Source organism: Canis lupus, chromosome 6, assembly GCF_048164855.1.
Source record: "Canis lupus baileyi chromosome 6, mCanLup2.hap1, whole genome shotgun sequence".
NCBI lineage: Eukaryota > Metazoa > Chordata > Mammalia > Carnivora > Canidae > Canis > Canis lupus.
Window position 1 is genome coordinate 17,727,992 of NC_132843.1, and position 72,089 is coordinate 17,800,080.

General features: G+C 41.5%; 1 long non-coding RNA gene across 1 annotated transcript; it reads left to right on the forward strand.

The window, feature by feature from the left end:
- The first annotated feature begins 5,241 nt into the window (after positions 1-5,241).
- Positions 5,242-32,914, forward strand: LOC140634660 (uncharacterized). Its single transcript, XR_012032062.1, has 2 exons — positions 5,242-5,363; positions 30,780-32,914. It is a non-coding gene; the product is annotated as an uncharacterized lncRNA (long non-coding RNA).
- Positions 32,915-72,089: the final 39,175 nt, after the last annotated feature.

The following is a 72,089-nucleotide window of genomic DNA, read 5'->3' on the forward strand; positions in this document are numbered from 1 at the left end:
ATGAGAAGGAATGGAAACTGGGCCGGTGTACCTTACGTTTCCCTGAGATTCTCCAAAAGATTTTAGATGACTTACTTCTCCATACTCTCTGTGATTATATCTATGAGCTGGCAACTACTTTCACAGAATTCTATGATAGCTGCTACTGTGTAGAGAAGGATCGACAGACTGGACAAGTGTTGAAGGTAAACATGTGGCGTATGCTGCTTTGTGAAGCAGTAGCTGCTATTATGGCCAAGGCATTCGATATTTTGGGAATAAAACCTGTCCAAAGAATGTAATCCTTAGGTTTGAACACTGTGTGTTTTTACCAAAAAATAGCCATTTAGCACTATTTGCTTTTTTACAATCATGTGGATACAAAAATTAAGTAAATGAAATTTGTCAACTAAAAAAAAAAAATTGGGCCATCTGTCCCATTACATCACTATATATTTCTTTAATAGCACTTATCACAACTTTTAAAAGTTTAGTTTGGTTTTTTACATGTGGACTATTCTCCCCACTAGAATGAAAGCTTCAAGACAAGAATCTTGTCTTACTCAACACTTCAATCCCGGTATCCTATATAATGGGGGTATGTAGAATGCTCTCGAAATATATTTAGATGAATGAGTGGATTATCCTTATTTCACAAGTGAAGACAAGACTCAGAAAGCATTTGACTTGCCCAAAGTACATGGATAGTGAGTGGCAGAGACTGAGTCTATGACCACGTCTTCTGACCCTGTAGTTTGAGCTTTGGTTCCATGTAGCATACACTTTCCTGTTGCCACCTGATAAGCAGTGAAAGATAATTTTCTTGGAGTCCGTTCTCTACTAGAATCACAAGAACTCTTTGCTTTCCCTCACCACTAAGACAAAGTGGCTTTGCAACACCAGCAGCCCAGCTGGTTTACTCATTTTTCATTCTATAAAATGTTATTAAACTGCACCACACAGATAAGTGCTAGAAAAATTGCCAGGTTATTTTCCTAACATAAAATTAGCCAATTTGCCTGTGTACGGGATTGTAAAGGATGCAAAGCATTCCATTCAAGTGATTAACCTCTTAGTTAATAAAAGCAACAATTTCATGTGTATAAATAATATAATAAAAGGAACATTCATATCAAAGTTATGTAGCCCTCCCCTTCCTCTGCTCATCTTCTTAATTGGTAAATAATTCATCAAACTCTGAAATGAATTGTGCTCCCACCCACATTTCTTCATCCAATTATCATGAAATAGGAAAGCCGGCTCTTTCTCCCTTTGGAAGACAGGAGATAATGAAATCGTTCAGGGCTTCCCTGAGCCTGTGCTAGGCTAGATAGAGGATCCAGCTGGCACGGGCCTCATCAGGCAACTGAGCAATGCTTCTTCGGGTTCTGAAGAATTGGGCATGTCCTTTTAGTTTGCCCTCTTTTCCCTAAAGGTCACGTATTTGTCTTTCCACTAGAGCATCCATAAATATTACCTGTTTTGAGTGTGATGGGCAATGGGAGGAATGGGCTGTGCAAAGTAGCTAGCTGCCTAAAGATTTTAATATGACTTTTGCATCAGATGAGTTGCACGGATCCATTTTTACAATGCTGATGAGCCACAATTCCTGGACGCAGAGATGTCCTTTTATGTTGTAAATTATGTAAGATTATTGCCGAAAGTTTCTTGTGGGAGCTGTAATTTTTTCCCCTTTGGACTTCTTCATGTGTGGAAAAAACCCTACATTAGATATAAATTAATATACTCTTGGGCTGATGACCTTTGGTTTTTTGCCTTTTACCTTTAAATTGAGGTAGAATAATGCCCAACATAGTGTAATTTGCCTTTGCAAAACTCTTCTATGTATGTCACTATAATTCCCAAGGATGGCCTTGCTAATAAATCCCATTAAAAAACTCCTTTTTTTCAGATCGTTTTGGTTCCTCTCATGAGTTCTGTTTAGAATTTGATCATTACTGTATTCAACAGCTTCAACTTGGTTGTGGATGGATTACAGAGGTTGTGTACTGAGCTTACAATAGCAGTGTTTATACCTGGGGTTTCTTTATTTTCCCTCTAACGCATTAGAGTTTTATGGAAAAAGATAAAACAGTTACTGCCTCCTTTACCACAGCTTTTTGAATAGCCTCTTCAGTTTGAAGTTTATGGCTGCCGAAAAATCATCTTAATTTGCAAATTGTATAAGCCATGTTTTAGGGTCATAGTACCATAGTCAAGCAAATAGAGAAATAGAAATGTCAGCAGCAGCATTTATGACTGACTTGGTAGAGAAACTTTTCCTTCTGAGTCAAGATGGAGCATATTACCCAAGGGAGCTGGTGAAGTGTGAATGAGACTCAGCCCTGAGCTCACATCCTCTGCCATTGTGTCTATGGTCAATTGAAACAGTTAGCTTTCCTTTTTCACCATTTGAAGTTGTGGATGTGCTTTCTGTTAAAAATGATAGCTTGAAGGCTAAACCATTGAATTCCTTCCTAAAAATTTCCCCTTCCTTTTTTCAAATAAATGAGCTATTCTCCCCTGTTGCTTGAGAAATGCTGTTGTGAAATTCTGGATATTTCTGCCACTGTGGCTGCTCTACAGAAACAAAGAAATTTCTGTAGAAATGAACAATAGGAAAAGAACTATACTGCAATTGGGTTGACTGGACTTGCTAAAGCAAATATGTCTTAATCTTAATTAACCAGCTTTTGACATCTGGATGTGCGGATTGCTGGCTCTGTCACATGAGTACTTTATAATCAGTGTCCTCTGGGTGGCTCTCTTAGAATTTTTCTCTGTAGAGTAAATTCTATCAAACACTGTACCACAATATCCCAATCCACAGCAGGGAAACTTTGATCAAGGTCAAGACAAATGGACTTGGAGGGGTTTCTAGCTGACAAGGACAGCCATTCTCTATAAAAGAGTGGAGAACTGCTTTTCTTTATCGGGGTTGGGGGGGTGCATGTACTTCGGTGCAAGGTGCTGATTTGGGAGTTGTCTGCCCACAGCACACTGAATAGGAAGGGATGCCTGTCTAGCCAGCTTGACCAGCAGAAAGTGTGCTATCTTCTCAGGTCAATCCCTGTGTCATTAGTTAGGGTCCCAAACCTGATGGCCATGTTTGCCCAATGACTGTGGAAGAAACACTCTCCAACTGCATTTTTCCTAAATAAGATCATGAAATAGATGACACTGGTAACATTTATTTTGGTATTCCTCTCCCTGACCCCTAATCACCTTCTCCTGCCAGTTCTCCATCCTCTCCTGTATCTTTCCTTCCTTTTGCCTCAAAATCTAGTTATCCATTGTCCTAGCCCTTAAAAGCCCCGATTTCTGCCACCTTGATGATGGAAGGGGAACAGGAAGCTAATATCGATTGAATAATAACATGTAGTGATTAGTCCGTGTTTAAGAAGGAATATGTATTATTGCATTGGAGTCACAGATAGGCATGTGAGTTATCCCCATTTTACGGATGAGAACCTTGAGGTTCCTATAGACTAAGTGACTTGCCTAAGGCACACAGCAAGCAAGGAGTAGAGCCAGAATTGGAACTTTTAAAAAAAGATTTTATTTATTTATTCATGACACACACACACACACACACACACACACACACACACACAGAGGCAGAGACATAGGCAGAGGGAGAAGCAGGCTCCATGCAGGGAGCTCTATGTGGGACTCGATCCCCGGTCTTCAGGATCACACCCTGGGCTGAAGGCGGTGCTAAACCGCTGAGGCACCCATGCTGCCCTAGAATTGGAATTTCTGTGTGTCTGACTTCAGGGACCATGCTCAAATAGCTCTAAATGTAATCACTGCAAAATTACATAATTTCTTAAACTCAGTTAAAGTTCTCTTTTCACATATAACACTTTGGAGTTAAGTTTTCAGTTCAAGACAGATTTATGGGGAAGATCTTTTCTGATCAAATCAAATTCAGACTCAGGAGGGGGTCCTTCAAATCCTGCTACATGGGGGACTGACTCTTCTGTCTTTAATCGTAGATCCTGTTTTGACTAAGACCAGATCTGACCAAGAAAATGTGGTTGCTTTGCTATTCCCAGAATTCTTGTTTCATTAGGTGACATTGTGCTATTCTCTGCCTGTCCTGATTTCTGTGATTCTGATGCTCTGTGTGGTTTAACACATTTGACTTCTTCAAGCTACCCCTATTTATCAGCCCCAGAATTACCTGGACTTACCTTTAAAAAAAAAAAAAGATTTTATTTATTTGAGAGAGAGAGAGTGCAAGAGAGAGCACAAGCAGAGGGAGAAGCAGACTCTCCACCCAGCAGGGAGCCCAATGTGGGGCTCAATCCCAGGACCCTGGGATCATGACCTGGGCCAAAGACAGGATGCTTAACTGACTGAGACACCTGGCAACCCTACCTGGACTTTTCTATTCTGACACAACCAGAGTCTTCACCAGTGGTCTCACCTCATGCATTGGCTTCATTATGTGAGTGTGGTTTGATTACCATCATGTTTCCATTGTCTTGCTGGTATATTCTTCTAAAACTAGGCCCAGTCTTTCTTCTAGTTTATCATTCTTCTTTTGGCCATTCCTTTTGTGCAATTGGCTACATCTTCCTGTATTTCTCCAACATTGATGTGCTAGCTTACATTTCTTATGCTTGATTATTGACTGGGACTTTCTTTGTGGCCTCTAGATTAGAACTAGACTCTAATCCTGAGGACAAATTGGCATTAATCATCTCCATCTTCTAAAGGGTTCTATATTACTTTGCTAGTGCTGCTGTAAGAAAACACCACATACTGTGTGGCTTACACAACAGAAATATATTTTCTCAGTCTGGAGGCTAGAAGTCTGACATCAAGGTGTTAGCAAGGTTGGTTTCTTTTGAGGTCTCTCTACTTGGCTTGTAGATGGGTATCTTCTCACTGTGTCTTTCCTTTGTATATGTCTTTGTTCTAATCCCTTTTGTTATAAAGAAACCAGTAATATTGGATTGGAGCCCACCCGGATGATCTCATTTAACCTTAATTACCTCCTCAAGATCGTATCTCCAAATACAGTCACATGCTGAGCTACTGGAGGTGAGGACTTCAACATACAATTTGGGAGGGGGGCATACAATTCAGCTTATAGGAGAATCTAACAATTGCATCCTTCCGAAAAGGTGGTCATGCATACTCTGCTACCTTCACAATCATCCCACCTCAAAAACCTGTATGAGAAAAATCACTGGGTGGATGAGTGAGGGAATATGGCGGTGATCAACTAGGGGTCAGTATTTGTGGCCAATGGTTTTCTCTTCCCTTCCCAGGAGTAAGAAGAGGATGGCATGCTTACTCTCTTTACCTCCAATGCACATGGTGGAAGTGCTAAGGGAATCACTTGCGAGGATTTGATGTGCCTGTAACAGAAGGTAACTGTCATCTCTGTCACTGGCCGGATACTACCAGAATCTGACCTGGTGCTTCCCAGTGAAGGAGAGTCAAGCGTGATGAGAAACTTCTTGCGACAGTTTGCTATTTCTCCTGAAGTGTATAGGCACCCATGATCCTGATGACCAATGCCCATTTTGATAATTCTTTAATCTTCAAAAATAAGAAACTTGCTGGAATAAAGTGCAGAAAGAGACTGTACTAAGGAAATGGGGGGGGGGGGACTTCCAAGTGCAAATTTCCTGAAGACTTTAAAGGGCATAGAAAATTCTCTTTGTTCTAAAGACCCCAAGTGAAGAACCAGTGGAATCAAAAGGGAAACATGAATCATATAATATTCAGGCAACTAACAAGACTTAGCCCCTCCTGCTTGCCCAGAGACGGATTTTGGGGCACCAAGCAGTGGCAGGGGCCCAAAAAGAAATGACTTCTCCCTCTCTGAAGGGGTCCTCAGTACATTGTGGGCTGTTTCAAGAAAACCATGGACACCATCAACATATCAGGGATCATTGCACAGTAGATGAAACCAGATCAAGCCAGAGGAAGACCACCCCAGAAGTCAGCTAACTGTATGAGACAATACATCTTTTCTATTCTAGTTCCCTGCTTTAGCACACTGAAGCACACATATAGCAGATAGCACACATATCTGGGCGAGATATCCAGAAGGAAGGGGATTTTGAGTTATCTCTGAGAAGACTCTGCCCTGATTTCAACTCTAACACTGGGGAAAAAGAGAATTGAGATTATGTATCTCTCCTCTTGGTCCTAAGCCTAACTAGCTGCCCCTAAATAAATGGAAATGTTAAATATTAAAGTGGAGAAGAGATTATAATGGAATGAGTATTTAATAACTGAAAAGACCTGGAAAGCTATGGGTTTTTCTGGGATACTGAGGACTAGAAATGGAGATTTGACAAGGTGGAGAACAAATAAAACAGCTTTATTTAAAAACAGTTCAGACTAGGCAACCATAAATTGTATTTGATTGCCATTGAAAAGCCATAGTAGTGTTATTGTTTAGCAAGGTACTCCCTTGTTCATTTCAAGTCATTGGTTAGATTTTAGGTACAATGAGGTTAAAATGGAAAACTGGGATGCCACACATTTTCTTGTGCTTCAGAGTGAATTTATCTGATTGGAAGCAATCACAACTTTAGTTGTAAGAGATTAAGCTGAAAAACTAGGGATTAGATTGAAATCAACGACATTTAAAAACAAATTGCCTTATTTTAATTTCCCTTCTCTCAAACAATGTGGGAAGTAGATGATGTTAGGGTTCAGAAGATGTGGGTTTTACTGTTGGCTCCAACCATAGTAATCTATATTGAAGCAGTCACATCATTAGAATTTATGGTATCTTGATTTTCTTAAGTTGTTATCCTAATTCAGTAAGCATTTACCAAGTCTGTTATGAGGATAATGGGCTTTAGAATTAGACTGTGTAGGTCAGGGTCTACACTCTACCACTTAGCAACTTGATCCTGGCCCGGTTACTTATCCTTTCTGAGACACTGCTTTCTTATCTTTAAATGGGGATGTAGCAATGAAACTGGGCCACAAAGAGTAAGTGGTGTTTCTTTTCTGTAAAATGGAACATTTGAGTTATGTGATCTTTAGAATCTCTACATTTCAAAAAGCCTATTATAAAACCACAGGGAAGAGAATGGATTTAAACAGAATCGTGTGTCTTCAGGTTATAAAAAAGAAAGAATTTCCTGGTTAGATACCAGATGTAATACTTTGAAGAGTTTCTGGATTTATCCTCCTAGTTAAAAAATAAACTAGTGAATTGTCTGATTGGAATGAATTTGCTATTATGATTCTGCTAAAAGTTAAAGAGATGGAGCAAATCAGTGGTTATTGAATGTAAGTCCAGGAATGGGCATCCTTAGATTCACGCAGGAATGTTTTATAATGTTTTTCCTATCTCTATCTTTACTGATTTCTTGTCTACCTTTGTTGGATCAATGACTTGAGTGCTAAAATCTCCAGCAATAAAGGTGGATTTGTCTATTTCTTTCTTATTTCTGACAACTTTTGCATCATGTATTTTGGAGCTGCGATTTGGTACATACACGTTTAGGCTTTTTGTGTGTGTGTGTGTGATGAATTGATCCTGTTATTATTATGAAACGTTCTTCTTTATTTCTATTTTGTCTTGAAGCATACCTTGATAACTGTATGGCCATTCCAGCTTTCTTATGACTAGTGTTTGCATAATATATACTTCCTATTTTTTTAACCTTTAATCAATGTGTCTCTATTTTTTATTTTTTTATTATTTTTTATAATAAATTTATTTTTTATTGGTGTTCACTTTGCCAACATACAGAATAACACCCAGTGCTCATCCCCTCAAGTGCCCCCTCAGTGCCCGTCACCCATTCACCCCTATCCCCCGCCCTCCTCCCCTTCCACCACCCCTAGTTCGTTTCCCAGAGTTAGGAGTCTCTTTGTTCTGTCTCCCTTTCTGATATTTCCCACACTTCTTCTCCCTTCCCTTCTATTCCCTTTCACTATTATTTATATTCCCCAAATGAATGAGAACATATAATGTCTGTCCTTCTCCGATTGACTTACTTCACTCAGCATAACACCCTCCAGTTCCATCCACGTTGAAGCAAATGCTGGGTATTTGTCTTTTCTAATGGCTGAGTAATATTCCACTGTATACATAAACCACATCCTCTTTATCCATTCGTCTTTCGATGGACACCGAGGCTCCTTCCACAGTTTGGCTATTGTGGACATTGCTGCTAGAAACATCGGGGTGCAGGTGTCCCGGCATTTCATTACATCTGAATCTTTGGGGTAAATCGCCAACAGTGCAATTGCTGGGTCGTAGGGCAGGTCTATTTTTAACTCTTTGAGGAACCTCCACACAGTTTTCCAGAGTGGCTGCACCAGTTCACATTCCCACCAACAGTGTAAGAGGGTTCCCTTTTCTCCGCATCCTCTCCAATACTTGTGGTTTCCTGCCTTGTTAATGTTCCCCATTCTGACTGGTGTGAGGTGGTATCTCATTGTGGTTTTGATTTGTATTTCCCTGATGGCAAGTGATGCAGAGTATTTTCTCATGTGCGTGTTGGCCATGTCTATGTCTTCCTCTGTGAGATTTCTGTTCATGTCTTTTGCCCAGTTCATGATTGGATTCTTTGTTTCTTTGGTGTTGAGTTTAAGAAGTTCTTTATAGATCTTGGAAACTAGCCCTTTATCTGATACGTCATTTGCAAAAATCTTCTCCCATTCTGTAGGTTGTCTTTTAGTTTTGTTGGCTGTATCCTTTGCTGTGCAAAAGCTTCTTATCTTGACGAAGTCCCAATAGTTCATTTTTGCTTTTGTTTCTTTTGCCTTCGTGGATGTATCTTGAAAGAAGTTACTGTGGCTGAGTTCAAAAAGGGTGTTGCCTGTGTTCTCTAGGATTTTGATGGAATCTTGTCTCACATTTAGATCTTTCATCCATTTTGAGTTTGTCTTTGTGTATGGTGAAAGGGAGTGGTCTAGTTTCATTCTTCTGCATGTGGATGTCCAATTTTCCCAGCACCATTTATTGAAGAGACTGTCTTTCTTCCAGTGGATAGTCTTTCCTCCTTTATCGAATATTAGTTGACCATAAAGTTCAGGGTCTACTTCTGGGTTCTCTATTCTGTTCCATTGATCTATGTGTCTGTTTTTGTGCCAGTACCACACTGTCTTGATGACCACAGCTTTGTAGTACAACCTGAAATCTGGCATTGTGATGCCCCCAGATATGGTTTTCTTTTTTAAAATTCCCCTGGCTATTCGGGGTCTTTTCTGATTCCACACAAATCTTAAAATAATTTGTTCTAACTCTCTGAAGAAAGTCCATGGTATTTTGATAGGGATTGCATTAAACGTGTAAATTGCCCTGGGTAACATTGACATTTTCACAATATTAATTCTGCCAATCCATGAACATGGAATATTTTTCCATCTCTTTGTGTCTTCCTCAATTTCTTTCAGAAGTGTTCTATAGTTTTTAGGGTATAGATCCTTTACCTCTTTGGTTAGGTTTATTCCTAGGTATCTTATGCTTTTGGGTGCAATTGTAAATGGGATTGACTCCTTAATTTCTCTTTCTTCAGTCTCATTGTTACTGTATAGAAATGCCACTGATTTCTGGGAATTGATTTTGTATCCTGCCACGCTGCCAAATTGCTGTATGAGTTCTAGCAATCTTGGGGTGGAGGCTTTTGGGTTTTCTATGTAGAGTATCATGTCATCTGCGAAGAGGGAGAGTTTGACTTCTTCTTTGCCAATTTGAATGCCTTTAATGTCTTTTTGTTGTCTGATTGCTGAGGCTAGGACTTCCAGTACTATGTTGAATAGCAGTGGTGAGAGTGGACATCCCTGTCTTGCTCCTGATCTTAGGGGAAAGGCTCCCAGTGCTTCCCCATTGAGAATGATATTTGCTCTGGGCATTTCGTAGATGGCTTTTAAGATGTTGAGGAATGTTCCCTCTATCCCTACACTCTGAAGAGTTTTGATCAGGAATGGATGCTGTATTTTGTCAAATGCTTTCTCTGCATCTAATAAGAGGATCATATGATTCTTGTTTTTTCTCTTGCTGATATGATGAATCACATTGATTGTTTTACGAGTGTTGAACCAGCCTTGTGTCCCAGGGATAAATCCTACTTGGTCATGGTGAATAATTTTCTTAATGTATTGTTGGATCCGATTGGCTAGTATCTTGTTGAGAATTTTTGCATCCATGTTCATCAGGGATATTGGTCTGTAATTCTCCTTTTTGGTGGGGTCTTTGTCTGGTTTTGGAATTAAGGTGATGCTGGCCTCATAGAACGAATTTGGAAGTACTCCATCTCTTTCTATCTTTCCAAACAGCTTTAGTTGGATAGGTATGGTTTCTTCTTTAAACGTTTGATAGAATTCCCCTGGGAAGCCATCTGGCCCTGGACTCTTGTGTCTTGGGAGGTTTTTGATAACTGCTTCAATTTCCTCCCTGGTTATTGACCTGTTCAGGTTTTCTATTTCTTCCTGTTTCAGTTTTGGTAGTTTGTGGCTTTCCAGGAATGCGTCCATTTCTTCTAGATTGCCTAATTTATTGGCATATAGCTGTTCATAATATGTTTTTAAAATCGTTTGTATTTCCTTGGTGTTGGTAGTGATCTCTCCTTTCTCATTCATGATTTTATTAATTTGAGTCTTCTCTCTCTTCTTTTTAATAAGGTTGGCTAATGGTTTATCTATCTTATTAATTCTTTCAAAGAACCAACTCCTGGTTCTGTTGATCTGTTCCACAGTTCTTCTGGTCTCGATTTCGTTGAGTTCTGCTCGAATCTTAATTAAGTCTCTTCTGCTGGGTGTAGGATCGTCTGCTGTTTTTTTCTGTAGCTCCTTTATGTGTAAGGTTAGCTTTCGTATTTGAGTTCTTTCCAGTTTTTGAATGGATGCTTGTATTGCGATGTATTTCCCCCTTAGGACTGCTTTTGCTGCGTCCCAAAGATTTTGAATGGTTGTATCTTCATTCTCATTAGTTTCCATGAATCTTTTTAATTCTTCCTTAATTTCCTGGTTGACCCTTTCATCTTTTAGCAGGATGGTCCTTAACCTCCATGTGTTTGAAGTCCTTCCAAACTTCTTGTTGTGATTTAGTTCTAATTTCAAGGCATTATGGTCTGAGAATATTCAGGGGACGATCCCAATCTTTTGGTATCGGTTCAGACCCGATTTGTGACCCAGTATGTGGTCTATTTTGGAGAAAGTTCCATGTGCACTTGAGAAGAATGTGTATTCAGTTGAGTTTGGATGTAAAGTTCTGTAGATATCTGTGAAATCCATCTGGTCCAGTGTATCATTTAAAGCTCTCGTTTCTTTGGAGATGTTGTGCTTAGAAGACCTATCGAGTATAGAAAGAGCTACATGGAAGTCACCATGTATAAGTGTATTATTATCTAAGTATTTCTTCACTTTGGTTATTAATTGATTTATATATCTGGCAGTTCCCACATTCGGGGCATATATATTGAGGATTGTTAAGTCCTCTTGTTGGATAGATCCTTAAGTATGATATAGTGTCCCTCTTCATCTCCCACTACAGTCTTTGGGGTAAATTTTAGTTTATCTGATATGAGGATGGCTACCCCTGCTTTCTTTTGAGGACCATTTGAATGGTAAATGGTTCTCCAACCTTTTATTTTCAGGCTGTAGGTGTCCTTCTGTCTAAAATGAGTCTCTCGTAGACAGCAAATAGACGGGTCCTGCTTTTTTTATCCAGTCTGAAACCCTGTGCCTTTTGATGGGGGTCATTAAGCCCGTTCACGTTCAGAGTTACTATTGAAAGATATGAGTTTAGTGTCATCATGGTATCTATTCAGTCCTTGTTTTTGTGGATTGTTCCACTGAACTTCTTCTTAAAGGGGAATTTTAAGAGTCCCCCTTAACATTTCTTGCAGAGCTGGTTTAGAGGTCACATATTCTTTCAGTTCCTGCCTGTCTTGAAAACTCTTTATCTCTCCTTCCATTTTGAATGAGAGCCTTGCTGGATAAAGTATTCTTGGTTGCATGTTCTTCTCATTTACGACCCTGAATATATCCTGCCAGCCCTTTCTGGCCTGCCACGTCTCTGTGGAGAGGTCTGCAGTTACCCTAATACTCCTCCCCATAAAAGTCAGGGATTTCTTGTCTCTTGCTGCTTTAAGGATCTTCTCTTTATCTTTGGAATTTGCAAGCTTAACTATTAGATGTCGAGGTGTTGAACGGTTTTTATTGATTTTAGGGGGGATCTCTCTATTTCCTGGATCTGAATGCCTGTTTCCCTTCCCAGATTAGGAAAGTTTTCAGCTAGGATTTGTTCAAATACATATTCTGGCCCTCTGTCCCTTTCGGTGCCCTTGGGAACCCCAATTAAACGTAGATTTTTCTTCCTCAGGCTGTCATTTATTTCCCTTAATCTAATCTCATGGTCTTTTAATTGTTTGTCTCTTTTCTCCTCAGTTTCCCTCTTTGCCATCAACTTGTCTTCTATGTCACTCACTCGTTCTTCCACCTCTTAACCCTCGTCGTTAGGACTTCTAGTTTGGATTGCATCTCATTCAATTGATTTTTAATTTCTGCCTGATTGGATCTAAATTCTGCAGTCATGAAGTCTCTTGAGTCCTTTATGCTTTTTTCTAGAGCCACTAGTAGCTGTATAATAGTGCTTCTGAATTGGCTTTCTGACATTGAATTGTAATCCAGATTTTGTAACTCTGTGGGAGAGAGGACTGTTTCTGTTTCTTTCTTTTGAGGTGAGATTTTCCTTCTAGTCATTTTGCTCAGTGCAGAATGGCCAAAAACAAGTTGTATTGGGAAAAGGAGAAAAAGAGAGAGAAAGAAGGAAAGAAAAGAGAAAAAGAAAAAAGGAAGAAAAAAAGAAAAAAGAGAAGAAAAAGAGAAAGAAAAAGAAAGGGAAAAAAGGGTGGGGGAAGCAAACAGAAATCAAAAAGCAAACAAACAAACAAACAAACATGGGGGAGTATCTTCTGATTCTGTATACTTTAAGTCCCTTGACTTCCCCTGGAACTTGTCCTTCTAGCTGGTCTTCTGGGGGAGGGGCCTGTTGTGCTGATTCTCAGGTGTTAGCACTTGGGGGAGCTGCTCTGCCCCCTGCCTGGTGCAGGGTTTGTCTCTGTATTTAAAAAATCCATCTCTTTTCATGTGGTTGGGTCCTTCTTCAAGTCTGTGATTGTTCTGAATTATAATATGTGTCCTTAACTTATCAGAGCCTACCTTGAATTCCTTATTTTACCATTTCACATATAAGAACTTTACAATGATATACTTCCTTTTGCCTTTATTAGCATATACTTTCTCTTATGTGTGTTTGAATTCTAAAATATATTGTTAATATTTTTGCTTAAAAAAAATGAACTGTCTACTAAAGAAATGAAAATCACAGGAAGCCAAACTTTGTTTACCCACATATTTATTGTTGCTAGCACTTTTCATTTTTTTCATGTAAGACTGAACTCTGGTATCATTTCCTTTCAGTCTGAAGAATTTCTCTACTGTTTTTTTGTGGTGCACGTCTTTTCTTGATGAATTTTGTCTGCCTATGTTTATTGAGAAATGTCTTTTTCTTTCATTTTTGAAGGCTGATTTAGCTGGATATAGAACTCTAGGTTAATAGCTATTTTCCTCTTAGCATTTTATTTTATTTTATTTTATTTTATTTTATTTTATTTTATTTTATTTATTTCTTTTCCTCTTAGCATTTTAAAGATATCACTTCTGCCTTGTGTTTCTTTTCTTTTCTTTTCTTTTCTTTTCTTTTCTTTTCTTTTCTTTTCTTTTCTTTCTAAGATTTTATTTATTTGTTCATGAGAAACACAGAGAGAGGAGCAAAGCCATAGGCCGAGGGAGAAGCAGGCTCCATGCAGGGAGCCTGATGTGGGACTCGATCCCAGGACCCAGGATCGCAACCTGAGCTAAAGGCAGATGCTCAACCGCTGAGCCACCCAGGAGTCCCTGCCTTGTATTATTTCTAAAAAGAAATCACCTTTCATTCTTATCATTGTTACCCTCATTGTAACATGTCTTTTATTCTCTGGACTACTTTTAAGATTTTTTCATTATATTTGGTATTCAGTAACATTGCTATGCTATGCTTACATAGGTTTTTCTTTATATTTATCCTGCTTGGAGTCTATTATGACTTCCTGCATCTGTGGGTTGACATCATATTTGGAATATATTTGGTTATTATTTCTTGAAATATGGTTTTTTCTGACCCAGTATTTCCCAATATGCCCCACTCTCTCTCCTTTTATTCTGGCACTCTAATTACACATACGTTAGCTTATTTAACATTGTCTATTAGGTCACTGAGATTTATTTTTTTCATGACGTTTTCTTCTAGTATTTTGGTTTGTAAAGTTCTATTTGCCTGTCCTAAATATGCTGAGCATTTCTTCTTCAGTGTCTAATGCATTCTCAGGCTCACCTACTGATGCTTTAAATTTCAGATACTGTGCTAATTCTGGAATTTCCACTTTGTTCTTTTAAAATAGTTCCCATTACTATCCTAAGAATCCCTATCTATTTACTCATATGTCCATTTTTTTCTGTTAAATTATTATATATGTGGGATCCCTGGGTGGCGCAGTGGTTTGGCACCTGCCTTTGGCCCAGGGCGTGATCCTGGAGACCCGGAATCAAATCCCACGTCGGGCTCCTGGTGCATGGAGCCTGCTTCTCCCTCTGCCTGTGTCTCTGCCTCTCTCTCTCTCTCTCTGTGACTATCATAAATAAATAAAAATTAAAAAAATTATTATATATATTTATAATAGTTGTGTAAGGGTTAATCCTCTGTTAGCTCCAATAAATATCTGTATTATCTCTGGGTCTGTTTTTAATTGGTTGTTCTCTTGGGTATGGGTATATTTTCCTGCTTTATTGATATCAAATAGTTTTATATTGTATTAGACATTGTGAATATGATATTATTGAAAATATATCTTTTTGGCTTTCTGTAAGGAAAGCTTAGTTTTGTTCTCCCATGCAGCATGGTCCTGTTGATGCTTGGTTTCAGGCCCTGTTAGAGATGTCTAGAATAATCCTGCTACTTAGGTGTCACCTTTTGGAGTCCTAATTGAATGCCTGGGGTTTTTAGAGATTTCTTTCCACTCTGACTGGTCAGAACTTCAACAGCTCCCAGTCTTTCAAAATGTCCATTCTGCCCACAACTCCCCAGTAGCTGTTCTCTCCTGGGTGTCACAGAATCTAATTCTGTTGGCACATTATGTGCACATTAATGTTTGATCAAAGATGTGAGGGAATCTCTATTTGGAAGGGGTCCTTCTCTGTACAGTTACCTCCTCTCCTGCTTTCCACCCGACAAATTCCAACTGTCTCTGCAACCTCAGACTCTAACTGAACTTGGAAATAAAAGATACCCTAAATAAGTGGCAATATAACAATTAAAACAAAATGAATTATAATTCTATACTTATAAAAACTCAAATATCATTTCTGTCTCTTTAATAATAGTTTTTTTTTTCTGAAGTCTGCAAGATGTCAATGCTCTTTTTGGGAAAAACATTAATTTGCAGAGGAATTCTAAAAATAACTACAATATGAAATTTTAGTATATATTAGTCACTGTGCTGACTCTTTTACATGGATTATCTCACTTAAATGGTCATGACACTCATCCCAATAAGACCTGTGATTAGGATCCATTTTCCCTGGCTGATTTAAAAAGTGCCCCAAGGCAGAAACCTGAGGTGAATCTGGAGCTCACCTTTTTGCTTTTCCCATTCTCTGTTATGTTGTAAAATGTCTGAATTGTCTAGTTTTATAGTTGATGATAATGATTAGGTAAGTGTGATACTTGTTACTTATGATTTGTTGAAATCCTAAAGAGCTTTTTAAATAGATTCCAACACCCTACCAAAACTTACTGATTCAGAATCTCCAAAGTGATGCTAGAGCGTCCATCTTTATTCTGGTGTGCATTCAGGGTTTGGACCACTGATGTGACTTGAGAGCATTCTGACAAGCCTCATTTAAGAGTCTCAACTGATACATCTCCACCACTTTCCTCTGGGAGATTAATCATAAATTAGCCAGGCCCCATCATGAAGGATTACTCCACTTCCAGACTGTTTTCAATCTTTAGATTTCCTTACTCCTAATAATTTGTTCTCCTGAATTAGAGTAAACAATTCCTTATATTCTTAGTGTTCATACCTTCAAAATTTAACAGACATGTCATATCCCCCGCCAGTCATCACTTAACCATGCTGTATATATTTAATTATTTTAATGTACCCCCGTAGGTCAACTTCTTGAACTTCCCAGTCATCCTGGTTGGAATAGCTTGTCTTCTCTCTGCATAAGAATGAAGAAAGCTGGAACAGGACATTTTTCTTCTAGCCTTGTTTTCCTGAGAATAGGACCTATGTCCCCTCATTTCCAGCCAGTCATCTAATCCAGAATGTTCATTTCATAAACTTGCAGACTTCTTTTTCACTCATTGGTTCTATTTTAATTATACTGTAAATAATTGTCAAGTTCTTAAGCTTTCTTCTCTCACTGAATAAAAGTATTTAAGGTTTTATTTTTAATTTAAAAATTTAAAATACTTGCACAAGCCTCGAGTGGAATGAATCCATTAAAACAAAATCCTGTGTGTGTAATTAAACAATCTTAGTGTCCCTAGATTTCTCTGTCATTTCTGGCACCTGGCATGCCTTCCTTGGAGGTTTTCAATTGTGGACTGTAATACTTTTAGAATAATGAGAATTCAGATTCCACAAATCACCCAAAGCCAAACATCAGTTTCTTTGGCCAATAAAGCATGCCCAGTTAGCTGATGGCTTTCAGAGGGGCTGACAAAGGGTCTTACATAATGCACTGAGTGTGGTACTGTTTGAGGCCATCGCGATGTGCTGTAATTATTGTGGCAGGCTCCTTCCTGTCTAGAATATCTCCCCGAACAGTCGGTAGTGCGTCTTGGGGTTGACAGGTGGCTAGATTCCCCTCTGTGTTGGTGAGGATGTTAGATGTTGCCAGGAGAATTTAAAGCAACATAGGCAGTGCCTTAGCACTTGAATTGTTCTGATTTTCCCTTTAGCTCTGCAAAATATACATTTCTTAGGCATAGGCAAGAGGAAAGCCTCTTTTTACCCTTTTTCCTGAACTCCTCTCTTCACCAAGGCACATTCTCTGATTTGCTGGCTGCCCCTGGGAGCCATACTTACTGTGTCCCCTGACAGCCCTGTGCCCATGTTTTATGCAAAGATGTGAGCAGCTGGCCACCAAGCCCCTGAGAGTCTGGGGCTTTTGTGTTCCAAAGCCTCTTCTCTGCCTTCTTTTCCCTCCCCTCCTGGCTTCTAGGCTGTGTGATCTTTTCTCCACCACTCCCTTGTGTCGGCATTTGCTGGATGCGCTCTGTGCTTTTTCCATGCCAGGCATCCGTGCCGAGGAATATTGAACTTTCCTAAAAAGTGGTTGATAAACACAAGGAGTGGTGACAGAGAATGTCTGGTACTTAGTAGGCCGTCCTAGCTGAGCCTTTGTTCCAACCTTCTGAACAAGTCCCATATTACCAGGCAGAAAATACAAAGAGGCACTATAGCGTATCGGCTCAAAAACAGGGATGGGAGAGCAGAGTCTCTTATGAGGCTTAGGTCAGGTAACTCATGCAGAATTCTAAACGAGTGAGAGCTCCATGGATGAACTTGAACCCTGGAATAAGACTGCTTAGGTTTAAAGCCCAGTTCTACCACTTACTAATCTCTGTGGCTTTAGGCAAGGTCACCTGTCCTCTCTGTACCTCAGTAGTTTCATCAACAAAATGGAAACACTACTTGTTCTTGCACTCGGGTTGTGATAAACATTGAAGGAATCAATACATATAAAGAACTTTAAGCACCTATCAAATGATAAGTGCGTAATAAATGTTCAATAAAGGGTAGTTACACTAAAAAAATATAAATAAGGCAGCCCGAGTGGCTCAGTAGTTTAGTGCCGCCTCCAGCCCAGGGCCTGATCCTGGAGACCCGGGTTCCAGTCCCACGATGGGCTCCCTGCATGGAGCCTGCTTCTCCCTCTGCCTGTGCCTCTGCCTCTCTCTCTGATGAATAAATAAATTTTAAAAAAATCTTAAAATCAATCAATCAATCAATCAATAAATAAAACTAAAGGGTAGTCACAATACCAACATTGTTACGATCATAATTATTTGGCACCTTACCAATTCACCAGTGCCTATCTATAACTTAATTACTTCAGTGGATCTAGACGAGGTCATCAACTGGTAAATACAGGGAACAGTCTGAAAGTCCCAGTGTAAGTTCTAGGCTTACTGGGGTCCAGTTTGTAGGGGGCGAGGTGGAGGGAGAGCTCCTTGTTTTGTGTGGTCCAGCTGTGTGGTAAAGATGTCCAAATACTCCACCCAATGAGAACAATGGCATGGAGTTCCAGTCACAGGCATGGAGGTCTCCACTCTGCCCTGATAACAGGGAAGTCCAATCTAGAATCTAAGCTTGCTACTGAGTGTAATCCTAATCTTTGCCCCAAATCATGCTAGTATGAGAAAATTACTTTCTTGTTCTGAACAAGTTCAGGAAAAAGAAAAGAGCCACACTTTAAGCCAGAAATCCAGTCTTTAAAAACAAAGTAAGGGTATAATTACTGTTCATTTAGTAGGAAGCCAGCCTTACAGAAGTGTTGGACAATATTGAAAAGACCCCCAAAACTGCAAGGGAGGGGGGAATTGGAAGGAATTGGGTATGGAGAAATGTTTCTAGAAGTCTATCTGGACTTACAGATGTTTTATTCCACATCTTGCACAAGAGGGTCTGTAGCTAACTTTTCGTGGGAGCATCCTCTTGCCTTGTGTCCATTCTGGGCACTGTACTCCTTATCCACTGGCACTCATTGCAAGAGCTGCTCTCATTAATTAATCAGGCCAACACACTTAAGGCATGAGTCTTGCATCTAGCCAGAGTGGATTGTAGTGGAAGTTCCTCTTCAAAAAGTAGCATGACACTCAACAGAATGAAATCTACTTCAAACAGAAGTTTATGTGGCTCCGTTCAAGGACTGCCTGAGGTTTGAGCTGCCTCTGATTTCATCTGACCCTTAGAGAGAAGATAGAGATGCACCACTATCTCCTATTTATCATTCTCAATGGGAACTGTGTGGGCAGCTTCCATTATGCCAGGCCAAATTTAGAAGAATGAAAAGGTCGACTAAGTAATTATTGATTTTATATGTGTGCATAAATTAGAGCATGGAGTCCTTTAGTCACTGCTAAAAATATGCCTTCTATGGATTGGATTTGGGAGGCAGAGGGCCTGTGTAACGAGGATAAGGCAATAACTCTGGTGGTAAATCTGTACATTGGATAACTATTTCCTTATGGTTGTCATGATGGTTCAAGACTTACATAAAAAATCAGCCAGTGGAGCATTTTGGATATCTGGGAGAAGATTGGACAAGACAGACCACAGTCATGCTTTCTCTTTAATCATAAAACTGATATTGGCCATAATCCTTTTAGCGACAAGCTTTTCTCAAGCAGCAGTGACTTATGAATGCTATTCTGAGGAGAACTAGTCAATATATTAGTTTTCTTTTAATTATGCAGCTGCAGCAGCAAGTCATGCATGAGTTTTATGGAGCTTTGTGAATTTGCCATCGGTTCTGGGAAGCAGAGAATTTATTTGTATACCATGGAGCAATTTGCTCTGGTTAGAAGAGAAACCATATCCTTCTATCTTAAAAATGAAGGGCTGGTATTTAAATGAGAAATTCCAAGAATCTAATAATCAAATGAGCCAAAGCTGTTAATTAAAATTGATTAGTATTAAGCATTTTATGCAATACTCTAGAATGTCGTGTGGCTAGAAAATTTCCAGTTGCCTGAAGTTTGCAACTATTGACATGCTTACAAGGGAGGAAAAATATGGTGATCAAAGAGGAAAGAATTTTGTTATCAAACATCTTATACTTGGGGTGAATATTGCCTTCCACCTTTCAGAGGTAAGTCCAACTAAATTATATGACTATCTTAGTTCTGCTTAGATTTGAGTGATCTGCTGTCCATTTAGGCATTGTGTGTGCATCTTAAATTTTGGATTACAGTAATTGTACCTCTCCTTGGTTAGTAGTTCCCATAATGCTGAGAAACAAAATGTTTTATTCAAGTGTAACTTAGTATTACTGAGAAGGAGCCCCGAGGAAGCAGATTGTTCCATTCTGCTTGATCTAATGGGCCACAACAGCTCCCAAATTGAAGAAACGAAGATTGGCATATCAAGGAAGAGGAGTAGTTGAGAGGGGAAGTAGTGGCCTATGATGAGGATATGTTGACCTCTGGAATTATGTGACCCTTATTTTTTTTTTAATTTTTGTTTATTTATTTATTTATGATAGTCACAGAGAGAGAGAGAGAGAGAGAGGCAGAGACATAGGCAGAGGGAGAAGCAGGCTCCATGCAGGGAGCCCGACGTGGGACTCGATCCTGAGTCTCCAGGATCACGCCTTGGGCTGAAGGCCGCGCTAAACCGCTGCGCCACCCAGGGATCCCCTTATGTGACCCTTGTATATAGGTTCACTTCTGCTCCAGGCCTTAGGCTCCAGGACCAATCTTGATCTCAGCCTGGGAGGATTTTATGGTCTGACTCTGAGGATCAGCACTATGTCAATCGTGCTACCCACTTGGCTGTGACCTTGAACTCCAGTTTACATAAAGGTACTTCTCTCAAGGGCAGAAGATCCAGTCTCCTCTTTGTGTCCTAATCATGGTAGCTGGGTCCCTGTCTTGCTGCTTGTGGTTCTCGAACTACTTTGTTCTTTTAGAACTGAAGTCTTCCGTTGTCATCCTCTACCCAAAGTCAAGAGGCATATAGCCTTCGTTATAACTTACATCCTGTAGGACTGGATAAGTGCCTGTTTCTATTCCTCATGCCACCCTTCAAATGGATATTGAGATACCCTCATTCCTTTGAGTTGTGCACCTTTCCCTCCTCCGCCCCTGCCCCCACTTCCTCTCATTAATACCCTTAGACAAACAAATGTTTATTGTTGGGCACTTTCCAAACTACATATCCAACATTTAGTGGAGTGCCTGGACCATCGTAGGCATTCAACAGACTTTTGGTGAATGAATGAATTCATTTTATCTGCTACTCAGGACTTCTTTCCAGTGTTTTCTGGCAAGCCCCATTTTCTGAGAAATGGACCTATCTCAGCTCACCCCAGCTTGCCTAGGCTGCCTGGCCTGCTCTTGCGCTGGCACACACCACAAAAATATCATGCATCTTAGGGAGGTTGGTGTCATCACAAGGTGTGCCTTCAATGCTTCATTCTTCTCTGAAGTCTCTTAAAAATGTCAGCCTACTCTAGTCGTGCTTTCTTTCCTCGTTGTCTCCTGGTTCTCTCTCAGAAACTTCAGGAAAAATTTAATATGATGAAATTAATGCACCCCAAAGTGCCAATGACTAGCAACTCAGGGCAGCTAGCCAGCCTAGGCCTGAGTTGTAGTGAGTGGAGCCAAGAGGAAGTTCTACCTTATGCATAGCAGGGATGTTTTTAGAAACCGGAGATATTTTGCTTGGACAAGAATCATCCTAGGAGAGTCACAGCAGCTGTTTTCAAACATACATACATATCTGATGTGTAAAAGTCAGAATACATCTATATCGTACAAATAAGAATTGGTGATGACCTGCCCTGTGGGGGAGAGAGTATGCTGTTCTTGGAAGTTGAACACTCACTGTCTCCCAGACATAGAGGCAGGCCAGGGCAGGGTGGTAGGGAGACCCCATCGTAGTTGGTGGCATGTGGTAATTACATGGTGGACCCCTGGTTCTGGACTCTCCCACCATGAGTCGGAGTATAAATCCAGGCTGAATTTCACCCAGAGCATTTCCCCAGCTGGCCGCATCCCACTGCTATTTCCCACTTCTGATGTCTAAGTGGTGTTTCTCAGTGTTTGCTTCTGAGGCAGCAGCTGCAACATCGTGACAGTTGTGGTTGCTTCCCTTGTCTGGTTATAGTGATCCCGTTCCTCTTGCCAAAAGTTGATTTAAAAACAAGTATATGTGGCATGATCCTGGCCGATGCGTTCGAGGGGTTGTCTTTTAGGGTAAGGGTAAAGTGGTTCTTGGAAAAGTTTCCCCCCTTCTAAGAAAGGAAGACAGAGCCTATATTGTTCCTCTGAAGTCATTGTATCGGGATATCAAGTCTGGAGCTCTAGTAACAGTGTTTCCATGGCCTGAGGCTGAAGTTAGAGCCACACTATTGGGTTCTTTATGACAAGATTCACCAACAGAAGAAATTGATTCTGGAGCTGTTCCACTTCTGGGACTTCTTCTTTTGTTACATTTCCTTATTTTTTTTTTTTTAAGGCTATCTATTACAGATTCTGATGCTTGTAGCCCAAACCACCCTTTCTGAAACAGAGAGTTCTCTTTTGCCTCTTTGAGAATGAGGAAAGAAAGACAACCTGTGGTAAGAGTCAAGTTCAACTCTTGGATTACGTTAGTTCTCACCATACTGTGGCTGGTCAGATTTATGTGTCATTTTCTTTGCTCTTCCTTCTGGGGAAACCAGGATAATATTTTAATTTTCATCTTGAAGTTGGTTTACCAGGGTTGTAATATGTCTCCAGTAGTTTCCTTTAAATAAATATTTAGATTAAAATAAAACTAAATGAATTTAAACACCAAATGCAAGCACCAAATGCAGCCTGTCATGACAACACAGGCCATATGGGGCAAAAGCCAGCTGGTTTTTCTGTGCCAGAAAGAGGGAGTCTCAGATAGTGGGCTATATCTTGCCCCATCCTCCACCCTTGCGATTCTGGTCAGAATACTCTAAATCACCTAGCCAACTGTGGAAAAGTCTACTAAATTTTGGCTTCTAAGAATATGGAATATCAGTGAGATGATGGTGATTTTGAAAGTCTCTTGCAAATTGGAATGTGTGAGATGCATAGGAGATCATTTTGGGAACTTTAGAAGAGATGAAATTCTAGATTTGGTCCTAGGATGGGAAAAACAGCCCTGATTTAAGCAAGAGATGTAGAAGCATTTCTATTCTAACGGATAACGCAGGTGAGGATTATGGCCCCCGCCCTTTGACAAAAGAATCAGATGCTTTATCTGAATTAACAGAGGCAAGGTAGGCGGCTCAGCTCCCACATCAGGAATGGGTTGAAGTTATTGGCTGCTGGTACATCTTTATACACAGTTCACAGTCCCTTTGCATCATGTCACATCTGATACGGTATAATGTGATGTGACTAATGTAATCAGATGTGAAGTGCACTACAGCAACATGTCAAGTTGGAAAATTTGAAAAGAGAAATACGCTTCTCTCTAAATCATGGTTGGGTTATTTCTCTCAGCCGGAGGGCTCTGTTTTCAGAGTGAAGAGTTTTCTGTGTTGACCTTCTGGCCAAAGGCATATGTCAGGAGGGCTAGTCCTTCCCAGAGGTGATGACCCTGGGTACATAAGCTGAAGCTTTATGAATTGGCTCCCACCTGCCTTTCAAATCAACATGCCTCACCTTTTTCCCACAGCAGGGCATTAACTCCAGAGGTGTGTGCCGCAGAGCACCAATTGCTCAGGAAACCAAAGTTTCATGGAGGTTCAGGACAACTATGCTTGGAACCTAATGGGGCACTAATTTTAAGGAACCAAAGTGGCTGAACAAAGTCAATGTCATTCAAGTATGTGGGCCATTTTCCAGAATGATAGCTAATGTGGATGTACAAGTTTTGATCCATCAACTTTCTTTATAAGCTTCCTGTGCAAAGCTGGGTGGGTGATCTTCATGACCCCGTCTCATTAACAAGTATGAGTTCTGGGAAAGGGCTCTCTGTGGCTTGGTGTAGTGGAGACGTCCAGTCTCTTCCTCTTCTGCCCCAGGTGGGCCATAGTGTGTGTGCTCTCTCTCTCCACCCGCATACCTCCCTCCCTCCACCTCCTCCTCTCTCACACTTTTTAATTTCTAAGATGAATGTAAGGGTTTAAGGGTTAGGAGAGGCTCTGAGGCAATGGCTGGGAGGATTCTAACAAATACAGTGTGTTGATCAGTGGTATCTGGAAGCTGATAGGTAAACAGACAGAAATGGAGCCACTCTGTAGGAAGCAGGCACAGGGGTGGTGCCCAGGCACCACGAACACCGCAAGACCGCCGGGTCACGCTGGAAATAGAATGGACTCTCCAGTCCTTCCAGTCCAGTCCTGTCGGCCCTGCACTGTAGAGACTTAAAGTCTCTCTTACTACTTTCCTTGTTCAGGCCGATCCTTCTTTCAGAGTGGGCTCAGGAGGCAGCAGGACAAAGACCACTCTTTCAGACCCATCTGCATCCTTGGCTCCTTCCTCACACTCACATCCTCTCCATCCTAGGGTATGATTGCCCTGATGAGGGTACAGTAAACATAGGGCTATGGCTTTCTATAGAATTGTGAACCAGTTAGGGCACTGGGGTGGCTCCGGTGGTTAAGCGTCCAGCCACTGCTTTGGGTTCAGGGTCATGATCTCAGGGGTGAGATCGGCTCCGTGCTCAGGGTGGAGTCTGCTTGAGATTCTCTCCCTCTGCCTCAACCCACGTGCTGTCTCTCTCTCTTTAAAATAAATAAATAAAATCTTAAAAAAAATTCTGAAACAACTGAAGTCTGTCAATCGCTTCCATTGGCTTCCCATTTTGCCTCATTGCTTCTTTCATGCCCCCACCCCCCGCCGTGTCCTGTCCCCCCCTGAGGCCCCCTGCCTTCCCCAAGTTGTTTCCCCAGAAGGGCCGCACCCTAGTCGGTGTGCCGCCCTTTCCTGTCTCAGCCTGCCCCTGACCTTACTGTGGCCTCCTCTCCCTCCATTAATTCTACCTCTCCCGTGTACCATTTTATTGGCCGCTGCCCTTTGCTCAGTGATAGGTGGCTAATATGAGAAACTAATCTGGTTTAATGTTTTAATGTGTTACCACTCGCTAGCCACTGCTAGCAACTTAATGAGATTTTGAGTTTTACTTGTCTCATCATAGGTCCTCTATTCAATTATGAACTCGGTGAGGGGGAAGTGCCATGGCTGTTTCTTCTGTAACTCCCCAAGCATCTGAGCAGCGCAGGGCTGCAGGTCTTCTGTCCTGCTAGAGTTGAATGGATTAAAGGAAGGGTGGGCAGGTGGCTATACCTGAGCGCACAGACAATAAACAGATACCATGACAAAGTTGGCTTTCAGGCAATGTCAGTAAAAGAGGTTGGTAAAAGAAATTGTCAAAAAAAAAAAAACTTTTTTTAAGGCTTCCTTAAAAAGAGTTTAAAAATAACCAGAGAGGGTAAATTAACTCACTCGAATCTTTAATAAAGTTTGCCTTAACTAAAACAGCAGCAGCAACAAAAACAGTCATATTACAAATCAACTACTGAGGCCCAAAGCTGGTCTTGAAATCAAAGCTTTCTAGGGCCTCCCACTCTCTTAGGGAAGAAGTTTGCCTTTAAAAGTCCAAAGCAAAAATGCATACAAAATACATGTGCTACTAAAGCTCTCAGGTGCTACAGAAACACAGGAGCCATAGGCTTGGCCAATGTAATCTCTTGCAAACTGAAGTACAAGAAAATGAAGAGGCTAGAGTGGCACTGTCCAATAGACCCTTCTATGACAGAATTTTTTTTTTTTTTACTCAGCCCTGTTCAGGACAAGAGCCATTAGCTACATGTGGCTGCTGAGCACTTGAAATGTGGCTAATATGACTGAGGATCTGCAATTTTACTTTCATTTAATTTTACTTCATAGAGTAATAAAACTTCATATTTAAATTTAAATAGTTATATCTTATTCAATGAACCATGTTACTTGAATGTGGTCTGTGGATTAGAAATACTGGCATCACTTGGAAGCTTGTTAGAAATGTAGAGCCTCAGGCTCTACCCAAGACCCCTACTGGGGCTGCAGTTTCAAAAGATTTCCAGGTGAATCTCATATATGTTAAATTTTGAGATGTCCCTCTCTAGATCAACAGTTCTCTCCTCTGTTAGAATCACCTGGATACTTTCTAAGCTGTTCTGATGCCTGGACTTGACTATGCACCAGTTACATCAGAAACTCTGGTGGAGAGGCACAGGTATCAGAATCGTCATTGCCATACACCAGTCTGAGGAAGAAATCCTCCCTAGAATTTGTGTCAGTAATTTATTAAGTTTTCAGTAAACATGCAACATAGAAATGAGAAGGAATCCAATAGCACTTAAAAATACAGAACTTTAGGGATGCCTGCCTGGTTCAGTGGTTGAGCACCTGCTTTTGGCTCAGGCTGTGATCCCAGGGTCCTGGGATCAAGTCCCATATTGGGCTCCCCGTGGTGAGCCTGCTTCTCCCTCTGCCTGTGCCTCTGCCTGTGTCTCTCATGAATAAATAAAATCTTTAAAAAAAAATACAGAACGTTACATGAAAGAGCTGTAGGTATGTTGCTCTCAAACTGAGAAGAATGAACAGAGCCCCTACATGAGTCAGAATCAGACATTCCGAAGGTGTGAGAAGTTTATCTCTTAACCTGGGAGACCTGGTCTTAGTTCGGCCCAAGTTTATGTGCTGTTAGTGCCCAGGCAGCTGAGAAATACTGCTAGTTGCGGGAACTAAGAACTATTCAGTCAGAAAGAAGGTGACACACATACAGTTCTTACCCATTTCTGATAAAGCAGGAAAGGGATTTAAAGAGATTATAGACAGATTGCCAACTTCAGGGGCCTTGAAGTAATTCATGTGTCCACAGGAGAAATGAATTTCCACACCAACCATGTGCTAGGACATGAGATTCAAGATGAGTTATGAATTCCTCAGACCCCTAAGACAATTATTAAATACATAACAACTCCAGGCAGAAAGAAGAGCCCTCTTTTTTGGTGGTCTGAAGATCCCAGAGGGAAAGACCATCAAGGGCTGTGCCTTTTTCTTTTCTTTTCCTTTTTAAAAAGATTTTATTTATTTATTCATGAGAGACAGAGAGAGGCAGAGACATAGGCAGGGGAGAAGCAGGCTCCCTAAGGGGAAGTGATGTGGGGCTCGATCCCAGGAATCCAGGATCATGATCTGAGCCAAAGGCAGACACAACCACTGAGCCGCCCAGATGCCCCAGTGCCTTTTTTCTGAGAGGATCTGGATTTAGGAGCCTCCCCTCTTCTTTCCAGCTATCCCAGTCCACGCTCAGTGAGCTTCAGAACACTATTCAAGGAATGTTCTGGGTCCTTCTCTTGATGGACTATATTTGGAAAGTGGTGAAGGATCTGTGGTGGTTAAAAATGATACTTTTTACATTTTTCCCTTTTCTGTTAAAAAAAACATTTATTTATGATTTATGCTATAATTATTTACCTTTTGTGTTGTAGTCAAATTTTAAGAAGTGGGAGTGTACATAAGCAAGGAATAGGCTGGCAGAGGTAGGAAGAGGGCCATAAAATAAACAACCTGTTTAGGTAAAGGAGGTAAAAGGGATATTTATCCTTTAGGGAATATATTCAATAACACATTTTTTTATTGAATATTTGAGGGTCTAGACACTGTTCTAGGTGCTCAGCACATAGTGGTAAACGAAAGAGCCATTCTTCTGACCTCATGTTACTTATAGACTAGGGAACACATAGCTATTAAATACACATACAGATAAATATATTTGTATTATAACAAACATCTATAATTGTGACAAGGCCTATAAAGGATAATTGTTGAAAAGAGAATAAACGGGGTCTGGTCAATGTAGATTTTGGCCAAAAGATTTAGAAAACAAAACAATGAGTCTCACTTAACAAGTGAAAATTCTCAGACAGGCCTAGACTCATCAGAAATGATGGTAAGGGCACCTGGGTGGCTTAGTCAGTTAAGCATCTGCCTTTGGCTCAGGTCATAATCCCAAGGGCCTGGAATCCAACCCCACATTGGGCTCCCTGATCAGTGGAGAGTCTGTTTCTCTCTTTCTCTCTCCCTCTGCCTCTCCTCCTGCTTGTGCTTGCATGCTCTCTCACTCAAATAAATAAATAAAATCTTAAAAAAAAATGATGGTAAGCTTGACTATAAGCAGCAGTCAATTAAAGATGAGGACAAAAAGTCCATTTATGCATGAGTCAAGGAAGGATTGAGAAGAAAATGCAAGGTCAAGCTAAGTGGTCCTACCCTAACATGAGCAGAATGTAATGATGATCTTGGTCAAAGACTACAGAAAACTTTGGAACTGAGAAAACTGTCTTGAGTCAGGGTGTAAAAGAACTTATTGGTCAACAGTAAAGCTGACATCTAAGCAAAAGTCACAGAAGCAAATGCAAATAGACACAGTGGTAAGCCGGCCCAAAGCAGAAAGAAGGTAAGGTCTTTTACCTTCTTCTTCCTATGAACAATGCAATGACTGGCTTCCCTGGCCTTGGCCAGTCAAAGGCTGGGAGTCTCAAAGGCTGTTAGAATGCAGCAGGGTTCCCAGGACAACACCTTTCTCCACGCCCTGAAAGATTCTGCTTGAAAGCAAAACCACAGTCATAAAATATTGGAGAGGCAAGGACCATATAGTGTGTTTATTCCAATTCCTTACCCAATCTCATGATGGACCTCACAGATGCCTTCATTGGTCACCAGACAACCCCACATTGGCTAGGATCCTACAAGAGGTCTCAATGTCTCTGGTCCATAGTCTGATCCTCAGCCTCGACTCATTTATCTCTGACATGTTCTGTTAACTTGAAGCCAGTTCATACCTACGTGCAAAGGCTAGCTCCACACATAGGTTTAGGATAGCATTAGGGCCTTCTGTCATCTGTGGCTGCATACCCTCTGTATCCTTCCAAAGGCTTATTTCCTCTACACAATCCTCTGTTTAGACAAATGAATCTATTCATAGTTCATAGACATTCTTGATTCTTTACTCTTGTTCAAAGACCTTTTTTTGTGTCTCTCAGTTCCTATCAATTAAGACCTAGTTTGAATTCCAGCTCCCACAAGAAGTGTTCCTGACATTTCCAGTTACCTACACTTTTTGATCTATGTGTAATATACCATTCTAAGCACCACAAGGTTATCAGAAGCTAGCATAATCAAGCATATTAAATAAAGAATACTCATGGAGAATATTCAGAAAGTCATTTACTTTTGTCTCTCATAGACCTTGTCAATTTGTTTACTTCTCCATTCATTCATTCATTCATTCAGTCAGTCAGTCAGTCAGTCAGTAAATATTTATTGAATGCTTACTGTGTATTAGGTGATATTCTAGGTCCTGAAGATACAGTAGTAAACAACATAGACAAAAATTCTTGCACTTGTAGAGCTTACAATCTAGTGGACAAGAAAAGCAATAAAACAAATGTCTAAGTGCAACATTTAGTAAGGGCTAACAGGAAAAATCTAGTAGGGAAAAGGAACATAAAGTATCAGCACCTTTAGGCAATGTCGCCTTATAAGTCCTCACTGATAGGATGTCTTTTGATTAAAGACCCAAAAAGGATGAGGATGTTAGCTAATAGATACCTGGTGGAGAGGCATCCCAGGTGGAAGGAATAAGTGCAAAGTTATGTACTTGTTATGAGGTGGCAGAGGCAATCCCTGGAATTGGTAATGTTTCAAGTTGGCCCTTTGTATCAGAACACATTCATAGGGTGTTCTTAAGAATTATCTCCGTTTCTCTCATGTAGGGAACACATATTTTCTAAGTTGCTTATGGTTCTTTCCTTAAGCCCTAGGAATCCCATGTTAACCCCTGCTTCACGTCACTACAACTTTGCAGGCAATCTGCAAAATATGACGATCTCATATTGGTAGAACACTAAACTGTGAGTCTTCAGACTTTAGATTTTCCAGGCATTAATTAGACATTATCCCAATAGGTCCTTGAACTCTTTGCATGGACATATTAAGCTGCTGGAGATCCTATTATAACACCTATTCAGGTAAAACCCAGATAACCTTCTATACCTTCCTCTTGGTGGAAAGATAAGGATGTTTGGGGTTCTTTTAATCACATTTTTTCTTGGCCTCTTTAATTTCTTTTCTTAACTGTAAGTAGCAATCAGCAAAGGATCACATAAAGTCTTGCTTGGATGGTCTCAAACCTCACTTTATAATATGACATATATTTGGTGGGGAGGAGCTCAGCTGAAACTGAGATTAAGTAGTGCCAGTTAATGTAACAAAATAATGTTTGGGTCCTGCAAACGGGGGATGATGACTCGTACCCAGCTACCTACTGCATATATACAGCTCCTTCGATCTTGTGCTGCAATTTCCTCTACCACTCATTTGGTACTTAACACATAGTGCCTTGAGTTATTTATTTTTAATTAATATTTAATTATAAAGTCGTACTTCAATAAATTAACTATATAAGTATTTAAAATATTGCACATGCCATGGAATCAATGTGCATCCTCCAGCAATACATGAAAATCCATTATTTTTATACAAATTTCTGTTACTTAATCTCTTTATTCATACCTTCTTCATCTCTAGCTGACATTCTAGTCCCTGACTCACTGATCACATCTTTTGTGAATATCCAATAACTCTAGAACATCATAGGTTCTTCATAATTGCTTGGTGATGAGGATGATGTACTTTCTGAGTATAGAAAAATTATAACTAAGTAGATGTAGGAGTTGAAGTCACACATCAATGCAATCATCCCACTGAATCCTCTTATATGTAAAGATGAGTATAAGAAATGTATAAAAAGTTTGTTATTTCTCTACGCCATTTTGAGACTATAGTTGCTTGCTTCTTAGACAATTTCCTGCAATTTGTTGGCACTGGTACTTCAGTCCTGGTCTGTAGTTGTCATAGAAAAGTCAAACCTTGAGACTGATTTGAAGATGGGGTTTTTACTTTTATTTATTTGCTCATACATCTATTCATGAAAACATTTTGTTATTTCTGGTTTAAGATGCGACATGAAGAGCCTGGAATTTGCCAATCCCATCCTGACACCAAGAAAAAAGCTGGACCACACTGCAAAGCAATGACATCTCTTGTGCTCAACAGAAAGATGAGGTTGCAAGAAAACCTCCATTCTGAAACCTGGAAAGACGCACAGCTCCAGGGAGATACAGCTGAGATCTGTTGACTGGTTCCCAAAGTTGCTGGAACCATGAACTGTCAAGAACACTGAAATAGTAATTTTGATGAATTGCAGGAGGCTGAGTGTAGATTAGCCTGAGAGTGACAAATTCCTGAGGACTCAGTCTTAAGGGACTCCACACTTTTGTGAATGTCACCTCTAAGGACCTCACCAGATTTCCATGGTGAAGATCTGAGAAAGATCCCCTCATGGCTTTGGCATGGGGAGAGGAAAAATAATCATTGAGACATACACCAAGAGATTTCTCCATGATAAAGGCCTATACTTCAGAGGGAAGGACTTTAGCAACATTTTATCCCAGTCAAGGAAAGGGCATTCCTCCCATTCCAGCATCCTGTAGACTTCCTGTTTTACCGAAGGGAGTGGGAGTGAGGAATAGAGTCAACAGATGTCAGAGTTTCAAGGAGGTAGATTGAGGATGGCACATCCAGGAGAGGGAGAAAAGATCAGGTGGAAAGAAGTTACACCACTGGAAAGTCACTAGTGAAGGTCATAGCCCCAAGACACAAACACAAGCACTTAGATTTGGTTGTAAGATTATAGAATGTTTCCCCTTTCCACTCCTTGCCACCATACCAACAGACTCCAATATAATAACAGTGGCCTGCAGTTGAGAAAGCTGTAAGATACAGACTCTCTGAGAAGGAGTACATAGGGAAGCCCAAAGTCTGGAAGAAAGACCAAAACAAGGACACTAGAGAAATCTGAATTTCTGACATTTATGGCACTAAACAGTCTAACTCCCAGCCTGATTAAAATAGACCCTCACACTGAAGGCTTATCAACCTCAGTTCTTATTACCTAATACCACATTTTCTGCTTTCAACAGAAAATTACAAGGCATGCCAAAAAGCAAGTGGAAACATAGCCTGAAGAGACAGAGCAGTCCTCAGAACTGGATTTAGATATGACACAGATGTTGAAATTATCAGACAGGGAATTTAAATAGCTGTGATTAATATGTTAAGGGCACTAGTGGAAAAAAAGTAAGCAACATACAAGAAAGGATGGGTAATGTAAGCAAAGAGATGGAATTGCTAAGATAGAATAAAAAAGAAATGTTAGAAATCAGAAATACTATAAAAGAAATAAAGAATGCCTTCAAAGCGTTCATCAGGAGACTCAACACAACCTAGGCAAGAATCAGTGAGCAGGGGGATAAAGAAATGCAAATGGAAAAGGGAATGGGGGGAGGGGACCCAAATGGACCATCCACGAACTGTGAGATAAGTTTCAAGAGTATAAAATATCAAGGAGAAGCATGAGGGAATAGAATAGAAAAGAATATGCAGTGATAATGAGAACTTTCCAAAATTAATGATAGACACCAAACCATAGATCCAGGCAGTTCAGAGAGCAAGAATCAGTATTTTCCAAAAAATCTACACCTAGGCATATCATTCAGATTTCCAAAAATCAAAGGCAGAAAAATCTTGAAAGAAGTGAGAGGGGGGAAAAAGCATTGTACATATAGAGGAAGAAGGATAATAAATACAGTGGACTTCTCATCAGAAACCATGCATGCCTTCAAGAAGACAGTGGAATAAAATATTTAAGATGTTAAAATGAACAGACTACCGGCCTAGAACTCTGCATCCCACAAAGTTGTCCTTCAAACTGAAGGAGAAATAAAGATGTTCTCTGACAAACAAAAACCAAAGGAATTTATCACCGGTAGGTCTGTCCTACAAGAAATGTTAAAAAGAAGTTCCTCAGTGGAAGGAAAGTGATATAGGTCAGAAACAGAAATCTATATAAAGAAAAGAAGAACGTCAGAGAAGGAATAAATGAAGCACCTGTCCCCAAGTGGATAGAACCACATCTGTCTCATCTTGGCATAACAAGTTCACATCTACATCTGTGAATGATGAGTATATTTTGTAAGGAAACAGTCTATTCTTGCAATCTTGCAATTGAATAAAAAATAATCACGTGCTGAATTTTGTTTCTTGTAGGCTTCTAAATAGTGAATTGAAAGTTTGGAACTGGTAAAAAAAATATTAAATTTGTACTTTAGGAAAGCTCTATTACCTAGGTCTGTGTAGGTATGTTGCGTATGGAAACGCATGTTTATTCTAGTGACTTAAGATCTGGGATAAGTAAAAGGTACGTAAAGGAAGAAACAACTTAGAAGAGACAATGCTTTAGTAAACTCTTCGATAAAAAAACACAAAACTTTCTTAAATAATATTGCCATGCATTATAGTTAAAAACTGCATAGAGCAAGCTTCTATAGGTAAAAATTTGGTGTACTTTTAACATGTTTTTTGAGCATCTTCTATGTGCCAGGTGATAGAGCTACCAAGATGATTAAACCATGATTAAGATGAGAAACTAATTACATGGCGGTGCCAGTTGAATTTTAGTTGAAGCTAACTCTACACTTTGCTGAATTGCTAAAGCATATAAAATTAAAGGCTTCTTGATGACAGGGCTAAACCATTTATCTAGATAGTTCTACTCTTGGTGCAATGCCTAACACATAATAGGTGCACAACAAATGTTTGTTAAATAGAAGTTTACAGGGTTGGCATACTACTACCTGCTGGGCAAATCTGGCTTACCAGCCATATGCAGTGTGTGTCCTGTCTTTGGAGCACTCTCAAGTTGAAGATGACTTGTATATTTTTAAGAGACTGTAAAACATACACGCACACCCCACTATGTGACAGAGACCATAAGTGGCCGCAAAGCCTACGGTATTTGCTATCTTGCCTTTTATAGAAAACATTTCCCGACCTTTGCTTTATTAGGGTGCTCCTTCCAGGTCCTCCTGAAATTTGTCTTGGCTTACGGTTTCTTCTTGGATCATGATATGATCCTTTAGCACTAAGGTTTGTTAAAGCCTTTCTTAGCTTTCAGTTTTTGCTCCGATCCCAGAACAAATGACTGGCACACCCAGCTTCAGCTATAGGCCACTTAATATGACCCACTCAATTTCCTTACTTAACACTTGAATCGGCAAAAAGGCTGTGTCATTCTCTTTGGCTTCCTGACAACTGCTTCACCAAACAGTTGGAGGAAAAAGGTAAGAGCTAGCCACTAGCCACGTATGACACCGATGTCCATGAGGGTCCTCCTCGTGGATTGCCTTGACTACTCTTTCATCTCCCTTTCAGCCATGCATACTCCTGTTCCCTCTCATCAAGTGTTCAGCCTGAATGGTCCCATCAGCAATGACCGTAGCCCACTGGCCATAGATACAAATGACCCCAACAAGAGAGGTGCTTGTAGAGTAGGTCAGAGAAAGCGCATGGCTCCTGCAATACTGTAAACTTAAAAACAAAATATACGTTCAAATGAATTTTGGGACAAGTAAAAACACACAAAACACATTCAATTACAGGATGCAACTCTATGTGTGTGTGTTTGAACTAAACTCTATCAGTGATTTTCCAGGGCAGAGAAGATTTCATCTCCATCCCCCACCCCCGGTTTCACCACATGCTCAATAAATATTGATTACGTGAGGAGAAGGGAAGGGCGTCTGCAAGAGCTTTGAGTTCTTGTAAAGTGTGACACCATAGAGTGCCAAATCTGATTAATTCTGTGTAAGTACATCTAGGGCTGTGCAAGAATCTCCTTGTCAGTCCAAAACACAACCAATTAATAGAGAAAGCCAGTCATTTTGTATCTTCAAACCGGAGATCTGTAACAAAGGCCAGAATATATAAGTGATGAATATTTAGACTTAAACTTTTTGCTACAGCCAATGACTGGGGGGATTCTTTGTGCAGTTGGGTGTATTGCTGCATTTTCATGTGTCCCCAGAGTATTGCCAATTCAGGGGATATATAAGTAACCACTAACTCTTCAGAAATTGCTATTTAGTTCCCTTTTATTGTTTGTTTTCCTCTGAAGCAGAGGTCAAACTTGTTACATGTGCACTGTACCACCTATATGGGAAAAGACCAAGATCAACAGAGCCTTGGTCTTGATCTGGCCGGCACTTGGTCAAAGCAGCGGGGATGCCAGACCTTCCCTTTCTCACAGGCACTTTGGAACCTGGGTTGGGTTTCTGTGAATAGGAGCACACTACTAGCTCTGTGTTTCACTTGGAGCTCTTGTTTTTAAGGCCACCTATTAACTTTTTGCTCAGCCTCTCCCCAAATGCTCTCCTACTCCGCTGAACAATGTCTTACTGAAGATAAAAGATGTAGATGTGGTGTGAAAAAGGGAGGAAACTTGGTTCACCCCCCGCCCCCCACAATGGCCTTATTTATGGGTTTCAGATGGTGACAGGGATGTTTATATGAACCTTACCCAAACTGCCTGAACCTCTGGGGTCTGCAAAGATCAGCCTGCAAATTTCACGAGAACAGAACTTTTTTTCAGGAGTTGGGGGTTGGGGGTGGTGGTGACTAAGATTTCCTGTACTTCCTGCTTTAGAGCTGCTGGAAATGAGACAAAAACTGTATTTCAGGATTTCAGTACCTGGCCCCAGCTGGAATCTGCACATACAGATGTGCACAAAGAAGGGGCACATGTGCACGTATGCTCGCACACAGGCAAAACATCTTGTATACTCACACAAATTTTATCTAAAACATGCGCACAGGATTTTCCATCCCCCCCCCACCCCAAATTGGGGTTGAATTCCAAAACATTTCATAAAGGCCTTTCAAAGTTTCAAAACCAAGGGGAACAACGGTCTGATTTTGGGGAAAATGTTTAGTTCCTTATTATTTACCGTAAATCAGCCTGAAGATGCCAGAGGGAAAAGAGGAGCAAAAACAAAGAAAGGAAAACCTAATGGGCAAATGTAACTCATTAAGGCCGCGAGTGGTGGCTGCAGGATACTCCCAACACTTTCCAGTCCGTCCACCTCCTCTTCCCGGGTGCTGAAACCATTGTTCCCAAGTGGATTTAGAGCGTCCCCACCGCAGTGGGGCAGGCACCCCTCCCGTGGGCCAAGATGAGGACAACAGCATTCCCGCTGGGGGGACACTGCTCCCCTAAATCCAATAGATGCAGAAAGTTAGGGGAGAGGCCTGGGAAGAAGGTTGACAAAGAATCGGGGTAGAGGCAGATTGAAAACAGCAAATTAAGTGATGTCGGATTGACCTTCAAGTCATCTGGCTGTCAAAGACAGATTGTCAGGATGTGACTTGGATACCACGCAGGTTGTTGCCCACATAGAGTGGCACCCCCGGACACGTGCGTCCTCCTAAGGACTGGCCTTTGTGCATGCGATGAGCCAGCAGGTCATTAATGTGCGGCGCGAGCAGGAGGGGCCGTGGAACCCAGAGCAGGCGTGCTTGAAAGGGAGAGTCAGAATTTCCAGTAACCCCTTTCAGTTGGCAGAGCTCTGATTGGAACCATGTGACAATTTTAGGCGATGTACCATAGGCGGCCAATTTATTACATATGGCAATATGATTAATGGTATCAAATGCCTTTTTTTGGTAACATCCAAGAACACTCTACCAGCCAACTGCTTGGAGTCCAAGGCAGTGAAAATCTGTTCCATGAATTTAAAGTCAGGCAGACGAGGTTAAATGAGAGAGGGCCAGACGCCAAGGCAATGATTACAAAGTAAGTTGTTTCAAAAAGAGCAGAATGTTTTAAATCTGGTCTTGAACAAATCCCATCCAGGCCCCACCTACCCCAACCTATTTTTTTTTTTTAATTTCCCTTCCCCCCTTGTTTCTTGATGTGAAAGCCCTAACAGCTACAGTCTGCAAGACATTTCTGAAGCCAGGCTGTCTTCCACGTGCCCAGAACCTCTTCCAGGACTGGGTGAATCTGCACAGACTCCGAGTGGATCTGTTTTTGGAATCCTGCAGTGGGCTGGGTGTGGAGGGGAGCTGCAACGACCAGCAGAATGGGTGCTGGGAGAGATGCCCTCCCCGGGGGGCAGGTGGAAGGGCTCAGGCTCCTCACACTCCCTTTAGGGACTGGGGGCCCTTTCAGCTCCCTCATCTCTGGGAGGAAGAAAGGTTTCCCTGGACTTGGAACATGTTTGTGAAATGACTGGGAGGTGCTCTCACACAAGACAAGATTGGCCAGGGGAGTGAACTGTGAGGAAGGTTGCTTATCTTGGGAGTTTGAGGAATGAGGATCAAGAATGGAGAAGACTTTCAAGACACAGAGTCTCCAGATGTGACTTGTTCCCCAAAATGTCTCCCCACAAGGCATAATGGGCACTTACTGCATATTTGTTAAAGAAAGGAGTGTAACATCATCCCCTTCCTTGAGGTTTGCTAGTGGACCTAAGCCCATTTCGTCCAAGTTGTGAGTCACTGCTTTTGCAGGGGATTTTACAAAAACTCCGACCATTTTGGCCAAGATCCCACCAGGCAGTGGGCACCCTGATAGGTGGGATCGGTTGTAATCTATGTAATGTATTTTTATGGGCTATAAATTGGTAGCTTGTAGTTGTTTCTGGTAGAGGAAAATGGGTCTCCAACTCTGAGGTTTGTGGGTTAATTTTTTCCCTTTTTTGGTGAGAACAAAATCTGGCCAGTTATTTAGGGATTAAATCTGTTACTCAGGGCTCAGTTTTCAATCTTTGGACTTGGTATTTTAGACCTAGTCAGAGGGTCCTAGATTCTGTCTCTGGCAAGGCTCCTCTCTGCCACTCCACAAAAAAAAAAAAAAAAAAAAAAAAAAAAAAAAAAAAAAAAAAACTGAAAAAGAAAGCATCAGTAAATAATGAAAATATGTGGAGATCAGGTGACTCTGAGCCAGGCAGAAGAGTAAAGAGGAGTTCAAAATGAGGCAAAAACATCTTGAGAGCGAGATTGAACCTTAACATAGAGCAACTAGGCAGTTGCATTGTGATGCTACCCTGTAGCATCACAGGGGGACTTGGGGACTAAGTGGTAGCCTGAAATCCAGAGGATTCTCCTCAGCTTGCTTGCTCTGTTGGACTTTTTTCAACCCATTCCAGCATACTGTGTGAAGGCTGAATGATAGGGGTTGACTATGTTCTGGTAAATTCCTCCATGAACACCACAATCTAATCGTTGAAAATGATTTAAAAACCAAGATGTAAGATCAACTCAACCCTCCTCCCCCATATTTAAAATGAATCCCAGGCAATTAGTTCTCCCCTCTGATACATGATTACTTCTCCCAAGTGAATCACACTCACTTTTAAATAAAAATTTCCTTTCAATACATCTTCTTTGAAGGCCAAACTGGAGCAGTGTACAGAACTGCTGGAATTAACAAATCAGTCTGTCAGTTATACTGGGTGGAGAGTTGTTTCTCTTTGTAGTTTTTTTTACTGCAATGTTGAATTATACAACAGCATACATCGTATTAGTTTCCTATTGCTGCTGTAACAAGTTACTGCACACTTTTTGGCTCAAAACAATCCAAGTTTATTATCTTACGGTTTTAGAGGCCAAAAGTCCAAAATGGGTTTCATTTGGATAAAAGCGAGATGTTGACCTGGCTGCCTTCCTTTTGGAGGCTCTCGGGGGAGAATCCACTCCCTTGCCTCTTCCTCCTTCCAGAGGTTTCCCACATTCTTAGACATGTGGTCCCTCCCTGCATTTTCAAAGCCAGTAGCATAGTATCTTCAAATCTCTCTCTGCTTCTGCTATCACATCTCCTTCCTTGACCTGAAGCTCCCGTTTCCCTTTTATAAGGACACTTGTGATTTCATGGGGCCCACCCAGATAACCTGGGATAATGTCTCAGTCTCAAAATCTTCAGTTTAGTCACATCTGTAAATTTCTTTCACCATGTAAGGTAACATATTCGAGACTTTTGGGCATTATGACATGGACATTTTTTTTTTGGCGGGGGGGCATTATGCTGCCTAACCCAACCATCATGATGCAGGAAAGAAAAGAAGAGAAACAAAAGTAATCAGAAAAGCATACAAGAAGGTTATGGGTAGAGACAAAGAAGCGATCAGCAACTCTCTGCTCAGCCTCTCTGCTAGTGTTGCCCACTTTATTCATAACCTGAGAGCAGGGCTTGGTGGAAGAGGAAGCATGGTACCGAGTGCCTACTCTGTGCCAAGATGACACTCATCAAATTCTCACCTGGACTGATGACAAATGGAAGCCTGGAGAAGTTAAGAGACTTTCCCAACGTGGCATAACTATAAATGACAGTACAAACCAAGATCTTGATCCATGTCTCCCTGATTCCACCATCCCCATACATAACTGCAGCATTTTCTGCTTCTTGTGTCTAATAAAGAGAAGGAAACAGCTAACACGGGGAGGAAGGGGAAGGTTGTGAGACCAGTGACATGTTTTCCCACCTCTTAAATCAACCTGTGGAAGGACACAGTCTATAGCCCTGCCTGAGATTCTGGTGTTTATCATTAATGTCTCATCACTGTTCACTCTTGCTTTGCTTTCCACTGTTCTTCACTAACTGGGTCCTTGATCAAGGCCTAAATAGGCCTAAATGACCTATCTATCAATCTTCTAGAACCTTGTTCTAATTTCCCTGCCCTCCTAGAGACAGGAGAGAATCTAGCTACCCAGTGACTCATGGCTATGCCATCACTGACTCTTGTCGTTGTCATTATTTTAATAACTGAAGCCAAACCAACAGGATTTCCCAGTTACTAAGAGCCTAGCCATGAACTAATTTATGTATTCAGGATATTGTCTGGGGACCCTAACTATGCTAATATCGTTAGAATACTAAAAATTGCAATGAAAAGAAATCCCAAAATACGTAGAGAGAAATTAAATTTCAAACAATAGTCCTGGTACAGGCTGAAACCACCAGTAGGAAACAAAACAAAACAAAAAAAAACAAAACAAAAAAACAACTTTCAGCTAACATATAGGTGGAGGGAAAAATGACTTTTATGTAATTCCTACCTAGTTTTCGTGCACATTGTTCTGCAAGCCAGAGAAATTCTAATCTTTAAAGGCTTCTAAATCTAAGAGATGGGACTATGCGGTAATGTGACCCATTCCTGTTGCCACAATTTGCTTCCATAAAGCAGTCACAGCTCATACAGTGTAATAGAATTGACAGATGTCAGGCCCTGGCCAGGGAACATAATTGTTGCCAAACTTCCTTGAAAGGAACTTTTGCTACAAGTGTTGGGTACAAGTAATTCAAGATGTAAAATCTGTGGATAGCCCCAGAGTGGCACCGGCTGCCTCAGGCTCCATGGCACTTTCTGGGAATAGAAGAAAGCATTAATTTTGCCTAATTATTAAGACAAATCTTCACTTATTATCTTAACAGTAATAATAACACAATCTCTAAAACAAAAGACTCTTAAAATTAGAGCATATTTAGATCAAAATCATGGCTTAGGGCAAAATGCTAGTTCTCATGACTGTAACTTGCAAATTTTCCTCTGTTGAACCTAAAGTATTATGGGTCCTAATAAGAAAGCATGAACTTTTGTATTTTGAACCCTGACTGGCAAATTTATAAATACCGATCTTTTGTGCACATAGACCCCACAAAAGGTCTATGACCTTAGAATGTAGTTTTATCATTTTAAAAAATTGCAGTTAAAAAAATAAAAATAAAAAAATTGCAGTTGCTCCCATGTTTATCATTAGTATTGTGGAACTTTTGGGACAAAAAGATTTACATTTTTCATAGCCTTTTCTTCTTTGTCTGTTCCAAATCCCAACAGAGTCAAGAGAAGATAGATTCCTGTCTTTTTGATTTATCCCAAGACTTCCCTGGTCTGCTGGAGCTGTGATTCAGTGATTCTCTTCTTTGGTACCAAAATGGAACGCACAGTTTTAACTGTCTCTGAAACTTGGTTTTGGAAAGGCTCAGATGTAAGGGAAGTAGAATATGGCTCATTTCATTTTCATGCTTGCTATCATTCTCATTATATGCCAACTGAAGTCAGTTCTGTAAATGCCAACCCAATAAATAGGAATAGAAACAGAAACAGAAACAGAAACAGAAACAGAAACAGAAACAGAAATAGAAATAGCCAACAAATTAAAAAGTAGATCTTTGGTGAAATTTATAGGGTAACATTTCCTCTAAGTGAAGTTCCCTGTACCATACTCTCCTTGTACTAATGGCTCTCAAACTAGAGTATGTGCCCCAGTGACCCACAAGTTTGTGAAAATGTAGGTTTCTGGACCCAACCCCTGGAGTAGGAGAACCTGAGATTTTGCCTTTTCTTTTCTTTTCTTTTCTTTCTTTTCTTTTCTTTTCTTTTCTTTTCTTTTCTTTTCTTTTCTTTTCTTTTCTTTTCTTTTCTTTCTTTCTCTTTCTTTCTTTCTCTTTCTTTTGTCTTTCTTTCTTTCTTCTTTCTTTCTTTCTTCTTTCTTTCTTTCTTTCTTTCTTTCTTTTTTTCTTTCTTTCTTCTTTCTTTCTTTAAGATTTTATTTATTTATTCATGAATGACACAGGGAGAGATGCAGAGAGGTTGGCAGGCTCCATGTGGGGAGCTGGATTCGAGACTCTACCCCTGGACTCCGGGATGACGGACGCCCTGAGCTGAAGGCAGAAGCTCAACCACTGAGCCACCCAGGCATCCTGAGAATTTGTTTTTCTAGCCAGTTCTCTAATAAGACACTAATGATGCTAGTATGAGGACCCCACTTGCAAACCACCACTGTACGGCGTCACCTGAATGTATAAACCTATGTCAAGAATGCTTATTTAGAGATAATGATAAAATGGAGAAAAACCATGTGCAGTAAAAATCAGAAAATTTTAAGTACTTATTATGTGTTAAGAACCGTTCCCTGTGCTTTAGGGATGTTAACTCATCCAGTTGTCAACGGCCCTTGAAGGCAAACATATCGATCACCTCCATTGTACAGATGGAGAAAGTGAGGCTTAGTGACGTTGCAGGACTTAGCTGAGATGCCCAGCTGCAGGTGGTAGGACAGGGAGGGGGACCCCAATTCTCAGACTCCAAGCTGGCATCCTTCACCGCTTCCCAGTGCCACCCCCCAGGTGCTAGCTGACAAATCCGATGGCGTGTGTTTCTGTAGCTGCAGTGGCGGGGCTGGAAGCGGTGCGGCCAGACAGGGGCGGAAAGGGTGCGTGCGGCTGTGGGGCCTCCCCGCCAAGGCTCGCTCCGGAGAAACATTTCCATAACAAAGGCAAGTTCTCCTCTCCGCGAGGAGCGGGCAGGGAGTTGCAAGTGTTCGCCTCTGATGTGATCCACATTTAATGCTTATCTGGGTGAGAGGGAATTTGATTAGAGCAGATACAAAGCACAATTCAGAGAACAAAACCACTAATTCAAAGGTGGGTTTCCTACGGATGTAAAATACTGCAAGCCTGTTAAAAGGACTGAGGAGAATTCCACCGAGGAGTGGCTTATATTGTGTCTGATTTCTCAGACTGGGGCACTGCCAAGGGGGTCTGCTCGGCTTCTTGGGCGGCCTGGGGAGTGGGCAACGCCGGCGCCTCCGGCGGGCTCAGGAGGGGGCAAGGGTGCCCGTAGGTCCCGCAGGCCCTGCTCCCGCTCCCTCTGGCTCACCCAGGAAGCTGCTCTCTGCATGGGGGGCTTCCCAGCCTGGAAGCATCCAAGTACGCAGTGCCTTGGTATCTTTGTTTTCCTTTCGGCTAATTTTATCAAGGTGTGCGGTCATTATTAGCCAGATCACAAAAGTAAGAGCTCATTAATATGTATCAGCTCCAAAGCCTATGATTTCATCTGTTAATTTGATCTTGTTTTTCCTTGTTTATGGCAATTAAATCAGACCTTGGTAAATCTGAAAACAAAACAAAACAAAACAAAACAAAACAAAAAAGGAGCCACCAGCAAGCACAAGCTATTATGATCACTCATTAGAAAGCCAAGCAGACTCTCTGATAGATCGTGCCAGGGTTTTTAAGGAATAGATGATTACCTGCTTAAACAGCATGGAAGCTACCAGTAAAATGTAGCAAAATGATTAAAGAAAAAAAAAAAAAGAACACCCCCATTACATCCAAGTGTAACAGATGGACAGTTGTACTTTGGGGAATGTTCACAGAGCCTGTTTCCTCCCCTTCAAGCTAGGGAGGGCAGAAGCCACAGGCCCTCCTGGGCACAGAGGAGAGACAGCTTCTTCCCCCCTGCCCTCCCTCGCCCTCCCTTGCCCTCCCTCGCCCTCCCTTGCCCTCCCTCGCCCTCTCCTGCTTCCTCCTGGCGACTGTGGGCAGCACTGCTCAGCTGCTACTCAGGCCTCCCTCGAAGCCCTGCAGCGGGGAAGAGGAGCAGAAGCGCGCAGCACCAGGGGCTGAATAGGTGGGGAGGAGGTGTGCGGAGCTGGGCCACCCTAAATGACAGGACGGACGCGATCTTTCCTGTCGCGGCGAGGCTGCTCGTGGTCAGGCCCGGTGCTAACAGGCCAGGCCCTCCTCAGTCGGCCCCTGGCTGTCTGAAGGATCCTCCTCTGTTTGGGGGGCCACCACCTCGTGGATCTTCCTGGCAGGCAGAGGAGCCAGTGGAAGTGGAAAGTGCCAAACACTGGTTCTCCCGGGTTCCCCGGGGGCTAGGACACCGACACGGCCTAGTCTGGAGTTAGGGGGGCCTTGGAGACCCTCTCTCTGGTTCTGGGACATCGGGGCAGTGGTGCTCGTGGCCAGCAGCCTGGAGCCTTGGAGGGACCTGCCCCAGCGTCTGGACCCGGTGGCGCCAGCAGAGCTCCCCTTGGAAGTGTTCCGTGGTAGGAGTTTGGACATCGTCCCCCAAATCTGGTTTGACTTCAGGTGTTTCGTTGTTTCTGTGAACACTAACCGGTGTCTGAAAACCACAACTTTGTGCTTAACTGGGCCTGAGTTGGTTTCTGTTGCCTTCCTGCAAGAACTCTGACCCTCGAAGGGCAGTGAGCCGAGCGCTGTGCGCAAGGCAGGGGCTGAGGGGGTTGGGGATGGTGGGAAGGGGCCCGGGATCCCTATCTCACGTGCCCTCGGGGTCAGGCCAGGTTTGAAAGGTCTCAGCTGAGCTTTTACAGGGAAAGCTCCTTTCCTGGGAAGTTTTCTTTAAAATCTCTCTCCCCACCCCCCAACCCTTGTCTCCATATAATCCTGCTATTTCTTTAAGCTCCTCTGTAGCAATCTGGCCCCGTTTGCCTCTGAGGTCTCTGCAGGGATCTGTGTTCAGCCAACTTGGCATCTTGCTATCTTCCGGTCTCCTCACACCTTGGTCTGGCTCATCCCAGTGCCTGCAGGTCTGTCTGCTTGAAGAGCATCCAGCTCCTCCCAATTCCTTTGTCTTTCAGCCTTTCTTCCCATTTCCAGTCTTCCTACCAAACCCAGGAGCAGGTTGAAAACGGGTCTCCTAGAGTTCATTGTCTTTATTCCCTGACTTTTCTCCTTTCCTTAAATTCTGGCATCTGATCTTTTTTATGGTTGATTCTATAGTCTCCCCTGGCCCCCAACACACTCACTCTTTTTAGATTCTTGACTGGTTTCTCTGTCATGGGGCTTTTTCTGCCTCTACAGTAGAAAATTTCCCCCGACACCCTCCAAAAATTGATTCGAAAGTGTTGGGTTGCCAATTTGTCCTTGTAAGAGGAATTTGGATAGCTGAGACCCTATCACTCCACAGTTCTGACCCAGAGGTGCTTTGTGAAGTTACCAAAAGAAATTGTCATCCACTCTCTTATCTACTAATTACCCGTGTTTTGCTGGCATTCGCTTCCCTTACTATTGCTTATTATTGCAGGTTATCCAGTGCCTCACAAAGTCCCTTCAAATTATTCCTGGGAGTTCTCAGGGGGTTTCGCTCATGTGCTCATGAATAACTACTGTCAGCTACCAGGTGGTGTCCATCAATTTTTTTTCTCATCTGCTCTGGCCCCCTTCGTTGATATCGGCTGCTGAGACTTCTGCTGCCTGCCAAGGAGTATGGACCTGCCTTGTCAACGACTCGAGCAGCAGGTGAGTTGCCCTGGTGGAGCCCCGGTGCCGTGGGCTCCGCCGTGACTGCTGGGCACTGCCACCGCAGGTCGTCGCGATGCCCCGGCTGTGCTGTGTCCTCTCCCTGCCTTAGAAGGGCATGCGGCCTCTCTCTTTTTGTAGGATGTTTTGCCATACATGGGTCTATGGGGACCCTAAGGATTTTGGTAGAAAGTAAACCTTTCGCTTTTTATTTCTTATTCTCCTGTCTGCTAAGTACTCACCTCTCTCTTACAAGAATAGAAGATTTACTCTCAGGCCAAAAGAAAAAAAGGACTTGTCTGTCTGAGCCCCTCTTCCATCTGGGGCTCTTCAGCTGCCTGGGGACCTGGTCTCTCAGGCAAATCAATTTCCAGTGGGCCACCCTGCTGGCTGGTCCGGCGTGGTGGGCCTGCCCAAGTGGAGATGGGACCCTTTAGTTCAAGCAGGACCACTTCCCACACTGGTCAAGGGGTCTATTTGTCAGACTTTGGCCATGAAGTTGCTAGAATGGTTTTTTCCAGCTTGGGAAACTCTAGTAGCTAACCGACAAGGCCAAGGCTTTTCACGCCAAAGGTGTGTGTTTTCTACATTAGAAACCCTGGAGAGATGAGACCACCCCCAACTCCTCCCTCTTCCCCCCCTTCCCAGCCTCACTGAACAACAAGGTTTCATTCCAGGCTGGTAGTCACCAGTCACCAAGTACCCTATTCCACAACCTCTTTCTAAACTCCTGATCTTGGGTCGGCCCTCTTAAGTTTCTCGCCCCATTCTTGCAATTCTTCTTATAGGTTTTGTCACATCTGTGACACAAAAAACTTACTGCGTGATTCATTATTTAATGCCCGTGTTTTTCCCAGGAGAGCAGGTTGAGGAGGACTGTGTTTGCCTGTTTCCTGCTGTATTTTCAGTATCTACAGCTTTGCCTGGCATTTGACATCTAATAGAAGCTCAATAAATATTTACTGAACAACTGCATGAATATTTGAGATCTGTAATTGTAATTGCTAAACTGAACTAAAATCTCTTGTTTTGGGGAAAACAGAGTGAACTCGATTCTTTTCCTTTAGGTGGTTCCTTGGGGGTTAGAGAGAAGATATGAGTCTATGGGGATAGTTTCTCCATTACATAAAGTCATCTCAGGCCTACTATACCTGTCTCTACCCAGGGTTATCACCCCCCAAAGAGTTGTAGTGGTTGGTGAGAATAATAACTGGAAGAATATAATCAGGGCTATTCCCAAGCAAAATTATGAAGTAAGGGATGTTTATTTTTGAGACGGAAAGCCTCCCTGCAATATTAAGCAACTTCTAGTATCATCTTCAAAAATTCAAAATCTACAGAACCCACAGGTCTGGAAAATGGTTTTGTAGAAGCTATCATTACCAGTTATTGACATATCACAGCTGGAGTTATCTTATATCTCTTATGAGCACATGAAAACATGTGCTCACAAACACTGTTACAATATTGTAGATTTCTGAAACCGCATTTCTCCAAATCCCTGAAGATTTGCTTTAAATCACTACTGCACCCTCCCCAGAATGGGAATGCCCACTCCTTTCTTTGGCCTTGGGTTGGGGGACATTTATTGCTTACCAAATACCCATATACACTCCCACATTTTCCAGCTACCTGTAGTCAGGTGGAGCCAGAAACATGACTTTTAGTAGTGAATGGACTGTAAAGAGAAACTGCATGTGTTGCTTCCTGGCCAGGGTGTTTTAGATCTTTCAGCTCCACCTCTCATTTATGGAGGCCTCATACAGAGAAGTCAGAGTGTCCATCAGCCTTAGACCCTGATCACTACTTCCTGCTAACTCATGACAGATAGAGAGCACAGGTGAGAAATGGATCTTTGTCTCAGCATAGATGGAGCAAAGTCTGTCGAGATTTCTACTCAGATGCTTGATTGAATAGGGTTAGTATAAACACTACCTAGATGTGCACAGTTAAAAAAGAACCAATTACAGGTGGAGATACCAGAGATTAGAGATGGCTGGAAGCCCTTACCACCCTGAGGTGTGAAGGGATAGGAGGATATATGGTGTCGAGCCATGGAGAGAAGCCACAGAGAAGAGATAGAGCCCTTGCCAAGGCTGTACTGTCAAAGGAGAGAGGGAACAGACAAGAAATACCCAGGCCCCTCTCTGTACCCCCTTCCCTTTCTCACCAGTATCCTGAGTGTGCCTCTCATAGGAACCTTACCAGGAACCAGACATTATGTGAGCCTGGGTGATAACAGTTTGTAAGGGTTAGCCTAGAGGGGTACAGTAAAGAGGGGAGAAAGGAGTGGGCCTGATGGGAGCTAGTGGAGAGTATCCAAGACAAGGAACATCAGCCAGCCCAGCCTAAATAAGATTGGCCCCGCTAAGCTGTGTTCCTGGCCCCTTGGATCATCTACTGTGCTGTAACACCCTGATCTAGGTGGATGTTATTTCTCCAGCTGTGGATTGTTGCCTGCTTTCAAGCAGGTTCACAGTGGTGCATTCTCTTTATACTTCTAGTATCCTGTGTTGTACTTGGAGTACAATCCTGTCACATATCAACTTAGAAATATACCAAATTACTATGTTGAAGTGCATGGCAAACTCTTCCATGAGATGCTATGTTAACATCAGGTATTGTTTCTATTTGCAAAATTCAAAGATCCACATAATAACTGATGGTACCAGTGAGATATGTACCTTAAGTGACTTTATTAATTTGCCATTGATTTTGGCCTTACAGGAAACAAGATAATAAGAGCTATTAATTACGGCAAACGTTTGCATTCCCTGCCTACGACTGGTGCATTGGGACAATTGGGAAGCACAGCCCAAGGGCGTGGAAATAAAATCACCCTCCGAGAATTAAAAAGAACTTCAATACATAGTGGATTAGAACAGAGATGAATGAAATCCTGACAGAGACAATGTGAAACAGGGACTCCTGAAGTTCTTATATCACTATGTCACTAAGATATCAGTTGGGTTCATTTGGGTTTTTGAGATTTGAAATTGCCACAAATGTCCTCTCCTATGTTCTGTGGTGATTGCAAAGCTTTCCTCAAGATTTCTGTAAATCCCCAGGAGCCTGGGTTTTCATGGTCACTCTAGCTCTGAGCTTTTGCCTCTCCCTGAATCTTGATCCTGCTGGAGTCCCCAGTCTGGAGCTTCTCCTTTCCCCCTACTCCCACTGCTTCAAGAACAACTGCACAAAATCTTTGTGAGTGTCAGACTTTCCTGAAGGAGAGGTTTATATCAGAGGCATGAAAATACTTCAAATTGGATTGTATATGTTCATGTTCATAAGGATTCTATGACTATTGTGTCACTGGCAATTTCTCTCTGCTCATATTTTCCAAAGATTCTGCCCCTTCTCTCTGTTTTCCCCTACTTCTTCCTTTATTTTCTCTTTTGCTTTCCTCTATTCTTAATTTCTGTTTCATTGCATTTATTTTTAACTTAGTTTTCTAAAATTACAAAATGCAGTAATATAATTAGTTTCAAAATACAGAGGTATATGGATTTAAGACATTATACTCCTCTTTCCAGTGTTAACTATTACTAATATTTTGTTTTGCCTACTTATTAGCAAAAGTGGTATCACTTTTTGCTTTAATGTGCATTTTCCTGATCACAAATGAGGATAATTTTTCTTATATTATTTATCGTCCCTTTGAGTTTCTTCTGTGAATCTTGACTTTTGCACTTGAGGCCAGTCACTTCTGGATCCAGTAGTGAATCTGATTTCCAAAACTTACAGATAAATCCTGAATGCTTGAGGTGATCAGGAGAAAGTGCTGTCATCCTGTGAGATGGAGCATGGAGGACTGCTAGTGTTCTCCAGGGGATGTCTCTCCAGCTCCTATCTGCCACCTTCACGTCCTTCTGTTAAAGGTCTTCAATTTCTGGTTGTTCCAAAAATGGAATAAGTTTCACAATCGATCAATCTCAGGGAGCATTACAGCCAATGTAAACTTCATCTTGGGAAGGAAGTCATCCGAAGCTCTAGAACTAACTTAAATTTTGAGTTGGATCAGTACTTGGTTGGTTGCCTGTATTTGCTTTTTGCATGGGAAGGAGCAGTTTGGTTTGCCTCGGACATCCATCGTGTAAGCATATTGCTCTGGAATCCAATCATCTAGTGTCTCTTTCGCCTCAAAAATGTACTGGTACAGATGATAAATTGCAGCATCGGCCTATCTTTGTGTGGTTTTCAGCAAGTTATTTGGTTTAAGAACCCATTACCTCACAAATGATTGATAGGCTCTCATATGTTATGGCACAATTTTAAAAAATGACTAGTTTACTTGTTTTATAGAAGTTGATGATATGCTGGCCTACAACTAAGTTTCTATGGAACACAGGCTCAGAGAACTAGGGAACTTTTGAGCTGAAGTTAAAGGTCATTTAATTCAGTGTCTTTTGTTTGTTTGTTTTGTTTTTTGTGGTCATCAAGCCTTTGAAAAACTCATAAAGACTACATGTTTTCTCCCAGGAAGACGTGCACCTGTATATACACATAAGATTTTGTATATCATTTCAGGGTGTCCACGAACCCTCTGGAGCTCATCAGGGGATCCAGAAGAAGAACTGTTGGTCTCACTCATATTATAGATACAGAATTTGCAATTCAGAGAGATTAAATGCCACGTCAAAAAGCAGAACAGGTTAGAAGGAAAAATATACTTAGCATCCCTTGGTTTGTATTCAGTGGTTTTTTTTTTTTTTTTTCGTGGTTTTTCCTGGATTGCCAAGACTTATGCTGGTGAGAATGTAAAGCTAAAAAGAGATTTCTGAGTGGGATGTTAGTAGGAATTTGGAATATCCTACTTGTTAAAAGCAAAGCCCGAGTTGACTCTGTTCTTAGTGACTGGTTCTCAGACTGCTTATAGAGTTCTCATTAATATTTATCCTGGAATACCAACTGGTCAGTCTTTATGCTGGATGGATACTACAGAAACCCATTATGCAACTTACCTGCTGTCACTTTTATGGACATCCCCTGCTCGTGCCACCAGAAGCACTTCTATTCCGTTTCACAATGTGTCCTTCAATCTTATTTTTGTTCACCTTAATTTCTGTTGCCTAAATATTCCTATTCATCCATTAAGGTGATTTCAATGGTAAATTCACTTTCTCATTATAATTTTCCTAACATTCATAGCAAAGATTGTAGCTCTTTCCTTCTGTCTCTGTGCTTGGAGAAATTTCTATAATGATGCAGGACATATTGCATCAATTGCTTTATTTATCCCTCTCTCCTACCTCATCACTCAAAAACTAAATTATAAGCTTTGCAAGAGCCAGGACAGTATGTGATTCAGGCTTGCATACTAGCAACTAGGCTGGTGTTTAGGATATAAAATATCCTCTAAATTTTTTTTGAATGAGATGAGCAAATAAGTCCTTATGATAAATCCCAATTTATCAAATGAAATCTAAGTAAGGAACAGGACTTTCTTCTCTTGCTTTCATAGGGCTTACTGTTTACTGTTTATCACTTTAGCTTTTTTTTTTTTTTTTTTTTTTTTTTGCAGGCCAAAGAATCATCTACAGGCCTGACACTCCTTTTTATTTTTCCTTAGGACTGAGTTAGAAAAAAAAAAAAAAAAACTCACTCATTAGCTTGACCTGCAATGCTTACAGTCACAATTTTGGAGGGAGTTAAAAATATTGGTGGATAAATTGCTGTGCATTCCAGAGGGGAAGCACAGGAGCTCCTTGCCAGATTTCTATGGCCTGGGGCACCACAAAAGATCTTTCTTTTTTCTTTTCCCAGGTATCTGTGTCAAAAAGAGTTTGCCAAGGAGCCAAAATCTTCATCTGCTTATGGCTTTACAGCCGATGAAAAATGCAGGATCATTAGAAACTAATTACTGGTTTCACGGCAATATTTATCACAAAAGCTAATTTGATGTTCCAGAAGTCACTTTGGGGGCTGGCTGAGCCCATTACTAAGAAGTATTATAAAGTTTTTTTTTTCTTTTTAAAGTTATACAACTATTTCACTAACAAACCAATACCAACTGGGGAACACAATAGACAAGGATAGCCTGACATCTCAATGGCTTCCATCTGGCCTATATAATTTCTGAAATACTTTGTTTCAAAAGCATTCTTTTCTACTTAGAAGAAGATGCTTCAAACAGTCATACATGGAAAATTCAATTGAGTATGCCTGTTTGTGTGTCTTGAAGAACTGATTATTTTTAAAAGCGGTTAAATAGCTTACTCACACAAATGATATACTGATATATTCAAATAGGATCACAAGTCCTAAATTTCAAGATCTCTGAGCTATTTGCTGACTCTTATGTTTTCCCACTATTGCTTTTTCATGTATTGTTGCCTTCTGTATGTAAAGCTGTTTGCATTTGTACTTTGTTCACTTATTCATTCAATGACAAATATTGGTGATACAAAAAAACTGCATTTCATAGATCATATTTAATTTTGGAGAGAAGATGCATGAGAATAATAATAAATTAAAATGCATTCAAACAAAATAGACTAAGTCAAAAAAAGTTACAAGAGACAAAGGAGGAAATTATGTATCAGTAAGTTTCAATATAGCAAGAAGATATAAGAATTACAAATACTTGTACACCTAACTATAGACCATATATGAAGCAAAAACTGACAGCCTTTGAAGGGAGAAACAGACAGTCCCACAGTAATAGTTGGAGACTTCACTATTCCACTCTGAACAATGGATAAAACAATCAGGCAGATGATAAATAAGAAAATAGGGGACTTACAATACACCAACTAGAGCTGAGAGACATCTACAAAACACTCTACCTAAGAACAGTATACACATTCTTCTCAAATGCATATAGAACATTTTCCATAATAGACCATATGTTAGGCCACAAGTTTCAATAAATTAAAATATCATACAAAGTAACTTCTCCAACCACAATGAGATAGCTCAGAATCAGTAACAGAAATAAAACTGGAAAATTCACAAAATTGTACAAATTGGACAATGAGCACTTAAAGAAACCCAATGGATCAAAGAAGAAATCACAGTGAAGTTAGAAAATACTTATAGAAGAATTAAAATGAAAATGTAATATACCACAACTTATGAGACATGGCAAAAGCAGTGCCAAGGGGGAAATTTATAGCTCTAAGTGCTTACATTAAAAGCAAGAAAGATCTCAAATAAACAGCCTAATTTTATAATTTAAGGAACTAGAAAGAGAAGAACAAATTAAATCCAAAGCTAGCAGAAGAAAGGGAAAGACAAAGATTAGAGAAAAGGTAAATTAAATAGAGAATGAAAAACAACAGAAAAAAATCAATGAGCCATAAGTTGGTTCTTTGAAAAGATTAATAGCATTGACAAATCTTTAGCCAGATGAACTAAGAAAAAGAAAGAAAGAAGACACAAATAACTAAAATCAAGAATGAAAGTAGGACATTACTATAGATTTTATAGGAATAAAATGATTATAGGAGTGTTCTATGAACAACTAACTATATGCTAACAAAGAATAACCTTATGAAATGGACAAATTCCTAGAAACAAAACCTACCAAGACGGAATCATGAAGAAATAGGAAATCTGAATAGACCTATAGGAGAATGAAGAAGAAGGAATCCAAAATCTCAGAGCAAATAAAGGACTTGAAGACTTCACTGGTGAATTCTGCTAAACATTCAAAGAAGAACTAATACCAATCATTTTCCACAAAATGAAGAGAAAGGAACGCTTTCTAACTCATTCTATGAGACCAGCATTACCCCTATACTAAAGCCAGACAAAGAGACTGCAGGGAAGGAAAACCACAGGCTAATATCCCTTATGAGCACAGATGCAAAAATCCTCAACAAAATACTAGCAAACTGAATTCAGCAGAATATTCAAAGGATTCTAAACCATGACCAAGTGTGATTTATTCCTGGAATGCAAGGACAATTTAACATACAAAAACCAATCAATATAATACACCACATTATGGAAGGGGATAAAAAGATCATCTTAACTGATGCAGAAAAAGAATTTGAGAAAATTCTACACTTTTCTGTGATAAAAACAAAGAATAAAAGGAAACTACCTCAACATATTGAAAGCCATGTATGAAAATCCCACAGTAAACCTCACAGTCAGTGATAAAAGACGGAGTTTTTCCTATGATCGGGAACAGGGCAAGGATGTCTGCTTTGTCACTTTTATTCAACAGAGCACTGAAAGTTTTAGCCAGAGCAATTAAGCAAGAAAGAAAAATAAAACAAATCCAAATCAGAAAATGAGTAAAATTACCTCTGTTTGCAGATAATATGATCTTATATGTAAAAATTCTTAGAGTCCACAAAAAAGTTTTAATGAATAACTAAATCAAGCAAAGTAACAGGATACAAAGACAATAAGTAAAAACGAGTTGTATTTCTTTTTTTTTCAAATATTTTTATTTATTCTTTAGTTAAGAGAGAGCACATGTGAGCACAAGTAGGAAGAGGGATACAGGGGGAGGGAGAGGGAGAGAGAGAAATTCAAGCAGACTCCCTGCTAAGCATGGAGCTTGGTGCCAGGCTCAATCTCAAGACCCTGAGATCATGACCTGAGCCAAAACCAAGAGTTAGATGCTTAATGCATTGAGCCACCCAGGCACCCCATAAAATCAGTTGTATTTCTAAGCATTAACCATGAACAATCTGAAAATGAAATTATGAAAACAATTTCATTTACAATAGCATTAAAAGGAATAGAATAATTAGAAATTAATCAAGGGGGTAAAAGATTTGTGCAATGAAAATTTCAAAATACTGCTGAAAGCAATTAAAGAAGATATAAGTAAATATAAATGTATCCCATGTTCATTAAGGATTATAAAGCTTAATATTGTTAAAATGCCAATACTATCCCAAGCAGTCTACAGATTCAATGCTATCTCTATCAAAATCTCAATGATTTTTTTTGTCAAGAAATAGAAAAAAAAATCTCAAAATTCATTTGGAATCTCAAGGGACCCTGAACAGCCAAAATGATCCTGAAAAGCTGGAGAACTCACACTTCTAGATTTTAAAACTTACTGCAAAGCTACAACAAACCAAACAGTATGGTACTGGCATAAACTGATATAGAGACCAATGGAATAGAATAGAGAATCTAAGAATAAATGCTTGTGTATATGGCCAAATGATTTTTGACAAGGATGCTAAGACTCTTCAATGGGTAAAGGATAGTTTTTTCAACAAATGATAGTGGGATGCAAAAGAATGAATTTGGACCTTCATTCTTGCACTCACATGCAAAAGAATTAAGTTGGACCTTGTCTAACATGATATACCAAAATTAACTCAAAATCTGTCAGAGACCTAAATGTGAGACTTAATAGAACTTTTAGAAGTCAACATGGGGCAAAAGCATCACAACATTGGGTCTGGTAATGATATTTTTAAATATGACACCAAAGCACAGGAACAAAAGAAAAAAATAGACACACTGCACTTTATAAAAATCAAAATATTTTGTGTCTTAAAAGACACTATCAACAGAATAAAAAGGCAACCATCAAAATGGGAGAAAATATTTGCAAATCTCAGGTCTAATAAATGCTTAATATCCAGACTATCAGAAAAGTCCTAAAACTCAAAAGCAGCAAAGCATTCAACTTGATTTTAAAAATGGGTAAAAGATTTGGATGGACATTTCTCCAAAGAAGATATGGGGATGGGCAATGAATACATGAAAAGGTGCTCTACATCACTAATCATCAGGGAAATGCAAAGTAAAACTATGAGCTGAGGCCTCCCTTCTGGAGGGCCACTATTAAAAACAAACAAACAAACAAAATACATATTAGCGAGGATGTGGAGAAACTGGAACCCTCGTGCAGTGCTATTGGGAATGTAAAAAAGGTACAGACACTGTGGAAAACAATATGGAGGTTCCTTGAACAGTTAAAAATAGAATTATCATATGATCCAGCAATCCCACTTCTGGGTATATATTTAAAAGGATTGAAAGCAGGGTCTTGAAGACATAATTGTATAGCCATGTTCATAGAAACATTAGTCATAATAGCTAAAACGTGAAGACAACTCAAAAGTCCATTGGTGGATGAATGGATAAGAAATGCACAAATTCCTAGAAACAAAATGTGGTACATACAAACATTGGAATATTATCCTGCCTTAAATGGGAAGGTGATTTTGAATGGGCTACAACATGGATGAAGCTTGAGGACATTACGCTAAATGAAAAAAGCTAGTGACAAAAAGACAAATACTGTATATTTCTGTTTCTATGAGGTACTTTAGAGTAGTCAAAATTGCAGAAGTAGAAAGTAGGATGGTGGTTGCCAGGGGTTTGGGGCAAGAGGAGTTAGTGTTTCAAGGGGACAGGGTTTCAGTTTTATAAGATGAAAAGAGTTCTGGAGATGGATAGTGGTGGTGGTTGCACATCATGAGTGTATTTAATACCATCGAATTATACACTTAAAAATGGTTAGGATGGTAAATTTTATATGTATTTTACAGCAATACAAAGAACTGAAAAAAAAAGGCAATGCAGAAGACATGCCTGAAGTCACAGAAATTGAGTGAAGGAGAGGACAGAGCAACACAAAGGAAAGAACACCAGACTTAGAGATAGAATGCCTGGGTTTGAGGCTTAACTCCATCTCTATCATGGAGCCTCAATGTCTTTGTCTGTAAAATGGGACAATAACACTACTCTAATGACCTCAGGACTACAGTAAGGACTCAAAGAAATGTGAGAGAATTTTTTTAAGTAGAAAACTTGCTTCGTTATCATAATCTTTTCCTTCCTGATCTAACTGTATCATCTCTTAAGCCCATTGATAAGGTCCAGAGGGGTCAGGGAAGGTGTCCTGAAGGAGCTGAAGGTGAGCAGGGTCTGGAAGGACCATCAGGGCTGGGAAAGTGAAAGGGGGTAAAATGAAAGCTCATGCCTTATAGATTTCATAAGGAAAAACACATCCATTCTTCATCTCCAAGTTGTGTTGGAAGAAAAATCTGTGGCTGCTAGTTGTAATTATTTGCCTTCTCCTTGGTTTTGACACTAATGCAACTTTATGGGGTCTCATACTTCTTACCTTTGCTGGAAGACTTTCTCTTTTCGTATCTATGAATGTTATTAATGAACTTGGCAAAGACATGTCCTTAAGTGAGAGTGTTGCAAATCTCTTTTCCTGAAGGAAGGAGCCTACCTAGAGATGCCAAGAATTTCTCATTACCTAGGGTGCTCTTGGGTCTCTCTCTGTCTGTGTTTAAATTTTGCTTCTGTATTGTTGCATCTGTCGATACAAGAGATAAACTACAGAGAACAAGGGCTAGATGAGGTCAAGGTTCTGGATCTGCCACTGACCACCTGTGTGTTGTTGGGCAGACCAATCTCTCTGGATCTGCTCTTAATAAATGGATGTGAGATTAGGGGAGACTTCTAGGCTCCGTGCCAGCTCCTAAACTACATAAGTTGTTGTTAAGAATCATTATCTGGATTAAAAGTCATCCTAGGAGAGTTTATTTTAACAAAAATATTGAAGTTGCTATGCCTTTCCTCTGACATTAAGGGGCTTTAGATGTTCACAAGTAAAACCTTGGAGGGCAGGACCCATGGCTGACCATCTTAAACCCCCCTCTGTGCCCAGCAAGGCACCCTGTACTTAGCAAACGCCATGTCTATTGATGGTCAGATGAAAGAACAACTTTTCTTCCAAAAGGAGCTGTGTTTTCTACAAAGGGAAACGTTTGTGTCACACTTTGGAGAGGCTGGTCATTGTGAAGGGCTCTTTCTCCTGTTAGAAGCAGCTTTAAATACAATGCGTAGAGCTTGTAACCCAGCCTGGGACATTAAATTCCTTGACAGCGGGGGCCACACTTTGTTCATTTCTGTACACCCCCCCCCCAGCCCCTAGAATAGGGCTTTGCAAATGGTCGGTTCTCAATTCAGATCGATTCCATTCAATTCAGTTGACTCTGTAGGAGCTACTTGTTTTCATCCAATCACTCTCTCCACTTATTCAGTCAATCTTGCAGATGTGCAAAAGAATTTCTAAACTTCTGCTTCACTTGTCAAAACACATTGGCAGCATTTAGATTTTCAGTAACAGTTAATCTTGCACAGATACCCTGTCCTTCTTAAAACCACTCCTCTTTCTATTACTCACCTGATTGTGGGGAAAAGAGAAAGAGAAAAAAATCCTATCATTAAACCATCCCCTGAGAGCCACTGCAAGTTCGGATTGCCATGAAAATGAGCTAGAATGGAACACAAAGGGGACGGGAAGGGATTGCTGTTGGATATGTTGTCTGATTCTTGTTAACTGTGGGGACCAACCCTTCTGAACTGATTCACCTGAAGACCCACTCCCACTGAATGGAGAGTTCCTCTAGATGACACCCAAGGAGAGGCTCTGTGACAAGAGCATCTCTCCCAGCACCTCCAATATTGTGTTTACTTCCTGCACCTGTAAGTAGTGGGTTGGGTTAGATGCAGTTGACAGAGAGGAACAGAGAATCAGTATCTTTCAAAAAGAACTCATTCCAACATCCCTCCTCCTGCACCCCAGCCAGTTCCTTTCCACAAACCCGTGTCTGTGAAGGGTAGCATCACGTGCCCAGTTATCAATACTGGGAGCCAGAAGCCCTCTCCCACCTCTCCTTCTCCTCAAAGCCCATTTGCAGCCACTGCTCAGTTTCAAGAGACTCCATCTCGGGAATATTTATCAAACCCCTCCCTTTTTTCCTGAGGCTTCTGCATGCTTGCTCCAGCCTACACCTTTCCAGCCTTGCCCCTGCCCTACGTACAATTTGAGCTAGGCTTTTTCATGAATTTTGCATTTGTGCCTGTCTCTCTTTTCTCACAAGGCATGTCTCCCCTCACTTCTTGTCTTGAGGAATATCTCCTATTGTCTTCTTCAGACTCACCTCTGTGTGAAGCTTCTCCAGCTCATCTCAGCTGCAGACTCTCAGTCTCAGTGCCATGCTCCCTTAGCATCCAAGGCACCACTGTCACAGAGCTAATTGCATTGCAATGCAATTATTGGCAAAGAGCTCTCCATTTCCCTGACTTAAAGGGAGCTCCTAGAAGTGGGGTCCATGTTCCATATTTCTCTCTCCAAAGACTTCACAGGGGCCTTGTTCATGGAAGCTGACTGCTTAGTCAATCAATGCTTGGTGAACAGGTGATTTGGGGATGAGTGGGAGAGGGGTTGTAGGAATGAACAGAAATTAAAGTGGAGAACTCTGGGTAGGGCAGAGGGGGTGCTAGTTCTTCTTCAGTGAACTGTAGATAAATCTTTTAAATTTAATTTTAAAATGTTAAAGTCATGGTGGCCTGTGGTTGGTTTGGGAAGTGAAAAGGAAGGTGGCGGTGTAATCTTCCGGAGGAGCCGTAGCTCTCCAGACCTATTCACAGAATGCCTAATGCTTAGCAAGAGGAGAAGTAAAAACTTCTTTCTTATTTCCCTTGCAAATGCTTGTTTTTCTTTCTTTTTCCATAATCCTTTCCCATTTGGAGGACACTCGTTAATCTGCAAAGCAAGCCCCCTTTCCAGGCCATTAGTGCCAGGACGATGTGAAATAGCAGCCAGCCTGGGCCATTAGTGCCATGGTCATTTAAAACACCAGCCCGCTCAGGTTATTAGCGAGCCAGGGCAATTTGAGTGAACAACCTGTCCAGGCAATTAATGCCAAGGTAATTTAAAGTGCCACACCATCACAGGCCTGTCAATTAGCAAGGTGTCTTCCATTTTACAAATGGGGTATACGACTCCTTGGGCACATTTGGGGCCTTCTCTAGTGGCAGGGAAAAGTCTGACCATCACACAGCTCTGACGCACCGCCTGTGGTTGGTGCTCCCGACTTCAGGCAGGTTTCTGGACTATCGACCTAGGGGTGAATGTTGAACCACAAATCTTAGAGATGCTGGCCTGCGTGCCCAGTGGCATCCCGTACAAAGTGTAACATCCTTCCCCACAGCATCAGAGCACATATTGTAATGCAGATTCCACTCCCCCGGCTACTCTGGGGGAGACCAAGCCGATTCACAGCTTCTGCAGTGGCCCCAGAGAGCGCCAGTGCGTGCCAGCTGCCTGGGTATCACATAGACCAGCCACACTCTTGGCACGCCAGAGGGGGTTGGGTGCCATCTCCTATTTTCTGCAAAATCCAGCCTAGAAGCACAGATGAGCTCTGCGTTCTGGGGTGTTCCTGAAGAGATTAGCGCTGTTGTCCGTCGCAGACATCATGATCGAATCTGGGGAAGTTTGGGGAAGGCGCAGGGGAGGGCCAGCTGGCCCAAGCGGCCCCCTTCTGTCCGCTGCCTGCTGCCTCCCAGGGAAGATTTCAGGTGGCTTATCGGAGCTGGCTCGCAGAAACACGGCCCTTCCAGGTCGGCGGCGGAATGCAGGGTCAGGAACCATAAACTGCAGTGTGAGATGAGGGCTGTCAGCACAGCGGAAGGCAGAAAGCATCAATCATTTTTATGAGGTGCTCTGACCTTGTGGGATGGCCAACACAACTTTGCAGACCCTAAAACAGTCTCTGCTTACTTCGTATCATCCTAATAATTATTCGGCATGTACCAAGCTCTTTTTGCTGAAATACATCCTGTATAGTCTTTTCTTAGTTACCACAATTAATCATTTCCATTCGGCAGTGGAGTTTTAATCTTAATTAATTTGAAAACCTTTGTTAAACACATGTTCCAGCAACGCACTAGGAACTCTGCATTGGAGTTAAATAGGAAAGGCCTCTGTCTCTAGGAGTTTACAATCTTATTAGATTTCTCTGTCAAATCCTTCGTGGCACTCATCGTAACTGCAGATAAGTTTCACAGATTTCAGGAGAAAGGTCTCCAAAAAAGACAGCAGAATTCGGGAAAGAATGGCGGGAATCTAAGTCAGAGGATTAGAATAGAGAAGGGAGGAGTGACTGCAAAATGACTTGGTGGTGGCTTGAAATATGAGATGAAACAAATCTAATTTCTCCAAGATCTATTGAGAGCCTAGATCCAGCTGCTCTGATCCTTGGCTACACCTATTCCAGAATGTTCTGTGGCAGGGAGGAAACAAGCTGAATTCCCAGACACAGTGAACATCTAATGGGGAAACTGAAATATACCAGCAATGACTTTAGTTTTAACTGATATTTTCTATGTATTAGAGAGATTTACTGAGTAGTCACATGTCAATAGATCCCGTGGACTGTGTGCTATAAACAATAAGGATTTCATTCAACCGGGTCATTATGAAGACAAATGAGCCCATTACAAACTTAGTTTTCTCATTGTTCTATCTACTCTATTCTATTTGCTAAAATCCTTCAAGGTCAAGATCAAATGCCTTTCCCTCCTGAAAGTTTCTGAAATTCTTTTCTGGGAACCCACATTGCTTTGTCTTTTTATTATGACAGTTATTTCTTCCTATCTTGTGTTTCATCCTAGATTTTCAGGAACTAGACAGATTAAGATGTTTATTACTGTCTTGTAAATCACTGAATCCTACAAAAATTTCAATGTTTTCTGGCATCTACACTTCTCAGACTGCCTCTTTCAGCCAGAAATATAACAAAACTTTGTCAAAAGAAACCGTTCTTCTTTTCTTTTAATTCTTTCTTTCTTTCTTTCTTTCTTTCTTTCTTTCTTTCTTTCTTTCTTTCTTTCTTTCTTCTTTCTTTCTTTTCTTTCTTCTTTCTTCTCTTAAAACTGTGTCACTTAGATTCCAAACAAACCAAGGTGGAAAGAAGAGGTGACTCCAAGTGAATCCATCCACTCATGAGCTGGGAACTCCAAGTCTCTGGCTCCAGCCAGCAGGGGCTTTGAACAGGGCTGGTGTTCAGATCTCTCAGGTCACTATGACCCCCTCACATGGGTGCCCAGCACAAGTGGGGTCATGCTGGTCCTGGGGCAAAGAGGGACAGATCCAGGGCCCTGAGAGACATGGACAGGTGAGTGGCCCTTCTTATCTAGACTTTCTATCTAGAGTCTATAATCTATATTTTTAAATATTTCCATATGTTTCCACTTTTAATTATAACTGATAGAATTTCTCACCTTTTATTCCCTCCCTGTGTGCCTAGCTCTCTGCTCTACACACATTTCTTACTTAGGAAATTTCTATAATATTGACCTGGATCTGGTTTATTTCTGTAACTTGTACATTATATGCACTAAACTTAACAGGGTACATGCAGGAAATAGCTTGCTTTTTTCTCAACCTCACCTCCTGATATCTTTGGGCGAATATCCCTTTCACTGCTTCTTTGTAGGTTCTCTGAGAGATCTTGTGTCCTCAAGTCACTTTCACGTTTAGAAAGAGTCCTATTTAGATAACTAAGATTCACTTTCAGTTATTAAACAGTCCAGTTCGGTTATGTTGGAAATTTTAATTTCACATCCAGTTAAAAATTTCTCCTCTTGCCTTGGCTCAGGCCTAACCTGTGTTTGGGGGAACCTGCAATGCGTCTTTGGGAATTAAGCCTAGATTCTGAGACAGTTGAAGTCCCATCCTACATCCTAATATATGATGACCCAAGTGGAGAAGGGAGGAACGTCTCGGGCACATAATGTACTGTTTTTGGATCTACTTGCTTCATGTGGGCAAAAACCAAGATCAAGGTTTAGTTTTCAATATCTTCAGTTGTTGAATTCTTCAGAGGTTTATAATGTGCTGATGACTACAGCAACCTTTAAGACTAATCACCCAGGCACCAAATCCAAATATTTTTCCAGCACAGAGTAGAAGTATTCTTTTCAGGGAAGAGGCGAATAAAACTTTTGCATTGCATTCTGAATTTAGAATTAGCATCTGACAATCCCCTTGGAATTATAACTCTTGCATTGTTACACACTAAATAGCTACACTTGTCTTGTTAATAAAATCATAGTAATTGAGTAGCATTTTCATTAAGACAGGAGTGTGGTTCATTTTGTAGATAGATGAAAAAAAAAAAATCTCACAACCTGAGATTCCAGAGAAACTCTGTCTTTCTGTTCATGTTATGCAGAACCCACATTAGTGGGAAATTATTTTGAATAAACACATCAGCACATCACATATTATCACTCCTGGGGTCAGCAGTACATGAGTCCCTTCCTTGGGAGTTATCAGGTATTCTTCAGTTTCTTGTCTGCCTCATTAGCTGGCAAAGTGGATGCACACATCCATGTTAGAGAGCCACTTAATATTGCCCACATATATAGGTAAGACTGCCTCAGACCTAATAGTATCCTGGGGTAGAGGTGGCCCCAGACAGAGCTTCATTGAAGATGTTCTCCCAACATCACTTCATAATTTAAGGCACTGCACATGTGTACACCATGCACATTGAGTCGTGATCTAATAAAACTTGATATAGAAAGCAGAATCCAGGTTTGGTGTAGATTCTTCCTCTGTGAGAATTGGAAGGATGAGCTAACTGATCTACAAGGATGAAAATCAGAAGTAGGTACAGCCATAGGTGTGCTCCTGAATACTGCCTTCTGAGATGTGCTTAAACTCTGTATATAAGGCACTTGTGTGTAGGAACAAAACAGGTCTTAGAGCTGTGGAGGAGGGTACGGATGAAGACAGTGGAGCATCTTGGCAAGCTGTCCACATTTGAACAAGTGCTCTCTGGCCCTAAAGCACAGAAAAGGGTGAGGAGTACATGTTAACTTGGTATCCAGATAAAAGCCTACAGCACAGACCCCTGACTTAAAATAAAATGAGCAAATATAAAAGGAAACTAGACTGTAGGACAGTTAGTATTTTAAAAAAAGACTAAAATACTATTCTAGGACTCTATCCCATGCTTCTTTGATCTATAGAAGTCATCAGTGCATTTGGCAGTGTTGGGTGAGCCAGATACCCAGCATGGCACTGAGCTATAGGGGAGATGTTACACATACTTAAGTAATAGTTCCTACCCTCCAGAATTTTCAAATCTCCATTTTAACTATTTCCTTGGCAAATATTTATTTGGTATCATAATAGATGCAGAAATGATAAAGAAAGATAAGTCATATTCAAAAGGTATAAAATTCCCATTATAGAATAAGTAAGTCCTGGGGAGGATGTAGTGTAACAGTCTGGTAACTAGGGTTAACAACATCGTATTGTATATTTGACAGTTACTATGAGAGCAGATCTCATCACAAGAAAAAAAAATGTAAATATGGGAATGTTAAATAAACTTGCCATGCTAATCACTTTGCAGTGATACAAATATTGAATTGTTACATTGTATACGTGGAATAAATATAATGTTATATATCAGTTGCACCTCAATGAAAAAGAAGGATTTGTGGTCCTGCTTTCATAGTGTGATGGAAAGAACTTTGGGGTCAGACAGGCCTGGATTTTAATTGTGTCACTGCACTTAGCATCTGGGTGGTTTTTGGTATATTAGCCACCTTCTGTGAGTCTTAGGAGCTTCATCTATACTCAAGAAGTAGGCTCACCTTTTGAATTTGGTGAGGATTAGATGAGTCTATGCATACCAAGTACCTAGCGTGGTGCCTGGCAGGTAGAAGGTGTATAGAGCTCAGACTCTCCAGGAAACAGACTCTAAGATTCTGCGATTGGCATGCAGAGTTGTGCTGGGGAATGCTCTCAGAGGAAGTCCTACGGGGGAGGCAGGGTTGCTTGAGGGAGCAGCTGACCTGCAACAAAGGGCCCATCCCATCCCATAGGAAGCTCCAGAACTGATGGCCCTTTGGAGACATCCTGAGTCCCGGGTGCCAGGCCTTTGTCCTTTTTTGCCTTGCACTGACTTCCTGTCTCCAGGGAGGAGGTGTAAGTGTGGGCGAGGCAGCTTCCATCTGCTAAGGGCAAGTCCTGGGGAGGGACACAGCTGCAGGCTGTTGGCAGGCAGTACCCCCAGCAGCTGGGGGGATGTGTGAGCCGTCTGCCTGAAGGTGGGATTTTGGCGGAGCACCACAGCATCCACTCAAGATGCTCCATAAATTCGAGCTCCCTTCACTCTTCTATATAATTCAAGATGTCTATGGCTCAATGGAGGTGATGAGGCGTGAGTATGAACCCTGCTAAACTCCCAAGTACACATGTCTAAGAAGAAGCACAGACACAAGGTGTAGAGGTTCAGAGAAATGAGACTGGGTTTTGGTTGAGGTCGCTCACAGGAGGCTAGAGAGAGACGTTCTGGAAACCTAAAACAAAAACAAAAACACCAAAACCAGCCTAAGAAAGTTCTTCTTCCTATACAGCACAGACTAGTAGTGCTGAGTGATTTCAGAAGAAAGGGGGCTCTGGAAAGGTGGGAGAAGTTAGGGAAGGTTTTGTGGCTATGTGTCTATGGACCAACTCATGAGAATCCTTGGTCAGGCTCACGAACAATAAAGATCCCAGGATCCAGCAGGACTGGTTGCATCTATTTCAGAAATACACATTTTTTAAGCTCCCTAGATGATACTGATGCACCCCGAAAGTTTGGGAAATCCTGATTTGCAGTTCCTTGTTTGTTCCAGACACGCAAGCTTGCTAACAGAGCTCTCTGGAAATGAAAGCATAAAGTTGACCATGTGAAGTCCAAGCTCATACGGCAAATCAACAGAAGAGTCAGTATTAAAATATGCATCCAAGGTCCTCCTGCCAGGTAGGGAAGAGAACTTTCTTCTTACCGTTGTCTTAAGCTGACAGTACTGTTTCCCAGGCAGACTTGCGCATTGACTGTATTTCACGTAGAGCACCTTGTAGCCCTGGTGTCTCAAATGGTATGCACAGTCAGTGAGGAGGGGGTTGTGTACCTACATTTGGTATGAATGCATTCACTCCACGAGCGTGAGGGCAGAGAGAGGTTGTGTCATCTCCACACACTCCTACAACCAGAATAATTCCCAGTGCACTGGAGGCATTCAGTAAAGCACACCTTTCCCTCACTGGAGTTAGTCCCTGCAGGCAGCTTTGCACAATCAGTGTCTGGAGAACTGTGCTGGGTACCCCGTCTCTTTGCTCTCCTCAACCCTGCGCATGTGCTTGAGTAACAGCAGCAGTACCTCCGAGATTCGGTGTGGCCCTCGGAGTACTCTCACATTCCCTAGCACCTTCTTCAGGGAGAACATTCACCTGAGGAACAACTTTCTGCTTCCTACATATCAGATCTGGGGATCTTCCTGCCAAAACTTTGGCCGAAGGTTTTGTAGCCTCTCCTCAGAATAAATAGGGGTTCTTGGGGGATCCTTGAGTGGCTCAGTGGTTGAGCGTCTGCCTTTGGCCCAGGGCATGATTCTGGGGTCCCAGGATCGAGTCCCACATCAGGCTCCCTGCATGGAGCCTCCTTCTCTCTCTCTCTCTCTCTCTCTCTGTCTCTCTCTCTCTCTCAATCTGTGTTTCTCGTGAATAAATAAATAAAATCTTAAACAAAAATGAATGGGAGTTCTTTTCTCTTTGGTCTCTCCTTCACCCCCATTTTTTTTTCTTGATTTTAGTCTCCTCTCTTAACTTCTATTCCTCTATGTATCTCAGTCTTTCCTTATTTCTCTTTTTCTCGCAAAGTCATGTGAGCCCTGCCCTTGAGGTCTGGAGGCTTGAGTGTCCCTCCGCCTCTTCCCTGTTGTACCCCGACCGGGATGTTGATCAGCTTTCCTAAGCCTCACCTTCTTCCTCTATGAATGAGATCATCTATATAGGGATCCAATTATACCTTCATTTTCTGCAGTTATTGTGAGAGTACATGAGATATTTGTGAAACTGCAAATGTGAAGCATTCTGTGAAGCATTAAGTATCATTATCACTTCCTATATATTTTTTTAAAGAGTTTATTTACTTATTCATGAGAGACACATTCATGAGAGAGAGGCAGAGACATAAACAGATGGAGAAACAGGCTCCCTGTGGGAAGCCCAATGCAGGACTCGATCCCAGGACCCTGGGATCACAACCTGAACCAAAGGCAGATGCTCAACCACTGAGCCACCCAAATGTCCCATCACTTCCTATCTTTACTCTGCCATGTGATTTTCTCAGGAAGTATGCTTAAGATAGCAGAAAAATACACAAAGGAAGGACAGAAATGAGAGCATTCATTCCAGAAAATGCTTTGGATCTCAGAGATAGACTCAGCTCTTTTGGCAGACTGAGTCCAAGTAGGAATCCTTCTGGAATTTGATCAAGTGATACACACTTATTTATGCAGCATTAAAAAGAAACATTGATTTATACTCAGTAGCCTAATGTGTCCCCTATCTGCAAAATATTAACTTAGTGTACTTCATAATATGTCCTGGGAGATGCAAAGAGATGTAAGGAAAGAGGGGGAAGAGGATAGAAGGAAATTGAATGAGGAAAAAGGATGATGGATGTGGAGGCAAAAAAGGAAAAGAGGAGACAAAAGAGACAGGAGGAATACCACAGGTTCTGTGAGAAGCAGAAGTGGGATTCTCAGCCAGTGACTGAGAGCAAAGGTCCTCAAAGCTAATAAGAAAACTGGCATAGTGTTGGGCACAGGCATTTGGGCTTATGAAATATGTTGGATTGTCATAAAATAAAAAGCTCCAATATCTCATGTCCCAACTTGAAACACCTGGAGGCCTTGTTTGGTTTGAGGTGACTGAGAACCAGGCTGAGGGACAGGCCAGGGCTGTCTCTCTGTAGCCAGCTCAGGAATTGTCTGGGCTCTTAGGCCACCGGCCGTCCTTCGTCCCCTCCACCCATTCCTGGAGGAATTCACAAAGGTGACTCCAACCAGGAACCAGGAACATTTACTCAATAAGGGAGCCTAAGCCAGGGAGAGGGGGATAACATCCCAACTTCACAGATCTGCAGAATGGAAGGAGTGTGTAAGGCTACTGTTTCGGTGAACAACTACTAATAATGTGAGTTCAAGTCCCACCTCTATTATTACCAGTTACCAGACCTTGGGTGATGCACTTCTCCTTTCATGGTCTGGGTTTCTCCATCTCTAAAGTGAGGTCAAGCCTGCAGTTCCTTACAGATCTCTGGTACTATTTGGAGAATTGCCTACTGGCTGTGCCAGTCCTCACAGAGTACGAGATGACCGTCCACACTGGCTTGTCCCATCCGTGATAAGAATGATGGCTTTGCTGATGTCTCAAAGAGAAATGCTTTTGACTGAAGGATTGAAAAAACCCCGAATGTCTTTAGATGTTAGGACATTTAATCAGTGGTTATTTATAGTATCCCAGGAGTGTAACTAAAAAGAAGTTATTAGGTAATGTTGCATAATCTAGTAGGGAGTCACTTTAAAAAAGTGTATGTAATGTATTTCTCTCTCCCTCAGTCATTATCTATCATCTATCTATCTATCTATCTATCATCTATCATCTATCAATCATCATCTTCTATCTATTATCAACCTATGCACCCATCTATTGTAATCTTGCACTTATTTGTATCATTGTATTAATGTCTGTCTCCCCTACCACGTGGTACACTTCAACAGTGCAGGGGTCATATTTGTCTCATTCATTCTAAGTTAGCTCTATTGGGAGCACAGTGTCCAGCATAGTATGTGCTTACAAAATTTTGTCAAATCAGTGAGTGATCCATGTACACCCTATTCCCTGTTCCTGGTCACTCTTCATTTCTGATATCTTTTTTTTATATTTTATTTATTTATTCATGAGAGATATGGAGAGAGAGAGAGGCAGAGACACAGGCAGAGGGAGAAGCAGGCTCTATGCAGGGATCCCGATATGGGACTCGATCCTAGGACTCCAGGATCACACCCTGGGCCGAAGGCAGGCGCTAAACTACTAGGCCACTGGGGCTGCCCTCATTTCTGATGTCTTACTGCTTGTCTGTCCTACCTGTACTGTAATGGCTTTTACATTTTTAATTTTTTATTGAGATATAATTCACATACCATAACATTCACCCATTTAAAATACACAATTCAGCAGCTCTTTGTGTATTCACACAGTTTTACAACCATCACCACCATCTAATTCTGAAGCATTTCCATTGCCCCAAAAAGAAACCCTGTATCCATCAGCAGTCACTAGCTTTCACCATCTCCCCTGCCCCTGGCAATCACTAATCTACTTTCTATCTTTATGGATTTGCCTATTCTGGACATTTCAAACTGGTGGAATCATACAGGATGTGGTCTTTTGTGTCTGGCTCCTTTTACTTCATGTGTTTTCAAAGTTCAACTACTTTGTAGCATGTGTCCATTCTCTATTCCCTTTTATCACTGAATAATGTTCCATTGTATGAATGTACGTATTTCATTTATCTCTTCATCAATGGATGGACATCTGGGTTGTTTCTCTTTTTTGGCTCTTATGTATAATGCACCTATGAGCCTCCCTCTGCAAGTTTTTGTGTGGACATATGTTTTTGATTCTCTTGAGTATATCCTAAGAGTGGGATTGCTGGATCATAGTTTCCTTTATTTTTATAGATGTCTTTCTAGTTCTTTATTTGTGTTCACTATTTCTTCTTCCTGTTTCCTTGGTGAGAACATTTCATTTTCATTTTGCTATAGAGATGAGAATCTCAGTCATCACCTGATTGTGCCTTGCTGTGTGTGTGCACAGGTGACTATAAATTGAGAACACAGGTTCACTGAATTATAGAAGTTCTTTCCACAGGCAGCCACCTATTTCAACCAGGGCTATACCTGGGTATTGGGAACAGCATAGACAGAGCTAGTCATTTCACTCTCTGCCACTTACTGTTACCTCATTTGTTCCCAGAAGGTCTCCAAAGAACTATGTTAAAGATGGTTCAGAACACCAAGCCTCCTTGATGGCACATTAAGTGAAAAGCCCATGGACCAGCCTGATTCCATGGGATAAGGATAGAGATGTTTGCTTTTACATTGCAAAGAGGTGATCTGGAATCTTGGAACTTCTTGCTCATCAGACCAGTAATGGAGGAAATAAGGGGTAGGTTTGAATGAGTGTGCTGACTATCCAAATACTTCTTGGCTGTCAGCAAGTCCAATGTAGTGCCGGGGAATGATAATGCTTGATGCCCAGTTAAAAGGTTCCAATCAATGAGAGGAAACTCGTCTATGCAATGGAAAACCTTTCACTGACAGAAGTGGGAGTGCAAAGTCATAAAGAAAAGAACAAAAATTTGCTTGCCAATTCCCTGAAAGATCCCTTTTAAGCATTGAGATTTCTAGAGCTGGGCCGGAGGATGGGGAGGGGGGGTGGTCAGGTAACTCAGATGTCATCAGATAGATTTTTAATGTTTCAAGGATTGCAGAATCATAAAAGTTAAATATGGAGAGTAGCTATTAAGCTTTTCTAATGCCTCAGCTGCCAATACTTGCTTCTTCCTCCTTCCTCTCTGTGCATTCAGGTAGATTGTCATGTCTGGCTTAAAATCATACCCATGCCTGAGCTTCTTCATTTGCTGTAGGTGTCTCTGGTGAGATTTGACAGGAAGTTGGCCAGAGTGTTTTCCTAAATCAGGAAATGAGAGGCAGAAGTGAGAATGTTCTGGTGTAAAGCTCAACAGCAAGGCAGTACCTGCTGGAGGAGGAGCAGCTGGATTCTGTAGCTTTGAGACGTCATTAAAGTCAGGCAGAGAACTGGTGTCTTTAATTTATTGGAAGCTGATCACAACATTGGTCATAACTGGAGTAGGTGGCTACCCATGTGGCTTGATTTGTGCCTGGAGGCCCTTCCATCCTCTCTAGCTTATGCATGACTACCTGAAGCCTACCATTAGCAATTCTTTCCTTGGGTTAAGATATGATTCCCTATTAAAATGCAAACACTCTTGAGAAAAAGAACCCATTATCCTTGATAATCATTTACCTTGATCTATATTTAATCAACGATCCTTTTCTAATAGCAGCTCCTGAGGACCAACTTGGATGGGACTAGGGTGAGAGCCAGGTAGTAAGGTGAAGAGGAAAAGTCAGCTTTGCAACAAAGCATATTCTTTGGGAAGCTTGTGTCTTTGGGTAGCAGAAGGTACTTGTGTGGGCAAAAAGATTAAAAATGTGAAGGGCAAGTCCATGTTCACCTTTGGCATCATATCGACTCCAGCCAGTTCTCAGCTCCCCCGCACATCATGCCCCCTGCTGCCAGCTGGTGCAAGATGTGCCGGGAGGTGTGCACCAGGGCTGACTCTATGCATCCTTCTCTCCTGACCCAGTGGCCCTTTGCCTAGGGCAGGACAGCACAGAGACATCAAAACAACTCTGCACATTCATTCCATTTGGAAACTGAGCTAATTTCTAATTTAGTTCACATCACTGATGGTCAGGCAGGCCTCTGGGTCTACAGACGGTCAGAGGCTGCAGGTGGAGTCTTTATCCCAGCATGTGGCGGGCTGAACAATGGCCTCCAGAAAGTCATCCATGGTGTCCTCACCCCCAGAACCTGAGGATAGTCACTTTACACAGCAAAAGAGATTCTGGAGACATAATAAAGTTGAGGCTCTTGAGATGGGGAGACTATTCTGGATTGTCTGGGAAGGCCAGTGTCATCACAAGGGTCCTGAAGAGCCAATAATTTTTCCCAGTGGCTGTCAGAAGAAGATATGATATAGAAGAGTGACTCAGAGAAAGGTGAGGCTGCTGGCTTTGAAGATGTTGGAAGGGGACCACGAGCCAGGGAATGTAGAAAAAGGAGGGAAAAGATTCTCCCCTAGAGCTTTCGAGAAAGGAATGCAGCCTTGCTGACACCTTGATTTTAGCCCACGGGAGATTTCTGTTGGACTTCTGACCCACTGAACTACAAAATGATATATCTGAATTACTTCAAGTCACTAAGTGGGTGGTGGTTTGTAACAGCAGGAATAGGAAACAAAATACCATTACAAAGCTATATGTGAGTTCACCCCTCCAAGTCCCTTATCCTGTCCTCCTCCTTGGTCACTTCCAAAATAAAGACCCTCTTGCTATCTCCTCCCTCTTAGTCATTCATTCCCACTCACTTCCTCATCCAACTCACCCACCAAAACATTTCTGCTCTGTGCCTTGAAACTCATTCAATGAATGATAATGGATACCTTGGATTGAGCACTTATTTTTAGTTACCGTCCATAGATTATGAAGCACTTGGGTCTTATATACGTAGAAACTAAGGCTGCAGCAACTTGCCTGAGGCCACCCAGCAGGGGGTGGTGGAGGTGGGGTTCAAATCCACATCCACAGCCTGTGTTCTCTGCCTCTATTCCAATGCTTCCCAAAGGGTGTATCATAGAACAATTGTGGAGGGTATGAATATGCATCAGAGGAAAGCAGCTTCCCTGGCCTGCTGTCCTGTTCTGGCTCTCCATTTCCTCACCGCTGTCAGCTCAGGCCCAAATCATCCTTCCAGTCCCGGTTTGCAGATTCCTTTCCACCCTGAACCTGCCATCCTCCTGGGGCTTTAATGTCTGTGCAGAAGATACATCTGGTGCTCTTGATTCACAGTCCTCTCCTCTGGCATCTTCGTCCAGCACCCACATCACTGACCCACCCAAGACGGATCCATTTCTAATATGCCAGCTCCACTCTCCAGCTCTCTGAGCTGCCTCCTCTCTCCTTCCACCTCACCTCTCCTGTATTCCCTCAGCATCTGCTCCACACAAAGGCACAAAGGCCTCCAATTCCTTGGCCCTCCACAACCCCCTGTATCCTGGCTTTACATTGGAAGTATCTCTTTTGGGGTCCCTGGATGGCTCAGTCGGCTAATAGGTTAATCGTCTGCCTTTAGCTCAGGTCATAATCCCGAGGTCTGGAGATCAAGCCCTGTACCAGGCTCCCTGCTTGATGGGGAACCAGCTTCTCCCTCTCCCTCCAAATCTGGGTAAGTCTAACACCTATCTTCACCATTGTTTTAGCTAGGAATCTTTGCATAGCAATTAACAGAAACCTTCTTTGGCCAGCCTAAGAAGATTTTAGAAGACTTTTTTTTTTAAGAAAGCTGCAGGAATGCTTAGAAACAAGGCTGGAGTACTAAAGAAAGTCAAGGACATCATCTGTAACATCATCTCCAGTTTTCTTTTGGCTTCTCTTTCTCTTCTCTGGTGGCTACACACACACACACACACACACACATTATATAACTATATGTATTATATTTTTTTCTCTGTTTCCTAGTCCTTGTGGCAAGAAGTAGCTCCCATGGATCACTTCTGATTTTACAATTGGAGAGAAAGCAGGGGAAGGGGGGATTCTGAGGGAGAGGGTTCTCATATCCTCATACTGGATCAGGTTCTTGTCCCAGAAACGATCAACTGTGGCCTGTAAAGGTGGGGCCAAGTGGCAGAAATCTGGTTGCTTCGGAAGGGACGAAACAGAGAGGCAGTTCTCAGGAAATTGTAGGATGGGAGGGAGCACAGCCAACACCACAGCAGGGTTGCCGCATATCCTTGCAAAAATGCACCCAAACTTGAGAAGTGGTATCATGGCAGATTTTATTTAGTGTCAGTTGGGTCCTTGGCAGAGTTCCACAAC